General features: G+C 41.9%; 2 protein-coding genes across 2 annotated transcripts; one reads left to right on the top strand and one right to left on the bottom strand.

Annotated features, from left to right (window-relative positions):
- Positions 1-5,369: 5,369 nt before the first annotated feature.
- On the bottom strand, positions 5,370-35,983 carry PAXIP1 (PAX interacting protein 1). Its single transcript, XM_072329064.1, has 21 exons — positions 35,501-35,983; positions 32,045-32,179; positions 30,258-30,301; positions 25,696-25,759; positions 24,741-24,854; positions 20,953-21,597; positions 17,880-18,594; positions 17,087-17,181; positions 16,056-16,151; positions 15,367-15,504; positions 14,309-14,430; positions 13,558-13,742; positions 13,393-13,436; positions 12,085-12,152; positions 11,599-11,701; positions 9,324-9,492; positions 8,077-8,177; positions 7,269-7,403; positions 7,110-7,185; positions 6,519-6,578; positions 5,370-6,081 (listed from the first exon to the last, which is right to left on the bottom strand). The coding sequence occupies exons 1-21, from the start codon at positions 35,735-35,737 to the stop codon at positions 6,065-6,067; spliced, it is 3,363 nt and encodes a 1,120-aa protein (XP_072185165.1). The 5' UTR covers positions 35,738-35,983; the 3' UTR covers positions 5,370-6,064.
- A 16,981-nt stretch (positions 35,984-52,964) lies between these two features.
- HTR5A (5-hydroxytryptamine receptor 5A) lies at positions 52,965-55,103 on the top strand. The gene is made up of 2 exons (XM_072329833.1): positions 52,965-53,807; positions 54,334-55,103. Exons 1-2 carry the CDS (start codon positions 53,070-53,072, stop codon positions 54,664-54,666), a joined length of 1,071 nt encoding a protein of 356 aa, XP_072185934.1. The 5' UTR covers positions 52,965-53,069; the 3' UTR covers positions 54,667-55,103.
- Positions 55,104-60,948: the final 5,845 nt, after the last annotated feature.

The following is a 60,948-nucleotide window of genomic DNA, read 5'->3' as shown; positions in this document are numbered from 1 at the left end:
TTATGTTGTGCTGTTTTCTTCTACTTAACTTCCACAACTGACAGATATACTACTTTTTAATAAGTAGACTTTATTTTATTGTCTACTCCAGGGAAGTAAAAATAGTGCTTGCAATAAAAACCTCTTGTCATGGCTGATCAGGAGATGAAGTCATAGCAGTTGCTGCTGACTGAGGTGCTCTGTGCTGCAGACACACTGGGACTCACTGTGAGATGCCTCTACAGGCTGCACAGAAACTCCATGTGACTTGCTTGGGAGCAAAGTGCTTTATTCCCTATCTCAAGCCACGATACGACCCTGCACTCATCTGAGGCATGGACAAACTGAAAACCACAGGCAGGAATGACAGCTGTTGTTCGTGATGCAAACACCACCTGCAGGCACAAAATTTATTTACAGAATGGCTTAGGTTGAAAAAGACCTTAAAGACCACCCAGTTCCAACTCCCTGCTATGGGCACAGTTGCCTCATTACCCTTTATATAAACTACTTCATCCTAACATCAAACCTACATTTTACTACATTTAACCTACATCTCCTTTAGTTTAAAACCATTCTCCCTTGTCCTATCAGACCAAGTAAGAAGTCGTTCTCCCTCATGCCTGTAAGCTCTAAGTACTGGAAAGTTATAATGAAGTTATAATGAGCCTTCTCTCCTCCAGGCTGAAGAAGCCCAACTCCCTCAATCTCTCTTCATAGAAGAGGTGCTCCAGCCATCTTCATGGCCTCCTCCAGATTCACTCCACCATCTCCTTACTCTGAGGAAATATCCTTTGCAGACACATGGAAAGCTATGTCTGCTCCAGAATGCCCCGACTATCATGTTTTATCCCTAACAGACACAGCTGTGCAGCCTTCTGACGAAGCACTGCCTGAGAACCAGTAACATTTACCATACTGGTAAGGATAGAAATGCTACCCAAGCTTTGTTCACTCTTACAATTGTCTGAGTACATTCTCTTTAAGTTAGAATTCCCTTGGCAGAGCTGAGTGTATCCCAAGGGCTCAGACAATCTCTCTCTCCCTGGCTTTCTCCAGGGAAAGCTCCTACATCCCACTGAGAAGCTCCTCAAGCGTGCCTTTCCCTAGAGATAGGTCCACTGCATTTCCAAGAGATACTGAAACAGTCTCATAAGGAATAGGGAATGGTACTTTCCTAATCTATTTGCTTAGAGATAGCATAACCTGCTCCTCATCAAACCAAAGGGACAGAGATCACATTTCAAAGATGTGACTTCCAAGAGACTGCAAAATCAGCAAGCTAAGGATGCTGGCATTAGGTTTATCACTACTATCAGAATGCAACAGGTTGGGTAGATGCTTTTTGTGTCTGAACTGTGACTCCATGACCTATAAATGTCATCACAGTACCACTAAGGCTCAGACAACTGGAAAGTATTTTTTCCTCAATGAAATCATATTCTGAAGACTAAGAAAAAAAAAGAAGTGCCTATATCCTACACTGCTCCTGCAGGATGAACTGTAGCCAGTACAATCAATTTGGAAATTGTTTCTTTTACAGCCATTCCTCAGCTCTGTTGCTCTGATGTTTACTTAACTCTTCCTGCAGGCAGCACAGGACAGGAAGAAGAAAGCCAAAGGGAATGGGCTTTGACTAGCTGTCAAGACATGAACTTTGAATTGAGCTGACCTGTGTTTCAGTTCTTGCCTCACCACACCCACGGCATACTTCTCTCTGAACTTACATCCACAAAAAGGGTAACTCTTACCAAACATACATTAGCTTCACCTCCTAGCACCCTGTAAAGCAACATGATTTCTGAACATAAAATAAGTAAACATCAACAGACCCGTCCTCTTATCTGCTCTTCTGCCTTGAGGTAGGATAACTAACTAAACTGCTCTTAGAAGATATTTGATGCATTTTTAATAGTGCAGCTGCATAAAGATTAAAGTTCCACAACCTTGCTTAACACATCCATCTTGATGCTCATCTGCTCCGCTCAGATGTTTTACACATCTTGAGCTGTGTAACTAATATTTTATTCAAGAGCAGCTCATCCTGGGTTGAAACCACCAAGAGAAGTGAAAGGTGGCATGAAATGCTTCTGTAAAAATATCAGTGGTAAAAGGGAAAGGAAAAAGAAGAAAGTGTGCAGCTCGACACGGCAAAGGACCTAGAGATGAAAGACACAAAGAAGGTCAAGGTACCCAGAACCCTTTTACTCAATTGAATCTGCACAGACACAGGATGAGCACAATACTGTCTCCCATACTATCAGTATAGACAAAGTGCAAGAAGTAGGCAGATAAAGTAAGTGGAAAACTCGTTGGACCACTGGACTCAAATTGCTGCAATGAGCAATAGGAAGCAGCAGCCAGCAATGAGCAACCTTCCCAGGGATCAACCTTAAGGCCAATACAGACAACTGTTTATCAAATGGATGGGGGCAAAACACAGAAATAGGGTGCCCACAGAAATCGTGGAATCTCCATCCCTTGAGGTAGTGGAACCCTGAATGCAGAGGTGGCTGCCAACCTCAATTTCACAGTTCTTCTTTACAACTAATGGCAATGCAAGTTGCAAGGTTATGAGTGGAACCAAGTCTTCCTAACATCCGCTAAGTCTTTTACTAATGGAATATCTCTGCTATCATGATGACATTTCAAATTTATTTATCTCCAAATAACTGAAAGATCAGGACAAGTTTTCTACCACAAAATTTATAATGTGAACATAATGTTTCTTTAGACAACTAATCATAAAAAAAACTTTCACTTTTTTATTTTCCCCTGAGAAGTACAAGAGTCCGGCTATAACCTTCCACTAAAGCAAAGCAGGCTCATAACAGCAATCCAGTATCAGAAAACTTCATCAAACCCTTTCCCTACCACTAATCACACACACAGTAACATCTGTGCAAGCCAGTTGGCTCTGGACAGCTCCTGTGGTTCTTGAAAGACTATTTCTTGGCAGGTTCTGTTTTCTACTCTAATTGAAAGGTTAATCAAATCAGTCATACTTGTATGTTGGCTAAATAAACACACTGTCTCCACTGATGATGAAACAGATGCGTTACCACTCATGTCTCCCACAGGGTTCATTTGTTCCATGATTGCATTTGCTTTTCTTCAAGCAATGCAATATCTGACAGCATTTTGGATAGTTCTCATACAAAGGAAATTTACCTTTCAGATGCTATTGCATTCACACGTCTCTTAACTAGAACAGTCTTTGGCAAAGGTGTTATGTACCCTCAGCACTGCTTGGTTATAGAAAATGTGGAGAATAATCCTAAAAAGGTGAGAACCATTACCAGGAGCTAAATGAATAACTGAGTCTAACAGCCAAGACAGAAACTTCTAACACATTCAAATCCGGTTTCTTTCTGCCTCTCCTCCCCTCCATAAAAAGCTTAATTCCCCAAGGGCTGCCTTAGTAGGTTTTGCTATCTTCTAGACCTTGGCGTTATGAAATCCTGTCTTGTGTTTGATCCCATGCACAGTTAAATGGTGACACCTACTCTACACGCGTTGCTTTTTGAAATCAGGCCCCACACTTCGTAAGGCAATCCATCATTTGCAAGGTATACACAAGATATACTGAATCCTTGATAAGTAGGAAGTATTTATTCGAGGTAAGAAGCTTTTGTGTATCACAGCATTTTTAAAAGTTCAAAAACTACAACAGCTGTTTTCTAAAGGAAAAGGCACCAAGAAATCTTCTGCATGCCGGTAACTAGTATAATGAAGAAAGCCTTAACCCATACAGAGAGTAGCACAGATTTGCTTTGGTTCACCATTCCACATTCAGAAATGTATCTGAATTTAAAAAAATAAAAAATAAAAAAAAATTAAAAAGCATTCCATTTTCTCTATTAAAAAATATTAAGCACGCAGCACATTAGTTATTTATGGTAGGATTAATCTTGCCTATTTTTAGTGCTCTTTAGAAAGTGTAGATAACTAAACCAGCTCCCTAAATTCTTAAGGATGTGCTCTTGTCAGGGGTCTTTATGTCAGGTTTTAGAGCTATGCTCCCCCTCCATTGACAGGAAAGGGAGGGCAGACCAGGTAGATCTGTCTGCCTGAACAACTTGAGCCATTAAGAAAACCCATTAACCAAAAAATAACTCCTTTTATTATTTTACTATTTTTAGAAGTGTAAACATGTTAACTTCCAGATCTCCACACTTAGGAAAAAGTCTCTGAAGTCACTTATTTTGTTCAGCCCAGAGAGAAGGTGGCTGAGAGGAAGGCAGCCTACAGCACTGTCATAAGTGGAGGGGCAGGTGCTGATCTCAGCTCTCTGCTGACAGTGACAGAACTTGGGAGAACAACACGGAGCTGCAACAGGGGAAGGTCAGGTGGGGGTTAGGAAAAGGTTCTTTACCAGAGGGTGGTCAGGCTCTGCAACAGGCTGCCCAGGGCATTAGTCACCACCTCAAGCTGCCAGAGTTCAAGGAGTGTTTGGACAACACTCTCAGAAATAGGGTCTGGATTTTGGGTGGTCCTGTGTGGAGCCACAGGCTGGAATCAGTGATCCTTGTGCGTCACTTGCAACTTAGGGTATTTTATGGTCCTGTGATCTAAAAACACTTTAATATACTTACTACATTTTGTCACCTTACCAAAGGTCAGGCTGGCAGAAATTGCTCTTATCACCATGTAACTCCTTTCTACTTAAAAAACAAATGGTGAATACAAGAATAAATCACAGTAGCTGAGGAACCCAGAGCCGGCACTAACAGGCAAGAAGCACAGTACTGACCTCTATGGGACTTCACTCATCTTGAAATTTACTCTGTGTTCTTACAGCTTGAATTTGTCATTTGCTTAAGCATCTTGCTGAACTGAGACATGGGGGAAAAAAAAGGCAACAGAAATAGCGGTCAAATATCAGGTGGATTTAAATTCTAAGCCATAGCACAAACGAGATTTGAAATTAATAACTTCTCTGCAGTCAGCTTTGCAGAAGCTAAAAATAGCTGCTTACCTCCCTTTAAGGCAACAGTGAAAAACCTTCTCTGTATAACACTTCTGCATAGAAATACAAAGTACTAGAAGAAACAGCATGATAAGCAATTGTTTTAAGTAGGCTTTGTCTCCTATGTCTTGGATTGTTCTTTGAATGGCTCACAAGCTGCTACGACCCACCCAGCACTATGCAGACAAGCGAGTATCTGCACCCCCCATTAGAGTTTAATGGGCGTGCTGATCAAATAAATGTTTTTAGGACCATTTCCTTCTACCAGAATCAGAACTAAAAAACATCAGATATATTTAAAACTGTGTGTGAGTCAGGAAGAACAACTGAATATACATTTTTGAAGACTGGTTTTTAATATTTATTTAGTAAAACTCACTATACAAACAAAACTTATCACAACAGCACACTCTGTGGGGTTATAGTTTCTCCTTCCTTCAAGCTTTTCTTTTTCAGTAAAAACTCATCTATAAATTTTTAACAATTTCCCCTTTAAAGTGTTGGGATTTTTATATATTAAAACATACCTGATAAAAATAAGTTCAAAATAAGTTTACATTGCTTGGAAAAAGATTTGAGTAATTTACTCTTACCGGAGTGCCACTGTTGCACAGTATTCAAAAAAATGAACCACCATTAAAATATAGAGTAAAACATTTAAAAGTACATTTATTTAAAATGTGGGCAAAATATCAATATAAAAGAAAATAGAGTATAAGAAATAAAAATAAAGTACAAAACATTTTCATCTTCAACATCCATAATTTAATAGACAGCAAGCCCTTTTATTTTTACACCCAAATTACACTTTTGGCTGAAGTACCATCATTAATGTTAAAATGTTTAAAAACTGGCTAACTGTGATACCTAAAGGGGGATCTTTTAAAACGGGAGTATAATACAAAACATAGTAAATTATGTTTCCTCATAATAAAATTACACATCCTAAAAATGATGCAGTTTATTTTTGCTTCCCTGCTTTAAACTGCTCTTCATCCCTAGGCAAACAGCTGGAAAACAGCATCCACAGGAAGTTTTAGTTACTTTGTACAATGGCTGAATAGCTAGATTTAGTGCTCCACGGGCTCCGAAGCACTAAGGCAGTTTACTGTTCCTTCAAGTAAATTTATATGTACGTTTGTTAAGAAAGAACAACTTTTAAGAAATGACTGTAAAACAGAACTCTGACAAGTATAAAACACACCCAGAAAGATACAGTACCCTTTACCTGGTCCTATAATACATTTATCAAACAAAGGTTATAATCTTCCTTAGTAAAACCTATTTGTCAACTACAAATTACCCATGCAGATACCCTCCTTACTGACACTTATTTTCCCTGGTTGCTTATTATTCTACTGTTGATACTTCCTGACAACCCTGCATCCCATCCCCACTGAAGTATTTTCTCCAGTTGGAATTTAAACTAAGTTTCTGGGTGTTAAACTGTGCTCTTATCAAGTAAGCAGTGCACAGCCTGTAAGAATTTTAAGTAGTTAGTTCCTAATTAAGAGAAACTTTTAAGTGTTTTCCTTAGGCAGCTGATAGCCTGCACACAAAAAAGGATATGACTCATAATCCAGTGTTTGAGTAAGCACTCCAGTCAGGACAAATTCAGCATTGTGGACATCTGGAAATATCAAAAACACGCATACAGTTACACTCTTACAAAGACGCTTCTTCAGCAGGCACATCAGGAGGAGCCATTCAGTACCTTTCTGCTCTTCATGCAATGGCAAAAGGGAACATGGCCCCATCACTACCAGTGCCCTACTTTTAGCCACGCACTTCATGCTTCAGATATCAACCTTCAGAACGTATGGGTTTTATTGATAAACATGGCATGTCTTTAGGCTCTAAACTGAAAACCAGCTACAGAGAAAACCCCTGATCTTTAATTTGACAATCATGCATCACACAGGATTGCAGCCCCAAATTCAAGACTACTCTTGCAGAGATTTGTGGTGACCTGGCTAGAAAATATGCATATTAGAAATATCTAGGAATCAGCTGGCTCAGACTTCTCCATGACCTGCAGGACTGACTACATACCCCTCTACTACCATCTGGCATCTTCAACAGGTATCTGTACTTGCATTGATTTTTACTGCTATTATTTTACACCTATATTGTTCAAATCACAATGATACCTTATACATACCTATGCCTCTAGCAAAATATTCTCGACATAGGTGAAGGTCATTTTCACAGGAAATCAAGATGATCTCTGGCAAACTCTAAAGGAAAGAAAGCAACTGTAAGTTCAGAACAACACAATAAGATATTACAGGTAAATTTTAAAGGGCAACACTGTACACACTTTATTCTGCTTATGCTCCATGAGTTTTCGAAACGAAGGTTGTTTAGATAACACTTTTCCTCCTGCGCATTCCACAATAGCTTTCATGGTAGAAAGACTGGGACAAATTCCAGGTGTAATGTAAAAATACTTTCCCTACAAAGAGAAAAAAAATGAGCAACAAGAAATGTTATTTTGTTAACTTATGTTTGCAATATATGTGTGTTTCTTTACGGATGAACTTTAATGCAATCATTGGCTGCCTGTAAACAGCTTACAGTGGCCGACGGCAACAAATCCACCAGCTAATGAGTTGTCTTTAATTACTGCTTATTTGCTTTCCCTAAAGGGGCAAACCTGCAATTTTTTTTTTAAATTTTAATAGCTTAAATATTCCTCTTCCAACACCTTCCAAATAACAACCAGAAAACCTTATATGACCACTTCTTAAACAAAGAAAAAAACCCAAACAACTGCAATTTGTTTAGAACAATGCTGCTTGCTTCGTCAAGTACAAGTATGCCTAGGGCATTCCTAAAACCTGAGTAACTTTAATTAAAGCTTCCGTTTTTAAAATGAATACAACCACATATTAATCACATATATTACTTCCCAGTAAAAATCATCCTGCAACTTGATTGGGACTGATACAGATGAACAGATCACCAAGTAGATCAAGTTTATCAGCTAGGACTGCAAAACTGATTGAAATGTACTATTCAGATTGAATAATGCTTACTCAGTACAGGTTGTAAAAATACACTTTTTAGGTGGTTTGTCTCTTTGAAAAGCTCCAAGTGTTTTAAATGCTGTTCTCAAAACTGCCTACCTTGAACAGCGGAGCTACTTGTGCTCTCTTCAGGGACTCCTCCAAACTGAAGCAGAAAAGCACCTCAGCTTCAGCATCCCTCAGCACAAAGTTCTGCTCGTCTGAAAGAGTAATAAATACAGGAAAGACTGCAACACCTTCATAACTTAATATCTAACCCAATTAGAAAACATTAGTGGCTGAGTGACTCTAAAAGCTAAAACAGTAATTTTAATGTGATTATAGTACCCCTTTATTAGGATGACCCACAATTACTTGGAGAATAAAACAGCTCCACACTTCTTTATCTAGCAGCATACACTGTTACACAGACTCCTTCTCTACTACAATCCAGTTCAAAGAGCAAAAACAATTTTATATGAAGAAAAAACTGGTCTTCCCAGGGACAGCTTTGACCTGCAATTCTTCTAATGAGTCGCCACATTCTCCATCATTATGTTAGGTACAGAAGTAAAGGCAACCCACAAATGAACTACATTTCAGTAGACAAGTACTTTAAGTACTACATCAAAACAGTCATCCTTTTAAATCCCCAGACCTTATTTATCCTCTAATAGCTTTCAAATGGACTGACTTCTCAGTTCATTGTCACTGAATCCAGAAAGATACTTCAGATTAATACAAATGTTTGCTGATTTACCGCTTAATTATCCACAGATTTCAATCTTAGTGATTGAGGCAGCCATGTTATATGCCTGCTCCTTCCAACCAAATTACATGAAAAGCATTAAACAATAATAAAACAATCAGCCTTTTAGATCTTCAGATCCAGCATCCTTTTCAAATAAAATGTTTTGTTATTTACAGATGTCAACAGAAAAGTGTAAGAAGAAAGTTGATACATTACAACACTGTTAACAGCACTAAATGAAGTAATTTTAATTATTTAAATGAATTCTTGTACACAGATCCAACAATTGCTCACTTCTTTACAACTTCTATTTTAGAATGAATGAAACCAAAATCACCCAAGACTTTAAAACCACTAAAAGGTGAGAACTATGATAATCTGCATCACAGACAGACTGTCTGCAAACATCCAACTATTTTAACCACACTAACACAGTGGAATGATTGGATTAAATCAAAAGAGAACTAAGTGTAACAAAATGTGCTATTGAAAGAGAACTTAATAAAAAATTCAGAATCTCACAAAGAAAGGGTTTTTAAAACATGAAGGCCATCTTCACACACTGAAATCAAACAACCTTAAGTTTATAATAACAACTGATTGCAGCTTAGCTTACCAACAAACTTCTGGCATTTGAAACACTCTTCTAACCACTCTGGAGTTACTATGTGCTTGACTACAGAAATTGCAGTCAGGAACTTGACAGTGCGGGTCACTTTACTGGCAATTAGGTGGGTGCATTTCTGGGCAGATTCTGCTACTTCACCCCCGAGAATATACAGTTTCTGAAAGTTGTAAAAGAAATACAAATCAGAACGGAACAGTTGTTACCAATTGGAAAGAATAGATATGGAATCACAACATTGCCATCAAACAAAACTAAGGTCTTCATGAAACAGTAAACGTAAGAGATTTCTGTATTGCAGGAATTCATTTACTAAAGGTGATTAATGAACAGAATTTACAGCCATGGAAGATCCGGCTATTCCCAGACATTAATTACATCTAGCTAGAATGAGAGCTACGTGCTGCTGCTTTACTTTTTATACAATCACCAGATACAAGTTAATTTTGTGGGGTTCTTTACAGGCTGAAAATGTAATGATTAGGCTCTTTTCCTCTACAAAATGTATGACATTCACTGCCGTTTTAGTAAACCTAACTTTGCTACTCTTATTCATAGAGGACAAAATTTCCTTGCATGAAAGCCACATATATTTTACATACATCTTATGTATTTTAGATGATACTGAGTAACTATCACTTTTTTTTACTAAGTTTGAATTACCAAACCCAAACTACCTCATCAGAGTTGACATCTCAGCTAAGATGCACATGATTTTTAAGCATTAAAATTGAACATACGAGGGTGATTTTATTACATCAGACATCAGATGTTAACAAAGCAAGAAGGCTCACTGCATGCATTAGAAGCCCTGAAATACGTCTGGCATCCCTCTGTACTGCTCTGATAGTAACAAACAAGTTAGACAGGGACAATGTTTTAAGCTTTTCTTTACTGCGCTGGCTTGTTTTGACAGCTTGCATCAAGATGATACAAAAAAGTATTATCCAATACATTGCATCTCTCTACTGCTAAGCTCCTCTGAGATATGCAAAAACACACTGTGAATACTAAACTTGTACACACTGAAATGTACAAGCTGTTGTTTTCATCCATAATATATATTCACCTCAAACACTGTATACCTGTGAGTATCTTACAAGATTTGCATTCTGATCTTCAAGGAGCCATTTGGGCGTATAGGAAAAAAAAAAGACTACCTCTCCAGTTCAAGAAGATGGGAGGTATCTTGCCTCAGGAAGGTATTGAAACACTGACACTTTTAATGGTATTATCCCTGCAACATTTGGTTTCAACATCACAAGCCTTGAGGCCAAAAATGTATTTGATGTATTTGTGAGCCACAGCTCTAATGAAAATTCTTCATGTTGTCAACTTGGTATCAGCATGACAGAATGGGGAGATGGCAATGGAACTTTAGGAGATAGATAAAGTGAAAAATTATTTATGTTTCAAAGTTCTATCAAGCTTCAAATAAAAATACCATAATAGAAAAAACCTCAAAATTCCAACTACATGATCATACCTAAGTATTTTTCAAGAAGAAAATAGGCAATTTGGGGCATGCTTAAGTATAGAAATACATGTATTTAGAAGTTAAGTATAGAAATACAGTATATAGAAATACATGTATTTCTAAGAAAGAGAATCAAACTAGTCTTCATTTGCTTTTGCTTATCTGGAGCAGGTAAAAGCAACAAGATGTTTTGTGCCCTACTGGGGTCAGCAGTTAAAAAAACAAACCACTACATCTGTGTCTCATATTTCAGCCAACGTGTGACAAATCACAAATGAAAAACTATTTTTAACTAATACTTAGCAATTGTTAAAGTTCAAGGAATGATTGGATTTTTACATCATTCAGTTTGGGGAGCTATTTAAGAGAGAACAGAACAAAACATGGGAACATATGATCTCATGTGTGCCATTAGTTCTCCCATCAGCTTCCTCTGAAGCATGTAAGATTATATGAGAAGTAGTCTGGGTCCTATCTAGTACAGTAATCACTACCTTCCTCACCAAAGTTTGGTTGTGAAGTTTGCTGATTTAGAACAAACAACAGAAAAACAACAAAAAAAACACCACAAAACATGAAAGGGCCTTGTCTTTTTAAACAACCATAGTGAAGAAGGTAGCAGAAAGGCATGAAGTAAACTAAAGCAGGAAAATCATCAAACAAAACTAATTTCACATAAATCTACATTCTGATTTCACTCTCAGTATCAGTTTTTATTCACAAAACACCTTACAAAACAAGAACACAAATGCTTCCACATAGTTTACAAGAGGTAAGTGCAAAAGTCACCTTAATGTACTGTTGAACTTGCATAGGTTCAAATCCTGTGAAGAGCACCATTGGTGTCAACTCTGGTGTAAGCTTTTTAGTAGGTGGTGGTAGGTCTTCAATTCTACAAAACACATGAAATACAGCACAATGTAAGTCCAGGTGCAACGACATCTTACTTTAAAAACAGACAAGTACACTCCTGCAAACTTTAGGAATGAAAATACAAAGATGAATAAGAATTAGGCAGAATCAATCTTCTAGATAAAAAAAAATCGTTATGCTGAGAACAGAGCATTTTCTTCTGATTCTGTTCTCTCCCAGTTCTCTTCCTATTCTGCTCTTTAGTTATTATTCTATTTCAGCCTGTTGAATAGCTGGCAATACGCAAAAAAAAATGCTACTGGTTATTTCAATTAGCAGAGCATGGGATGGAACCAGAATGCTGAGCAGTTCACAGTTACATGGTACAGTAAGTTAAGGACTATTGGCACTGATTGTTCTTACCTGGCTCTTTTGGAAGATGGCTGAAGACTGGATTCATTTTGCTTTGGTTTCAAAGGCAACCTCACACCCTGAAATAAGACCATCTGTATGTTTACATCTGAACTGAGCAGGGAACCCAACTTCTATTCTGAAACAAGAGAACTGTACAGCAGTATTCTGAGATCATACATCAAACACAGAAATGAGAAAGACATGCTAGAGAAGGCATTAAACACACAAACTCCTTAAAAGAAAATTAGATTCCTAATGGATTCAAATACCAATTCACAGAGGACTGCAAGTGTAAGACTGTTTTGAAGCTAAGGTCACAGCTAAAGACACAGAAATAGCGGCTACTTCTAAAGCTGAAACGTAATAAGTCGACAAATTATACTAATACTTTAAATTGGATCTGGGTACTAATTAAGTTATTACAATTATTAAGCACCTGTCTTTAGAAAAGTATACAGATGGACCGAGGTATGCAAAAGGCTAGGTCGAAGTATTTTTGTATAATATAAAATGTTGTATATATGTTCATTTGTTGTACAAATGAACTGAAAGCTCATAGGAATTTCCTATGTCAAGACAGGCACAGTGAAAACAATTATCAAGCATAAATCTTAAACGGAAAGAGGAATTGCAGCACAAAAACTGTCAGTAGTGTAAAACTGAAGTAGTATTCCACACATTCAGATCATGTAAACAGTTTAGAAGAGCTATGGTGAGGACAACAATTTATACCTGTCTCATATTGCTCATATTTCATAGAGTCCACTCCATGAAAATAACTTTTTAAATGGTTAATTCTTATCTTCCTTAATGTTTATTACACTTTTGCTTTTTTTAAATCACAGTGTATATTTTGGAATTGAGAATTCTGTAAGCGTGCCCACAGCTTTAGTTTTCAGACAGGGTACAAAGTACTTCAAACCCATAATTTGCATTACTTAACCTATTGAAAATTCAGTAATGATTATAACAAAATTGTTACAAATTTTGAGTGCCCTGCTTTAAAAACATGAGGCCTGTTTTCAGATTGTGTTAGATACTGACTCCAAAATACAAAGCCTCTTCTAAAGGTCTTTCGTAAAAGCAAAGAGTTAAGAACTAGGCCACAATATTTCTAAAGTAATTTTATATAATACAATGTGGTTCCACAAAAGATTATTTTTAGGATTCATGCAAACAGACAACTAAAAGCAAGTGCCACCAAGACAGTTTGTGTGGGTTCTTCTGGCATGTCTCCTCACACCAAATGCACATGTGCTAAGATGTTAAAAACACTATGCAGCAATCTAAGAAAAACAGCTGTATAACTCAACATACCATTAGAAGTTCTGGTGATACCTTTAATGGGACTCTCCAAGCATCTACGAAATGAAGAACACCACAGAAGTGAAACCACCGCAAAATTATTTATGGTAAAGATAAAGATGCTTCTCAGGTCTATATAAACAAATGCTACAGATCATAGAATTCTGGGACACTTACCCAGCAGGTTTAGAACTAGATGTTGACTAGGAGAAAGTGGATCTTGAAGACTGAACACTGTATATCGACTGTGCTGTATCTGCCGTAAAGCTTCAAAATTTCCCAGCAGTATGTCACAAAGCCACTGTGCATTTACACATGGTATTCTCCATTCTTTGGCTTTCTCATACTTCAAGCCACTGGGTCTTATTATTCAGAGATGAAGAAAAAAGGTTTTAATAGAACAGATAAATAGCATTTATACTAATAGACTTAAATATCAGTATTTCTTTGTTGGCCCATTATCTATTTTAATAATAGAGCAGGCACACTCAAAAAAAAAATACTTTTGCTCTACATGTTAAAAACAAGCAATATCAATTAGCTGAGAACTTCTGTCCCCCAAATGCAATCAGGCTAGAATTGGATTTAACTCAGTTTTCCCTCCTCCAGCACTTTAAAAACAATTCTTCCACCCTCCCACCCCCCAACATATTTTACTTACTGACAATACAACAGTTAAGATCACTTGCAAAATAATCGAAAACAGCACACAAGAAATGACTTTTCTTTTGTCAGTTTTCATGCCAAATTTAAAATAGAAGCGCACAGTAATTTTCTTCAAGAAGCACCATCACTAAGTTTAATAATTTCCAATCACGAAGATGATTAAACACTCTTAGTGAGATGTGATCAGTACTTCACAATTGGAAACACATTAAGAGGTAAGAAGCAACTGAGGATGTGAGCGCTTTGGAGATAAACCACTTACTCTTTACAGATGAGAACTGTGTTGCTGCGACATAGATAGCCTGTGTATTTGGCACCTGCTAGGTACGCCATCAGTTTGAGGTCATCTCTGTCACTATCAACAAATCCTGTCACAGAGATTATCTATATACAGACAGAAAGACAGAAACAAGTGAAAGTAGAAGGTATTTATGAAACATCCCTGTTGCAAGTATTTCTATCTTAGTAACTTTTTAAACATTTTAATGATGTACATCTTAGCAATGGTATGCTGGCACTTAAAACGTGGCGTGCAGCATACATAATGTACAATTAAAAACCAATCTGTTTATACATATAAATTACAGGCTTCTAGCACTAGCTCCAACTCAGGAAGAATTCTTTTCATGCTGTTGGTCAACTTTTTGTCATTTACTACATTTTTACTACAGCTTTACTACAAGAAAAGCTCACATCCAGATTTCTTCTCACACATTTGACCTCTTTCTCCTGATATTGTTGAAGACAAATCTCAATTCTCAGCTCTACTCTGCCATGAAACTGCAATAAGCAGTACCAGCTGATCACATGAAGCCAATTTTAATTCTCTCTCTTACCTTTGTTATCATTAGATAATAGCCTAATATAACTTTTTACCCGCTTTCCTTACACTTAGTCATGCCAAGTTTTCATTTTTTGCCATTCTTACTTCATATTTAAGAAGAGGAAATTGTCAATTTTGTTGTAAAAGCAGCATAAAATGTTAGATGCACTGTCACTGAAGACATAAGAGGTTTGGACTCCTGTCATATTGTTATGAATAACTCACGTTACCTTTGTACCTTTCCTCCTTCTAAGAAAAGAAGACTCAAACATCCATGTTAAAATATTTAGCTCTCAGAGTTCAGCAAGATGTGCAGAGCACTCTGAATCATATGGTAGTATACCCCATATCAACATAAGACTAAGATTATGATAAGTTTTTACTGATATGACAAAAGAAACATGCATTTTGCTCTGACTAAGCACTTCCTAGCTACAATTTAATAAAGCTCATGCAATGAAGCAAGCATTCTTTAGAGGTAAACTTTTCCTTCTTACATGTTGAGAGCATGGCTTTCCTCCTGGTGGAAATGCCACTGGAAAATGAAGGGCTCGATGAGGTGGCACCATTTTCTTCTTCTTCAAGATTGAGTTCAGCCAGTGTGCTGTAATACACCTCTTCCTTTCTCTTAAAGCCTATGAAGATATGCATGAACAACTTTTAAAAGTTGAAATACATCTTCATTTCATTTCAGACTTTTTCCTACAATACACATCTTCAATCTCAGCGACTTTTTCTGAGCGTTTTCATGACCCTGTTTCTCACAGAACCTCACTTAGTGTTCTCTGCAATGAACTACCACATGCATTATTAAAGCCCGTCATGTTACAAATAAGTTACAAATAAGAAATGATTGGGGTGGGGGGGGTAGGAGAGAGAAATAAAATAAACAGAAGAGTGTATTATGGGAAACTTTTATTTTACACTTAAAGCATTAAGTATATACTGAAAACCCCCTACCTTTTCATTAAGGGAATAAAAGCAGGCATTTCAGGCTGTCTAGAGAGGTTGTGGATGCCCCATCCCCAGAAGCATTCAGGGCCAGGTTGGATGGAATTCTGAGCAACTTGATCTAGTGGGTGGCAACACTGCCCACAGCACAAGGGCTAAAATCTGATGATATTTAAGGTCCCTTGCAACCCACGCTATGCTATGACTTAGTAATACATGTTACAAATTTGCTTACCTGAGCATACATGTTGCTGACTTGACTTTCACACAGAAGATGCGTACATCTGCTTGTAAGTGTAGGGTCCACAGTCCCACCATGCGTTTGAATGATCTGGGGAAACAACAAAACAAGAAGTTACCTAACAATTTTAAAGCTACCCTAAGAAACAAGCAGTCTGAAATGAGGCCTAGCGTTTAGGAGACTGAAATATTTCACTGATGAGTTATCCCTCCCCCCCCAAAAGGCTTGTTATCTAGTTTCAGAACTTCGGGGGGGGTGGGGGTGGGGGAAAAAGGAAAAAACAAAATTAAATATGTACCTTTTCAATGGACTATAAAAAGTTTAACTTTTTAAGATGAAAAAAAATTATATGTAAACAAAAATAATCTCATTTTTTAAATTTTTGCAATATAACTATTAAGCAATTTTTCACAAACTATTCAATTCTATCTCAGCAATAAACACAAGTGCTGTTAAAAATGTCAACAGCTTACTTGATTATGCAAAATTGTTGGGAAAATTCAATTATAAAATCCATCAGAAGTTTCTGAAGAACATCAAAGTCCTCTCATTTAGGAAAGGATACAATCAGATTTTTCTGAAAAATAGAAGTTGGCAAAAAATAGAAACACTATTCCTTTATCTTATTCACCCAGGTGGATACCTCACAGCCTACTAAGTGCCAAAATTATATGCAAAAAAAAAAAATTATTCAATTAAGTTAGAGTGCAATACTATATTACATTTGCTGCACTACAGTTGTCTAATTAAAAGCATAAACAGTTAAGAAACAGTTAATGCTCTAATTTAGCTAACGCTGTGAGTAAAAACCCAATTCAGTCCAACTCCACATGTAAAGCATTTATTACTTTTTTCGGTCTGCTGTAGCAGAACAATATTCACTTAAGTTAGAACATAAACATTAAACAAAATGATACCTAAATAAAAGTGCACAGTGCTGAAATATTTCCAGTTATTCCTTTAAGGATTCAGTTACTATGAGAGCAAGGTTATGACAGTTCTTTGGAAATACAGTAAAATCTTACCCGTTTCCAGGTTGCTAACAGCTGTTTATCAGACATCTGTTCTGGGTAATCAGCAATTGCAAAGACACAACCCAGCAGGAAATAATCTTCTGGAACTGGAATAGTTTGGCACATAAAAAGAAGAGAAAATTAAATACTTAGAAATCTGCAGAGTTCATCTCAGAACACATTCACTACATTAATCTTCACTATTACCAAGTTAGAAACTAAATTCAACTCTGAAGTAAAGTCTTGTAGAAAAAGCAGGATGCAAAAGTGGATGCTGAGAGGAATACACAGATCATCTACGATCAAAACGATTATAAAGCTTTCAGTTCCATTGACATGAACAGAACTCAAAGCCAGATGTAGCAATTTTTTTTTATCTGATGCTGACTCCTCATTAGTTTGGAGCCAGCATTTCCGAAATTTAAGCTACTTTTCCAGTTGTTACCCTCTTTGAAAGCCTCTCCATTCCCCTCTTTCAACTGAAGGACATTACAATATGCACAGGCCAATGTTGCTCTCAGCATAATTTATATACTTCATGCCATAGATACTTCTATACTTCATCGCATAGATTTGAAAATAAGTTTTCAGGACTCTCATGCTTTTCAGGTTTCTGGACATTGTTATAATTTAAATGTCAGCATGAAAATTATTAAAACAGGTCCTGAGCCATGAACACAGTTGCAGTATTACAGAGCCATATTGCAAACACAGAGCTGTTTTTTGTTGCTCTTTAATATTCTAACCCAAATTCCATCATGCCATTAGCCATTTCTTTCCAGAACCAGAAGGTAATGTTACTAACTCTCTACTGATGGATCATGTCCAAAGAGTGGCTGCTGCTGCAGTTGTGTCTGCTGCTGCTGATGGTGCTGCTGCTGCTGGGTTACAGCTTGATGCTGTAGTGCTTGAGATGTTTGAGTTAAGTGCTGTGTTGCCTGATTCTGCATTTGCTGTTGCTGATGCTGTTGGTGTAATCTCTGTAAGTGCTGCTGTTGTAATTGCTGCTGCTGAATTTGTTGCTGCTGATGCTGTAGCTGTTGTTGCTGGAGGTTCTGTTGCTGAAGCTGCTGCAACTGTTGCTGCTGTAGCTGCTGCTGCTGCAACTGATGAAGTTGCTGTTGCAAAGCATGCTGCTGTTGGAACTGAAGCTGCTGCTGAGGACGGTGTAGCTGTTGTTGAGCGTGTAACTGCTGCTGAGGAAACTGAAGCTGCTGCTGTGCAAACTGGTGCTGCTGATGAACTTGTTGCTGTTGCGAAAACTGATGAGTCTGTTGCTGCTGGAAAGACTGCTGGGATATCTGGGGTTGTTGCTGCTGCTGCAACTGCATAAGTTGCTGAGGTTGAAGATGTAAAAGAGGATGGTGCTGTTGCTGCTGTGCTTGATGTGTCTGCTGCAATAAATGTGTCTCTGGTGTTAGTTTCACTTGACTAAAGAGCACCGCGTTTGGATGTCCCTGTTGGCTATGATTTACTTGTTGTTCTAAACTTTTTGTAGGTGCTGAAAGTGATTGTAATATCTAGAAAACAAAGATTAGTTTTGTGATCTTTTTGTTGTCATTCAATTTTTAAAGTATATAAACAACTACTGGGAAAAAGCTCTCTTAACAGAATCTTATACTTAAATACATACTAAGCTCAACAAATAACCTTAAGTGCTAATAGTTTTCCCAAAGTGAAAAGACCAGACTTACACAGAGATATGTTGATCTCTGCTCTGCCCCTAACAAAACATATAGCATGTTTCAGCAAAACTGAAGACTGAAATCCATCCCCATATTCTTGATAATATGCATTATGACGGTTAATTAGGTATCAGTAATTATACTCATCAACTCAACCAACTGTAATCCTCAATTTACAATCCCGTTGGCCCATTAAGTTCAAAGTTGAGCTCCATAGATTTTCTTTTACTTCAAAATCATTAATAAAGCTGCCTTTAATTAGTGCCATTTGAAACATGGGAGTTTAAAGCAAGCCTTTGTTCTCTTGATCCAATGCGGATATATTCAGCTACATTTTAAAAGACGTGTCCCAAAATACAAAAGAGAAACATGGATTTTCTCAGCACTAATAGTTTTTGAGAGAAAAAAGATATTCAGTTGATACAAAGTACTGAAGTAATTTGGAATTTCATTTTTAGATCTATAATTAACAGAGCAGGAACAAGTTAGCAAGAGGAAATGTTAGCAATGAGAAAACTGGGCAAATTCCTACTAAAGTCAGCTATTAAAAACCACAAGGAGCAATGGGAAACTACAGTCTCCTATCCCTCTATGTATCAACCCTATAGCAAAGGTGACTCAAGTGCTTTTACAGCACACTTCAAAACACCTCAGGCTTCACGTGTGCTATACCAACAACATAACAGTTATGATTACCAGCACACCACCCATCATACGAAGCTCTAGGCAGCACCACAGACATTCAAAGTATTCAATAAGTAAAAATTAACAGACACAGAAAGAATTTCTCTGTGGGTTAGCATTAGGAAACTCCACAAGAAGTACCAAAAGTCAAAATTACTCCCTGCTAACACAGGTTCTTACTGGAGGATGCATAAAAAAGCATTCAGGCAGGTTCTGAGTTTCTCCAGAGAAGGAGGTAGCTTGTTCCTGCACTCTGCCACCACCAAAGTAAAGAAGTTCTGGAGGGAGACTTAACCTAGATGGAGGATAACTTAACCTAGCCAAAGGGAAGTTCTATACCAGAGGATCAGAATAAGATAGATAGGTAGATACCAGAGGGATCTGCCTTCCATGAGGCAGTTTCACAACTCTCAAAAGCAAAGACTTCCTCCAAGTACTGGAGCTAGCACCTTAACTCATACACAGCAGCCAAGCATGGTACCTGAAAACAGCTCTTGTACATCACAGTCCATCTCTAAGCTTGCACAGAACAAGGGCTAACTGAATCACAATATCACCAACTGCCTCGTGTCTGCGTAAGTACTAGTTATGCAAAAACACTCCTATATGAGGCCACTAAAGAGTATTTTATACAGTACAATGACCGTGCTGTAGACAACACTGTAATTAGACATGAAAGCACTGACCACCCTATCAAAATTTCGGCTACTCTGCTCATTACTTACCCAGAAATCTCACTCCTTCAACAGTTCAAGGCACTAAGAGGAGGAATTTCAGTTTGACAAGGAAGCCAGCACTTCCTTCTCATCCAAGCAATAAAGAACTAATGTTTCTGAGTGCCTCCACTTCCTGTTTCCTTTGAGTACCACCTATAATGTTGTACATTATTCAGGCACCTTTGAAAGTTTGACTTTCAGACAAACATCTCAATATTAATTCGTTATTTCAGGTTATTTCAGTGCATGCTCACACGAATTTTATTCTCCTCTAAAAGTAATTGCAGCTTTTGTGTTGAATTTATTTCAACTACGAGTGTCAAAAGAAGTCGTAAATTAGGACTTTATCATAATCCTGACTATGCTGCCTAACAACTTAATGATGCCCAGCAGAACAGAACAGTGTAGAACTGGGCCTATTATAACAACAATCAATTTTACACTTTTATGTGTTTATACCACTAAGAATTCCTTGCACTGAATAAGAAGCTTGAAGAAGCTTCAAATTAATTAACCTTTTATTTTCCCCAATGCTGAGACACTGGGAAATTCTAAACCAAGCCATAGTTAAACACAGCTTAACTCTTTTTCCCCATGCATTCTTACTTCCATGAACCTGCTAGGAATGAAGATAATTATTATATTATAGGGAAGTTACTAATGTGGCAACAACTTCTAAGTAGCAAGTTTAATCTTTTGTACTACTGGAGAATAAAAGGAAACTTAAGTTCTTGGAAATATTAGTTCCTAATAACAGGTCCAATATCTTAGAAACAAAAAATCCAACACTTACATGTGCTACATTTGACGGTCTATTAATCTGCTGAATATCAGCACTATTAGTAATATTCCTCAACGTCCGCACTGCTGGACTCCACGCAGCCATCATCTCCTGTCGGTCAGAACTTTGGGCACCTTGTACCGAAGACATTAAATTGCCTCTCATATCTGGAGGCAAGATATTACCTGGCACAGGTGGGACATTGGCACACAAATTAATTAACCCAGAGTCTTTTCCTTGAGGCAACCTACGCTTTGCTGTGGATGCTTGTGGAACTTCAGCTGGTGTCCAATTCAAATTCCTCTCCTGCTTTTCTGGAGAAGAATCTGAAGAATCATCAAACATCAGTTCCCCTTTTGCCTTGTCAGCAGTAGTAGATTTTGGTGAAAAACCTTGGTCACCCAAAGGTGATCCTTCTCGAGAAGATGCCGGGCTTGATAACTTTTCATCAGTACTGGCTTCATTTTGAGAATCTTGCTCTTCATTTTCTGCTTCTTCCTCTTCTTCCTCCTCCTCCTCCTCTTCTTCCTCGTATATAATTAAACGAGGATGATACGGAGTCTCTTCTTTTTTAGCCTTATCAGCTATAGAATCCAATACCCACTCCGGTGTCACGATTTTAATGCTGTCATGCTTACAAGCACACTCATATTTCTCCTAGGAAAAAATAAAAGGACAAAAACATTTCATTGAAAGACAAGTAAAAACCCCACAACCAAAAGAAAAACCAACAGTTACTTCTGGTGGGGATGGGATAGGTTACAGAAAGACAGATCACAAGAGATTGTTCCAGCACTGAAATTGCTGTCTCCCAGAACCAGCAGAACAAACTACAACGCTGTGCTTGTCTACAGCTTCCAACTCAAAAATGCCCACATTTAAAATGTAACTGAGTAGAAAGGCAAATATGCAGATGAACAAGTCTTCACCTGCAGAACATCATTACCTAGGAGAAGAGGTAACTGCCTTAAGTTGCACCAGGGGAGGTTCAGGTTGGATATTAGGAAAGATTTCTTTTCAGAATGAGAGATAAGGCACAATAAAGTAGACACAAATCTTTAAGAGCTGATCACTGAAGGGCTGAATTTTAACACGAATATACATCAGTGAAAGGAAGGCTACTTCTCATACACCTCAGAAGTTGCAAACTGTAATACGGCCCTTATCTTTAAAGTTATTTTTCTGTGCATGTATTAACTAAATACATTTCAATGAAAGCTTACAATACTGACAAAGTAGAATGTTTTATTCCTCCCTATGATTTCACCACTTAACTTTCCTAACTAAGCAGATGTACACACAGAATGAAGTTTCTGTGTGTTCAAATGTCCTCTCTGACAGAAACTCCTCACAAATATCAAAACAGTGAAAAAAGCTTTTAGTATGAGATTAGAAATTAATTTCAGAATCTAATATTTTAAAATGATTAAGCTGGGATTTTCTTCATATGTCAGACAACGTAAATTAACAATCAGTGCATACAGAGGAAATTAATTTCATCTAATGATTCTCTAGACTTATTTCCTACAACGAAACTGTCGTTCATACCCAATAAAGAGATTACAGATGAAACAGTTTATTTGCAGATAGAAGGTTTTGGTTTTTTGTGTGTGGTGAGCATTATTAAGAACCTTTCTTTATCATCTCATGTCTAGACAAAGCAGCCATTCAAGCTTTCATGAGCATCAAAACTATTCATTACAAAGTGCTACAGTTTCCCTTGTAGTGGTATGTCACAGCAGCAGGCCTAAATGGGTTTTAAATAATCATAATACATTTGCCTCCATTCACTGCAGAAGCAAATCATAGAATCATAGAATCACCAAGGTTGGAAAAGACCTAAAAGATCATCCAGTCCAACTGTTCACCTATTACCAATAGCTCCCACTATACCATGTCCCTCAACACAACATCTAGTCTTTCCTTGAATGCCCCAAAGCAAAGATATGAAATGCTAGCGTGCTTTCTTCTGTTTAAGTGGTAAGTTTAAGGCAGTGCCTTTATTCTAAAATGTCTACGACTTCAAATAACACTTAAATGCATACCACTGTCCATTAAAAATTCAATTTTAGTTACTAATGCCCTCCAATCAAACATTCCATATTGCTGTGATGGAAAAGACAACTAAGATGGTGTACAATACGGCCTTTTAGCACCCACAGAAGAAAAAAAAATAAACCAGACATTAACAAAATAACAGAAGCGACTGTTTACACGCATGGACAGTTATAGGTCAAGGGGGAATGATTTTAAACTGACACAGGAAAGGTTTAGAATAGATATTAGAAGGAAGTTTTTCACACAGAGGGTGGTGATGCACTGGAACAGGTTTTTGCCCAAGGAGGTTGCGGATGCCCCATCCCTGGAGGCATTCAAGGCCAGGCTGGATGTGGCTCTGGGCAGCCTGGTCTGGTGGTTGGCAACCCGGCACATAGCAGGGGGTTAGAACTAGATGATCATTGTGGTCCTTTTCAACCCTGGGCACTCTGTGATACTACGAAAATAATCCCTAAAGGCTCTTCTAAAAGTTTTAAGTGAAATAGAGGAAAAAAAGCAAGCATTACCCATACTGTATAAGCAATATTCCCTTCTCCCAGCGTCGCCCTGTGATTTATTCTAAAGCACTTCCCTACAAACTGTATGTAAAGGCTTTAAAGCCATCTCAATAGCTACACATTTTTCCTCTTCAGATAGTCTATATTAACTTTGAAATACTAAAAGGGTTGTTGGTGGAACAATAAAACATTAGATTTGTATAAAATTTAACTTGACAAAGCTTTATATATTAATGTAAGGAGATATTATATAGATCTTTAGAGTTACTCACAAATAACTAAGCCACACAGCCTCTCTCACTGATCAGAGTTTAAAAAGTGATAATGAAAATGTTCTCACATTATTAAAGGATAAAAAAAAAAGTATAATGCAGAAAATTACAGTAAAAGCTTCTTTTATCCTCTACATTAACCAGAAAAATCTACACACACATTTTTGTTAAGAGAGCCTCAATTTCTTCTAAGTATTTTTCATCTTTGAACAAATGCACTACATCAATTACAAGTGTTACTTCTTCTTCGGAAAGATGATTATCTGAACACTTCAGAAAGTTTCAGGGGAACTATTATAACCAAAGCCATCAAGGTACAGAAGGCTATTCTGATGGGCTCAGTGATGCTTTTAGTTACCTAATCTTTCTGATTCAGTTTCTCCAGCTGCATAAAGACAACATCTCATTTCCTACATGGGAATGATTTGAAGCATAACTACTTTGTCAATCAGAACTTGTACAGAAATGCTGCGTATGAATTAGTCCTCTTTAAAAGGAAAGTGTTGCAGTCTCTAAGAGTTGTATTTAATAGAAAATAAGAAATCTGTTCCTCCTTCCATATTGTTCTCCTTCCAGGGCAAAACATCTAAGGGTATTTTACTCTATTTTTCTAACTTGTATCCTTTTTTTTCTTCCCCTCCACTGATTCTAGCTACAGATATACCAATCATCATCACTAATGATTATATGTCAAATTAGATTAGGACAAACAAAATAAAGAATAATACGATTTATTCAACCAGAGACACAAATGACAGTATGAAATTGGACATATTTTGAATTAATGAGGCTTAAAACCATGCTGAAAATAAAGACCAACAGATTAACAGCAGTGCATAACCGTTGAATTTAGCTGCTTAAGTGTAACAAACAAGCTGAAGGATCTTAACTTCAGGGAGAAGTGAAATCTGTCATTATTCAGAAGCAAAAGAGAGTGACAAAAGGAAGAACTGTACATGTAATAAACTCTTACCCCCTTTGGCTCAGGCACAATCAAGTGAGTACACTTCTTATTCAGGTTCAGCTGGCAATTCCCACCATAAAAAGTAATCAAAGCCCACAGAGTATTTCGGTCTTCAGATGAAACCTAAGGAGGTAAAGAAGCCTTTTAGCTCTGTGCAACCAGCTGCCCTCTTTGTGAGGAATGTCAGTACAATTCTAGCCAGATTTGTAAATGAGGATGGCAAATATATCACCTATCACCTTTAAATACCAAAGTAGCATGAAAATTACAGAGGAAAAGTGGTGAAAGAAAAAGACTCAATAGGAAAAGTCATTAAACAATCATTTTAGCCTGTACAGGGGAGGAAGTTCTTTACTTCTTTAATACAGAACACTAGTATATCACCTTTCACAGTAAGTAAACATCAGTGATCAAGCAAACAGGATTTATTTATTTATTATCTTCAGTGAATTTTTTAAGCTTATTAACAAGTAGATCAAATTAACAGCCTACATAAACAAAGGTTTATTTCTAATGCTGATGTCCAGCTCTGACAAGAAAGTCATGTGCGTTTAAGCCATAAAGCTGGGTATGAACACAAGCTACTGAAGCCACTTCTGCTTCAGTTTACTCACTGGCATCCTTGTTAAGCCTCCAGTGCAAAGTATGTATATCAGGTTGTCTGAATATTCTGTGCTAATGCCTAAGAAGAAAAATAGGAACTAAGATTTTATACTGTACTTTCTTTTAGAATCACTACACTGCTGAATACATGACATATGTTACTGACTGAATGTTCTGTTTCAAATGCTCATGTCTTAATTTTCAGTGGAAAACTACTTCCAGGTGAAAAACCTTTTTATGGTCTTAATTCATCTAGAACACACGCACAAAAGAAGTCACATTACAACAGAAAAACTGCATCTCCATTGAAAAGTGAAGCATCACACACACTCTGTACACTGAAAAAAGGTTCACCTCTTACCTGAGAGAGACAGGCAGTAACTCCAAAAAAGGTCTGACACGATTCTGGAGAGAAGCCATTCACGCTGGACAGCAGGTGTCAAGGATGTAAATAAATGAGTTTCCTGAGGGACACTAGAAGGAAATAAAATAACATGCATAGCGCTCTCATGCTTTGTTTTTAAAAGCATGTGATTTGTGTTCAAGTTGCAGAAAGTAGCAGAAAGAAAAAAAAATAGGAAAGAAAGGCATGAACTGGATAGGGTCATCTTTAACATTATGACCAATTATGGTAATAGTACAAACATTCCCAGAACATCTCCCTCAATTCTATGCTAAGATGCTAAGCACAAGCAGTAAAGCACATAGGAGCTGAGTCTTTTTCAGAGCTTTCTTCCATCATCATTGACTGCTCATCTTCCATACTTAGAAGTGAGAATCCAAGGAAAGTTTTGTTAGTCAGCAACAGACAAAACAGGATGGATATAGTATGCAATAAACTCCATAAAACAGGGTTTTTTTTGGCTGAAGGCACCTTTTGGAACCTATCCTGCCCTTTCAAATTTGCAAAGACTGGAAACGAAAAAACACATTCTCCTTAGCATACAACACAGTTATCAAGTACACAAAAGGTGCTGAGCAACAAGCTTATAAACTCATATATCAAGAAAAATAAATCAAACTAAATACTACAGAGAGGATCTAAAAACAGAAGCAGACAGGTCGGTATAAGCACGCATCAGACTTTCTTCAGCTATTTTCTTCATACCAAGGTACAAAATAGGATGGAAAGTTATCCAGGCAACAGATTGAGGGAAAAAAATATCCAGGCACTACTGTGAACGACAAAGAAAACATCACGCTAGGATGTAAAAGCAGAAACACAGCCTGAAATTAACGCGAAGTTTTCCACCATACTTTCAACACTCAACAAGATCTCTGACAGCAATGCATATTTGTTTTCGGATGCATCAGAGATGGATAAATGTAACAGTATGCAAAAACAGCAAGAACTTCTTACAGAGCAAGTAAGTGTGACTTATGAGAGGAAACTGAAAGAACCAGAACTGATGGGCTTAAGAAGTTAAGACAACATCTTCAAGTCCATAAAAGGCTGCCAAATGAAAAGAGAAGTCATTTGTTCTCCCTGGTCAGAACGGCTCAAATAAAATCAACATGGGGTTACGAAGCAGCAGGTAATAAAGCTAAACTCCAGCAGTACTCTGCATCACTGCTGTAAGGTGAATTAGGGAGACCACGAATTAAGACTCCACTGGGGGCAGGAGGAGGGACGGGATTAATGAAATAGGAGAGAGAACAGCCTGTCAGAAGCAACATGGAAAAACTAGATGGGCCAGCTGATTTTACAACCTCCCTGCCTCTTCCACACTTTTACATGGTTTTAAAGTACATACATAATTCTTTGGAAAAACAGATTGCAAAAACAAATGTACAATGCGTTACAGAGCAAGTAAATACCAAGACTTTTGTCATCAAACAAAATTCTTTTCCTCATGCTGCTGACAAGGGGCACAGCAATAGTTAGAAATCTGAGACAGAAAAGACAACACACAGAAAACCAACAACAAAGCCTAGGACACATTGAAACTTAAGAGCAGATTTCTTGCCATTATCCAGAGTACTCCAAGAAATATAAGTACAAAGAGCATCCCAAATTTCACAGCATTGCTCAGTATTTCATCTAAGGGAGAGATTCAGTGCTGCATCTCTTTGCTTTGCCATCTGCTCCTGTCACACAGATCAGCAGCAGTTCAATATGAAACTTCTAAGTGTCCATCAGTTTGACCCCAACTTGCACTCTCTAAAGAACAGGAGTGAAATTACACTGTCTTACAAGTTTACAGCAGCAGAACGACGTTCTAAGCGGGCCTGGATAAAACAAGAGAGTGATTGTGACAAAGCTCACAATCTCTTTTCCTCCACAACAAACATTCAGAAATGCTCTGACTCCCTTTCATCGTACAAACAAGACCACAGAAAAACAAAACAAAACAAAACAAAACCCTTCCTCATCACTACTGCATTTGCTGTTATCAAGAGAAGTAAGAAAGAAATCACCAGCCCTCTTTCTATCGTATCCTCACTGAGGCTTTTCACACACAGAACTCTCTTCTTCTTCAGCCCTCAGGAAGGCTGCTTCCAGTTTTCCTTTTCTGTTCCTTCCCTTTAACTGCAGGATAGTCAGATTTCATTACCATCAGTTAGTAGTGAACAGAACACTTCGCCTCCCAAAGTCCCCTCTGGTGGAAACAACTTGCAGGGCAGAATGTTAAAATGTATTCATAAGGAAAGGGAAAAATTACTGCATTTATTCTGCATTAAATTTTTTATATAGTCGATGCCTATTGAGTACCAAAACTGGAATGTAAACATAAAATACTTAAGGCTCTTCCTAGATCCATTTAACTGTCAAAAGACGTTTTTAGGACTTGCTTCTTGAGTAAATTCAGTATATTGAATATTTCAACACAAATATAAATAAATAAAGGGGAAAAAAAGTTGAATCTCAAAGCCTTAACTAAAAAGAACTCCAAACCAATCAACTGGGGAAGAAAAAAATAGTTAAAGTTTCCTATTAACTACAACATTTTTTCCTTATTGTAGTACCTAAAGCCCTAATGAAAGGCCGGATGCCATAGCGGTAGAAGTCATAAAGAGACTGAAACAGAACAATGTTAAGTCTTAACAACCCATTTTAGTGAGCTCTGAATTGAATCCAAAAACACCAGGTTCTAAGGGCTAGGAAGAATAAACGTAAATGTCCAAGTACACATTTATTGCTGACAGGTGTACAAAGCTTTCTTCCATGCCACTCAAGAATACGATCCTCCTGAGACCTGCAGTTTCATTTGGCTACTCTTATATAACCACAATAAAGACTTCCTAAGCAATTGCCATTCAGGTCTACATTCCCACACTTTTTGGTACAATTTAGTTATAGACTGCACCACTTCATTTTAACTGTTCATTTCTCTTCTGGGTCTGTAATAAAATCAGCACTTAAAAGCATCCTTTTGATAACATATGGTTTCAGACAGAAAACCTACTGTCTAATAGTGCAGCTTCTCTATGGGAAAGAAGAACAACAGCACTATAATGCCTGATTACACAAGTGCGAAAGTATAACTAACTTATTTCATACTTTCTTTTTTCCAACCAGCCCTACATATTACATTGGTGTGACATAAACTCCCTTCCTGATAAGAACAGGCCGAAAACCACAACATTGCTGGTACAGAATACCAAAAACAAAACAAAACATCAGCCTAGATCACATAACAGCAAGTGATTTATAGTTTGAATATAGAAGTATTTGGGGTTTTGCCATGTCATGTTTGGTGCATCATTTACCTTTGGAAGTGAAGTCATTAAAGGAAAATTCTCCTTAGGTCAGAAGATAGTCCATGACTACAGCATATGTTTAATGCTGACTCATGAATTCTATTGACACATTCATTATGATGCTCAAAACAGCATTAAGTAGCTCAATATATCATTTCTTTAATTCTCTTTTACTTCTACAGCTCTCTCCCTGAGCTGAATTCTCCTGGTAGAGGATATACAAACATCTCCCAAACAGCTCAGACACACCGATAGATGCAAGGGCACCTGTTTTGAAATATGAGATATAAAATTTGAATTCCGTATCACATTAAGACCTGAAATTCCTAATATGAACACCTGGACTCCGGCTTCTACCACCTCTTGTTTTCCATTATGAACACTACCACCTGCTATCCTTCCAAAATGAGATCTCATGCCTGACAGCCTTCCTCCCTAGTCCTGCTGTTCACTGCAATCATCTGCTGGTATCTGCACTGAAATGCACTGCTCTGCTTCAGCTTTTGCCTAAACATAATCCCTATTACGAATGGGCTGAGAAAAAAAACATATTACGGGATGATATTCATGCATTAACAGCCACTGTCGTCATTCCTAGGATCCAAAGAAAAACTGAGGAAAACAAATAAAAATGAAACCGTAATAAATAATAAAACAGAATACACCATCCACGTGCAAGAATACATGCTCCAAACGAGTTGAGAAAAATAAAGCTAGCCCACATAAACCACAGCAGCCTGCAAATGACACAGTCAAGCTACACAATATCAGTGTTATCATTATGAGTTAACAAAGCACTATTTCTAAGAGCACAGATACAAGGTATTGCATGTTTATTTCTTACCTAACTTTGGCTCTTACTTAACTCTTAAAGGCCATAAAATAGGCCATTCCACAGACCCAACAACTGGCTCCTTATGGCATTCCAGCATTTCTCCCAGATCCTCAGTTAATGACCAACATCAAGCTAAAATGTTTGAGCTATTTGCTAACAAATTTCCTGTGATTGCTTATTAAGTGCTTATCCAAAATAGCCAAAGGGAGAGTGAAAGTAAAGCAAGACAAAGCAGCTGTAAACACACTACGATCTTAACAAGCAAAATATATCCTATTATTTCAAAACGTAAGACATACATACATGTAACAATCTTCATTCACTCAGTGCAATCTATTTTAAGATGTTTCCTATAACATTTCATCAAATTTTAACTTAAAGGATACGGAAGGAGAGCTCCACAGCGAACAGACAGGATCACCCAGGAAGGCTGAAAAACAAAAACCATGAGATAGAAAAACCAAACTCATACTGTGTGAGTAAAATGCAAGTTAGTGACCAACTTCACAGCGTATCTGGTTTCAATATCCATCTCTCAGCTTTAAAGTCTGAGTGTTTCACAGACCCTTACACAGAAAGGGGTTTAATATACACATAGTAATGCTGGCTGCTAAGCACACAGGTGACAGACCCTAACCATTGGTATGCAGCAACAGAATGGCTCAAAGAAAGAGAAGGAAATGGAGAATAAAGGCTGTGTAGGACAGTGGTCCTGATACAATCTATAGGGGAGAAGAAGGAAGGAGTACCATCCTATTTAACATGACTTTTTCCCTCCCCACGCTTTCCTCTGCCCCAGTATACATGCACACACACCTGCTGTAACTTTTTATGCCCTGTATGTGCTATTATCTCCCATTTAGCAAAAGGCAGAAGTTTTGTATTTTTTAAATTCCACTGTTTGCAAAAAAAGAAATAAAAATCAGGAGGAAATCTCCGAATTTTTCTCTTCCTCATTCTCCATCCCTTTTCTACCTTTGCATCCAAGCTTCATTCCCTTAACACTAAGTCTAATTTTCTCAACTGCAGAACATGTTGCAATGTTTCTAGGTCCAACTAAGCAACATCACTGAAAGGCCTGCTGTTTGGCAAAAGACAGAAAGTTTAGTCAGTAGTACTTAAAAAGAACACTGAATTATTTAAGTGAAAGGCAGCCAATAGCAAGAAGTACACTGCTAGGACAATAATGCCCTTCCATCCCATAAGAATGGTTGCAGTCTTCTTGTATCTCAAGACTGAAATGATGTCACAAAACACTTCATGAATGAGGTAAATTAAAAACAAGAACCAAGCTCCCATCTAGAACCATAAGGCCTCGTGCTAAGCACCCTTAACTTTTTGAATCTATGAATTCATACTTCTCCACTGCCAGATGAACTCTCATGCTTTAAGTCATCAAAACTCAGTACTGTTGCCTGCAACCACATAGAAAGAATAATCCAAAATCATGCACCTGAAGGTACTGGCAGAGAAATAATAATGCGTAATAATTTCCTCACTGCTCATGAATTGCAGAACAACAGACTCACATTTTCAAACATGAAGCCTGGAAACTTTCACTGGAAAAATAAAACCCAAATTGCAAGAGAGTACCAAAATACTGACAATTTCATTGTAAGAGAGAAAGAAGTCAAAGACTTGAAAAAAATAATATGGGAAAAAGTCTATTTTTGTGAAGCTTTTTTTAGTTGAAAATTAGCACCGTACACATATGAAAAATCCACAAAATCACTGTCAGAAGTTCAGGTTGGATATTAGAACAAATTGCTTCTCAAAAAGAGTGATAAGGCATAGGCACAAGCTGCTCAGGGAGGTGGTAGATTTACAGGCCCTGGAGGCATTTAAGGAAAGGGCAAATGTAACACTGAGGGACATGGTCTGGTGGTAATGGGGGGGGATGGGTTGATGGTTACACTAAGATCACCTTAGTGATCTTTTCCAACCTTAATGATCCTGTGATTCTGCACCTTGCCAAGTACATGTGTTTGAAAACCGACAAGGGAAAAAGCAATCTCAATCTCTACACCTTTTATGCTAAGGTCTTTCATTGCCAGAAAAGTTTCTGATGGGAAAGTTCTTAAAGTGTTTCATTCCAACACCATCTAAACAATGGTATTTTCTGTTACCATAACCCAGTAGCTGTGTCAAACAATATAGTGGAGGAGTCACCCACCTTTACCACAGGGAGATCAAAAACTTCACGAGATTCTCCAACCTCTGGATGGTCTCCATCTTCTGAAATAATATGTGAGGCCAGGGCATTGTATGAGACTTCCTTTGCTTTCCCAGCTTTAAGAAGTTGAATAACCTAAACCCAAAAGAGAAGGGGGAGAAGTGAAAAATTATTATTACCTTTCAATGGAAAAGAACAGTAGCAAAAGAACTGCAGCACATCAAGGGAATGAGTTCAACCTTCTCTCCTGGTTGCCCTGTATAAATGGATAGCACTCTGGTGGGGTTTTTTTTGGCAAACACAACCCATTTAAATCCTGATTTCCCAAGGCTTGCAACTCTGCTGCATTTTGATGGTTCAAGTTGAAGTTTTACTTCCAGAATATTTCAGGCTGGGGCAGATTCTGAATGGTTCAATGTTTTTCCAAGACATACAGTCCTCAATAACTGTTTTTTTCTCAGGCAGACTAAGAAACTCTCTCTCCTCAGCATTTCATTTTCCATATGTTAGCTTCAGAAGCCTCTGAATACATTTAATGCAAAGAAAAGAAAAGCAACCTAACTCAATGTGTAGCTATGAAAGCTACAGAAAAGCAGGTGGAAAAAACACAAAACACATTCGGATATGAGAAGGCCCTATAAGCAAAGAAAGTCGCAACCACAGTTCTGAGAAGTGGAGGTTCTAACGAAGAGCTGCTGTACGGAGAATTGATGGAGGGCTAAAAGTGATTCTGATAAAACAAGGAAAAACATGAAATAAAAAGCAGAAGGACACATGCCCTCCAAGCTACTCCTTTAAAGAGGTGACGCAGAATCACAGAATCACCAAGGTTGGAAAAGACCTAAAAGATCATCCAGTCCAACCATTCACCTATTACCAATAGCTCCCACTAAACCATGCCCCTCAACACAACATCCAGTCTTTCCTTGAACACCCCCAGGGTCAGTGACTCCACCACCTCCCTGGGCAGTCCATTCCAGTGCCTGACCACCCTTTCTGAGAAGTAATACTTCCTAATGTCCAGCCTGAATCTCCCCTGCCACAGCTTGAAACCATTCCCTCTGGTCCTATCACTAATGACACAAGAGAAGAGGCCGACCTCCAGCTCACTACAGCCTCCCTTCAGGAAGTTATAGAGAGCAATGAGGTCTCCCCTGAGCCTCCTCTTCTCCAGGCTGAACATTCCCAGCTCCTTCAGCCTCTCCTCCTACAACCTGTGCTCCAGACTCCTCACCAGCTTTGTTGCCCTCCTATGAACACGTTCCAAGGCCTCGATGTCTTTCTTGCAGTGAGGGGCCCAAAACTGGACACAGTACTTGAGGTGCGGCCTCACCAGTGCCGAGTACAGGAGAACAATCACCTTTCTGCTCCTGCTGGCAAGAAATTCTTAATTCCACTGCCTAACTTCCAACTGCTTATTTACAGGAAGGCTAAAGAAATGAGAAACTTTAATCAAAGCCAAACATCCAAATCTGACAGCATGAGGGGAAGAAAGTTACAACCAATACAGTAAGAAGAGACTTCATTTTTTTGCTTTAACTTTATACCAAAGCATCAACGCAAACAGTTTGCTCGTGAAGGAAGTTATGCTACTACCAGGTTGTAAGTAACACAGTGAAAGACTGGACGATGATTTCACAGGATTAAAGCAGCATGAAGAAAACTTTTCCTAGGGGTAGCCTATATTAGTTCCAAACCTCCTCCCAGAGCACGTGACTTCTTCAGCTGAAGCAGTGACAGTGAAGCAGTGACCCTGATGTTTCCCTGGATACTAAAAAAATACTACTGTCATAAAACAGGAGATAACCAGAAACCAAATACTCTGCTTAAAATCCTCACGCTACGCTGCATCACCTTCTCTTTCTCTCTGCACGATATACTGATCTAAACCAAAGTCAAGAAAGCTCGACAGTTTGGGTTTAACATTTAGGAAAGCAATAAAAGCATCTAAAATAAACAAATAACAAGAGCTGACATCCAGACATCACCTCCCCCAAGGTGAGAACAGCCAAGTGCACATCCCAATGGAATGGATTCCAATTTGAGTGCCAGCAGCCTAATTCTCCCTCATTTGCCAGAGAACAGTCAGGCACGATTCCAGACTTTTGTTTCCCTTCTACTTTATGCTGCATATGTTTTAACAGGTAGTGGGTATGCAGCAACCAACAGACTATGTGATGTTGCCTTTCTAACTCTTGGCTTTGTTTTGATTAGGTTGCTCACTCGTGCTATAGGCCTGTTTCAATATTTATTAAGGTAATTGGCTTTCAAGTGAAAACCTTTGGAAATAAGCTAATCTAAGTGTGCTCATGCCCAAAGGATGAAGAAATAAACTGCTTTTCAAATTCAACCTAGCATCTACTGGTATATAAAGTACCTATGGGAAGCTTTATGAAGTTTTAGAAGAAGAGTCTGTCTGAAACTCAGGAAATCCAACCACAAATAGATGAGTATTTTGTATACTTGACCCAGAGCCTTGTAACAATAACACTGCGATGAAGGATAAAACTTGATGTGAAAATAAAACTTGCCCGAGCGGTTGCTGGTTTATTCCCTCTCTGGCAATTCTGCTGACCGCCTCACTATGTCAACACAGACCTAACGCTGTGCCTTTGGGGGTGTTATTTATACAGGCATCTTGCTGTGTTTTGCACTCATCTTCATACACACAACCCTGTTGTGACTGTAGGATTTGAAACAGCGCGGTTGTTATCCCCAGACCTTTTACAAACAGTTTAAAGGATTTGGGGGTAATGTTCCCTCTGATTACACTTCAAGGCTGCAGTTCACACCTAACCTACAGAACCCATCACACAAGTCAATGTTGCTCCTGGAACCGTCCCCTTTAGGCCCACGAGGCCGAGCGCAGGGCCAGGACACCAACCTACAGCAACCTGTACGGAACAAAAGACTCAACTCTGGCACCTGGCAAAAGGAAACGAGACTTTCATTTCAACGTGAACCGCGCCAGGAGCCCACCCCAATACACACACACCCCAATACATACACACACACACACACACACACAGACCAGCGTGGGGCTGGGCCAGGCGTCCGCGCTCGCGGGCCCCACGGCCCTCAGCCTCTCCTCATAGCCGAGGGCGATCAGCGGGCCCGCTCCCCGCAGCCGGGGTCACCCGCCAGCCCCGTTCTCTCACAGGAAGTCCTTTCTCCCGCCCCTCCTCCGCTCTCAGGCTGCACGGGGCCTGCGCGCCGCGGCCGCCGGCTCCCATGGCGGGCGGGTGGCGAAGGAGCGGTGGTTACCGCGGCGCTCCACGAGCAGCCCCTGGGAGGACGCGGCCGCGCTCCCCCCCTTCACCCTTCTACGCTGCGAAGCTCGCGGGGCAGCGTTGGCGCCAAGGCGGACGATCCCACCCTGCCCCCCCCCACCACCACAGCGAGGGGTGTGGGGACGAGCGCGGCGGGAAGGAGCCCAAGTGGCGGCAGAGGCGGTACCTTCGGGTCGATGTCTCCCACCGTGAAGAACTTGACATCTTTGAACATCTCCTCCGGGACTTTCAGCTCCTCTTCGTCCGCCGACATGGTGCCGGCCGGCCGCCTTCGTAACGGCGCGTCTCCTTCAGCGCCTCGATCCGCCCGCCGAGCACGAACCGCGGGGCCCGGGTCTCCCGTCCCCTCCCCCGCCGTGCCGCCGAACCGCGCGAGCAAGGCGCGCGCTGCGGGACGCACCATCCCATTCCGGGACGCGGGGGTGGGACGAGAGGCGCGGGCAGAGCCGCCGCTACCAAACGGCTCCCCCCCAACCGAACCGCCACCTCCCCTGCAGCGTAAAAACTCCTTCTCCTGCTCAGAGGCCGCCACCTCCGCTCCTCGCCCTGTCTCCGATCAGAACTAGGGAGCAGCAGCCGATCCCGGCTCCCCCCCACACACGCGGAAAGCGATGGTTCCTCCCGAAACGACAGAGGCGGGCAGCGGGGATACCCGGCCCCGCCCATTAGCGAGCAGGCGCGGCGAGGGGGGAAGGGAGGGGAGGGGAGCGCGGCGCTGTCCGGCCCCGCCCCTCTACCGGCCGGACCCCGCCCGGCCACCTCAGCCCCGCCCCGGTAGGCGGGCCGCTTCCGCTCACCTCCGCGGCTGCTCGGCATTCTGGCTCCTGTCTGTGTGAGAAGCTGAGAAGCGGTTGGGCTGTTGCACAGTGCTCGTTTTGCCAGGGTTAGGCCCAGGGGGTCCCTTGGCGGAGTAATCCGGGCTTCCCTCAGTGCTCCGTGGTTCTATACATCCCATGGACAGTGACTGCACCAGTCACTGCTGTGCCGCTGCGTCACCTCTATCTGAGAAGAAATGTTCCTAATATCCAACCTGAACCTCCCATGACACAACGTAAAGGCCATTGCCTCTCATCCTATTGCTGCTAGCTGTGAGATGAGATAATAATCCAACCCTCACCCGGCCACAACCTCCTTCCAGAGCAGTAAAGAACGACAAGGTCTCTTTTCATCTTCCTCTTCTCCAGACTGAACAATCCCAGTTCCCTCAGCCATAAACCCATAAAACTTGTGCCCTGGATTCTTCACCATATCAGCCATCCCTTTCTACTCCAGCCAATGAAGAAACACCCAACCTATTAAAGTCTGCTCTAACCAGTTCTTTTCCCGTTCAAGAAGATCCTACCCTTTGCTTGTGGCTTTTATTCTATTAGCTCCCTGAATACAATTGAATATCTCAGTGCAAACTAAGGTGCAAAATCATTACACTTCTATACGATACACTTCTTTTGTAGTACAGAAAAAAAAGAAGTAGCAATAAGTATCTGGTTTTCCATCTCGGTCTGTCTCCTCCATGCAATAAGTCCTATTCTCATCTCGCTTTTTATCTTCCTTAGTAACCGACTCAATGTTATTTTCTCATTTTCTTATGCCCCAAGTATTTCCTGGACTGTCTTTGAAGAACACCTTCCTGCTTTCTGCCTTTAAAGATACCATCCAGGCCCCCCCAAATCCGGCCCTTGCCGTCTTTGTCATGTAATTTTCACTCTTTCTAACTCCATTTTTGATCCGTTTTGACTTCGTCCCACTAAACTGGAATTACTTTGAACAAAATAATCCTCTCACCTAGAGAGAAATAATTTTGCTTGTTCTTTCTGATCTATCAGCTATCAATAAAACCATTCCTTCTTGAATTTTCTTTCCATTTGGATTTCAGTGCTTCCCTAATCATCCGCATCTTCTAGCACTAATTCTCACCTCCTTTCTTGCATAAATATAGCTGGTTTTAGGTTTTTGTTTCATGCTTTTCTCTGAATCATTTTCTCTTCATGATGTCATTCATTACTTGGCTTCATTTTCTTTCTCAGTGTGATTGCTAAATTGCCCCCTTTTCACATGACTACTTTCTTTATATCTAATTTTATATGCCATTGCATCTTTCCTATCCTGCACAAAGCAAACCAAAGTGATTCCTCCTCTTGATTTCTCTCCGCAGCCTATTTTCTTTGTTACTATAATGAGTTCCCCTGGTGTTCCTATCCTTTGGATTCACCATATCCACGTTATTTTTAGTTCTTCATACAATCAGACTGCAAACATTTCCAATCAGGCACTGCACTAATACCACCAAAGAAGCACAAGGCAAACAAACAGTATTTTGAATGTGTTTTTTTTAAGAATAAAATCCTTTCCTAAAACTTAGGAAATTTAAAAGGAACTTTTCCTCTGAGGCACAGATAGGTACGGACATTGGATGTTCTATTTTAGATACCTAAAAGTTGTAGGGGCTGATGAGAAGTATTTCATTAAATCTCAGTATTGGACTTCTGGTCTTATAGAACAGAGAATATTACAATGTTATCAGCAGTGATGTGAATCTAAGTGGAAGCATCCACAGCTTCTCTGGGTAGCTGTACCAGGGCCTCCCCATCCTCTATGTAAAGAATTTCTTCCTAACATCTAACCTGTATCTCCCCTCTTTTAGCTTAAAGCCCTTGTCCTATCACTATGTTCCCTGGTAAAGAGTCTTTCTCCAACTTTCTTTCAGGCCCCCTTTAAGTACTGGAAGGCTGTAATGTGTCCATGGAAAATAAAGTTAATGAACACATTTTTTTACTTCTTTATATAGTTAATGAATTATCTGTCAACAAACTATTTAATTTCTAATAATTTGACTACTAGAAAAAATGAATAAACTCTTGTTTCTGCATCATATCTGTGATCTAGTTTGGAAGCCAACATATGATATCAAACATGGAAAACATCCCCTGTACTCACCAAAATTAACCTTTAGGTTCTACTTACTGGACAGCACACAGAGTTGAGTCAAATCAACAGGCTGGTCTGCTTTGGTGTAGCAAGGTGTGGGTTTAGAGAGGAACAGGAGCGGGAGAGTAGAGGTGTATGGGGATAAATGTAGCTGATGAGAATACATCTTCAGTCCCACTGCTGGTTGGACCTGGGGACACGCAGCAGCTGCTGCCATGTTTCTCTTCATCTCATAATGATGTATTTCTCTCATTGTTCATTCTACCCATTCATTTCATCCTCGTTCAAAAGGGTTTGCAGGATCTCCCTGTCATACTGCTGGACATGTATCCATTGCACATCATGGGATGCTGAACCACATGGTGGTGTGTTTGTGCATCAGGCCAAGAAACTGTTGTTGAATACTGAGTGAACATGCTCAGTGAACACAGGTCTGACCACAGCACAGAGGGATGGGACCAGTCCAAGAGAACCTTTTCAGAGGCCCTTTGCTCATGGCAAAACCTTAATCTATGCAAGAAACATCAAGATTGGACTCCTTGTTATTATACGACTGACTCGCCTCACAACACTGTAATTCCATTGGAGTAACCACTCATGGTGACCAACAATGCCGTAATACGAGCTGTAGAATGATGATTCTTTTGCAACAAATGTTGCTTGCACATAGGGAAAGCCTACCAAAAAGAACAAGGTTTGTGCTGACAATTAGTCTTTGCTTACATAAGTGCCTTATTTGTGTGCACAAACAATGATAGGAAAAAAATTTATATGCACCTACAGTATCATATTTAAGCATAATTACTTGTGAAAAAAGCTACATTATGATTTTTTTTTTTTCCTCGCAGTTAATTACATTTGGAGCTTAGATTAAATTGTATATTTGTTTTACTCCAGTAAGCAGAAGTTTTTCCCAGCCCTGTGTTAATAATACAAACTCACCTTTACTATAGCACTGCATGAATGGGGAGGAGAGTGCTCTAGTTAACACATGCAACATAAGGGCATTTTTTCAATCAGAAGTGTGACGGTATTAAAAGAGATACATGCCTTTCTATTGCCTGGCAAGGGAACTATCTGGCATATTAGTCCATGGGGAAAGGTGGAATGAGATGTAGCATGTCACATTGCAAAGATAAAGAACAAAAAAAATAGCCTTAAGCTGCAGCTGAGTATGCCTTTATCAAAGCATTGCACTGCTAGCAGGGTGGTATGCAGTGTAATTGCACCGGTTACACTTGTCTAAAGTCACTGCTCTCAGATCAAAACAATCTGTGGGAATTTTCATCTCCCCTCCCACTGTAACACAGCATCACACAACGCAGGGCGTGCTTGAAGCCTGCAATATCGCTTCAGTTGAATTAAACTGCTTCAGAATGTCCCCAGGCCCTGGTCACTTCTTTATGCCTCTTCTTCTGACACGGTCATTGGGCATGGTGGGGATGGGTTGATGGTTGGTCTAGATGATCTTAGAGGCCTTTTACAGCCTTAATGATTCTATGATTGTACGATGTTTTCTGTGGAAGGAACCTGATTTTCATTACTTAAGTATTTTCAACAGAAATGAACATTTCTGAAGAAGATGTTCTGATGGCCTTCTGCTGGCATTTAGAGATGGAATAAAACTATGCATTCATATAGCCCTGAGGCTGGAAGAAGAGACCAGCAAATCTTCTCATCAGCTCTTCTTATTAATTAAATTTAATTAAATTTTATCCTTACATTTTATCCAAAATAGCTTTTGTGCGAACTGAGTATCCTGAAGTAGTTAAAGTGGAACTTCCCAAAAGACAATCATGAGAATCTTGATACAAAGACACTGAGATGAAGAATCCACTGCTGTCCTTAGTTGATCAATAATTTTAACGTGACCTCATTGCCGGCTTAATTAATTAGAGATTGATATCTGGGACTCTCTGTCTTTTTAGTATGCCAAGTGGAAAACATTAGGAAGTAACACATGAGCTGCTTAGGTCCCTAATTATCTGCCATTCTTCAATGCAAAAAAGTAAATAAATAAATAAATAAATGCAATTAGATCTATTGACTGGGTAGATAGAGTAAATCCATTCTAATATTCTCAGCCACTCAGTAATAGCCAGGAACTGGAATGTAAGGAAATGGGTCTCACTGTCAAGACTTCTCCCCTCTGCTCCCTGAGCTAAAAGCAAATGCAGCCATATTGCTTGGACTCTCAGGCCAGCTCTCAGAGTCTCCTTTTCACTTCCAGGTGGCTTTCAGGAAAATAAAGGCTCTCTGAATCCCTTTTGACTACTTGAAAGATTTGCTGTACGATGTGCTGAAGCTCCCTGAGCGTGAACAAATAGTTCTCTGCACCACGAAGGCCTCCAATTGATTCATGTCTCAAGGCCCAATTCTTCTATGAACTGGCAAGGATTAAGTTCACAGCATGGCTCCTTCCATACCTAATGATGTTTGTCACCTCTGGGATATCCCCAATTCCTCTTCAACCCAGACAGATATGGCTAAAACTGCCCAGAAACTGGGGAAAAGGGATAACTGCCATGCTACGCACAAGAGAAGATGATCACATGGAACCTCCCCAGGACCCTAATGTGGGAAGGATCTACCCCTTTTGATTTTGGCATACCAGAGCCTGAACTTGTTAGGACCATCCTTCTTCTTTCTGACTTTCCTGACACGTTCTCATCAGCGTTGGTCAGTCTAAGTCTATGACACCGCAGCAAACACGGGTTTAATGTTTAAAGAAGCCACTGCAAACTTCTCGGGGTTTATTTAGAGCTTTCTGAGTTCCCTGTATAAATTAGAGAAGCCTCAGGGACCCAAAACTTGCCAAGTCTGAATTCTCAGTCTTGCAAATGGCAGAAACTGTGACATGAGGCAGAAGGCACCAAAGCTGTAATGATCTTCCTCGGGGTGTCAATTACATTTGCTGTTTGCCTTACGGTACATGTAGGTGATTACAGTGTGAAGGCCAGGATACGTTTGTTTAATGTATCCTTGAACTCTATTACATTTTCCACTCATCTTGCTAGAGCCTTATCTTCAATTACACTCCTTTCCATATGCCCCAAGCTGTTCTTTGTTACAAGACCGACCTGACCCTGTTGTATCCAAAATGTCAGTGAATTAAATCAAATTTTTATACGTTTCGACTCCAACACTTATCTCATGATGCACATAACAAACCGATAATGAGATCTGCATTTTATTAGACACACTACTGGCGCTTACTGATGTTTAACTATTAGACTGAACCATTTTGCTACTCACAGTTAGACTGTTTTTCTCTGTGGATGGAAAGCTGTCAGTTGATTTCACTTATCCTAAATGCGTCGTATAGTCTTTTTCTTAGCACTGCTTATGATCCTATTGAGGAATTTGGATAGATTTCTGTTCTCTTTTACCTCAATGGGAAGGGATTTTTCCATGGTTCCATTTCTCTGCAGTGTAATCTTTTTGCCTCCTGTACTTTGTGACAATTTTCCCGAGCTTTGTCTGAGTCAAATTCAGAAATCACCTTCTTAGCTCTCAGTATATCCTTAAATCCTGCTTATTTTTGTGCGAATAAAGCGCTCATATGAAATTAAACACCGTCTTCGATGAGCACGTGTTGTGAAATATGGCCATATAAAGAGGGACAATGGACATGTTACAGTGGCTAACACTTGTCCTGGTTTTGGCTAGGATGGAGTTAATTTTATTCCTAGTAGCTGGTGTGGTGCGGTGCTGTGTTTTGGATTTAGGATGAGACCAATTTAGATCGCACACCCATATTTTAGTTCTTGCTGAAGCTTACACTGATTCACTTTCCTGATTCTTGTGCTACCCCTCCAGCAGGGAGATGGAAGCACATTTGGAGGGGACAGAACCAGGACAGCCGGCCCAGACTGGCCAAAGGCATGTCCCATGTCATGCAGTGTCATGTTGAGCAATAACACTGGGGAGAGCTGGCCTGGGGGCTGCCGCTGCTCGGTGACAGGCTGGGCATCAGGCTACGAGTCATGAGAAACTGTGTTGTACATCATTTGTTTTCTGTCTTCTTTTATTACTATTGTTACTGCTATTATTATTATTATTTTCCCTTCTTTTTCTGTCCTGTTAAATTGTCTGTATCCTAACCTACAATTCTACCTACCATTGTTCCAATTTTCTCCTCCATCCCACTGGAAGGGAAGCAGTGAATAGTTGTCTGGTTAAACTACAACAGTGCTCCACATATCATAGAATCATAGAATTACTCAGGTTGGAAAAGACCTTGAAGATCATCAAGTCCAACCGCAGCCTAACCAGTAGCCTATCTCTTAAAAAACAACCACAAAACAATACCACAACAACAAACCTCTTCTAAGTCATATCCCTGAGTACCACATCCAAGCGGCTCTTAAACACATCCAGGGATGGCGATTCAACCACCTCCTTGGGGAGCCCATTCCAGTACCTAACCACCCTTTCTGTAAAGAAGTTCTTTCTAATATCCAACCTAAACTTGCCCTGGCGCAACTTGAGGCCATTTCCCCTCGTCCTGTCACAAGTCAGTAGTGAGAATAGACCTGCCCCACTCTCACTGTAAGAACCTTTCAGGTACTGGAAGACAGCAATAAGGTCTCCCCTCAGCCTCCTCTTCCTCAGACTAAACAGCCCCAGCTTCCTTAGTCTCTCCTCATAGGGCTGATTCTCCAAGCCCTTAACAAGCCTCGTTGCCCTTCTCTGGACCTGCTCCAGTACCTCCATGTCCTTCTTGTGCTGAGGTGCCCAAAACTGGACACAGTACTCGAGGTGAGGCCTCACCAATGCTGAGTACAGGGGCAGGATGACTTCCTTAGTCCTGCTCACCACACCATTCCTGATACAAGCCAGGATGCCATTGGCCTTCTTGGCCACCTGGGCACACTGCTGGCTCATATTCAGCCGACTGTCCATCAGCACACCAAGGTCCCTTTCCGTCTGGGAGCTTTCCAGCCACACCTCCCCAAGCCTGTAGGATTGCCTGGGGTTGTTATGACCAAAATGCAGGACCCGACACTTGGCCCTGTTGAAACTCATTCCATTAACCTTGGCCCATCGATCAAGTCTATCCAGGTCTCTCTGTAGTGCCCTTCTCCCCTCAGGCAGATCAACACTCCCTCCCAGCTTAGTGTCGTCTGCGAACTTACTGAGGGTGCACTCAATCCCCTCATCCAAATCATCAATGAAGATGTTAAACAGAAGCGGCCCAAGCACCGAGCCCTGGGGGACGCCACTTGTGACCGGCCGCCAACTGGATTCCACTCCATTGACCACAACTCTCTGGGCCCGGCCATCCAACCAGTTCTTCACCCAGCGGAGCGTGCACCCATCCAAACCACGGGCAGCCAGCTTCTCTACCAGAATGTTATGGGGGACAGTGTCAAAGGCCTTACTGAAGTCCAGGTAGACCACGTCGACAGCCTTTCCCTCATCTACTAAGCGGGTCACCTTGTCATAGAATGAAATCAGGTTAGTCAGGCAGGATCTACCATTCATAAACCCATGCTGACTAGGCCCGATCCCATGGCTGACCTTTAGTTCGTCCATGATGATACCTGAGATTATCCTTTCCATAACCTTCCCAGGCACCGAGGTGAGACTGATGGGCCTGTAGCTGCCAGGATCATCTTTCCGGCCCTTTTTGAAGATAGGCGTCACATTTGCCAGTCTCCAATCCACCGGGACATCCCCAGTCAGCCAAGACTGCTGAAAAATTATGGACAGTGGTTTGGCGACCACATCCGCCAACTCCCTCAGAACTCTAGGGTGCAACCCATCCGGCCCCATGGACTTATAAACATTCAGCTTTCTAAGTAGATCCAGGACCATCTCATCACGATCCAGGACCATCTCATCACGATCCAGGACCATCTCATCACTCATCATATGTTATGCTTTGCATGTATGCACTTACAGTTTTGATTCGCACCATGCTCACAATGACCAAGTGATAAAATCACCAAACTGGGACCTAATCAATGCAAACACTGAGCAAACACAAGGTACACCTTCCCCAGAAGAGCTCTCCCTTGCTTTGGGTGTGGAGTCATGCTCACAAACAACCCAGTTGGTAAATATCAGTGGGTTACATTCCCCTCATTGGTTTTGTGTGCATTTTTCTGTTCTGCTTCAGTGTAAAGAAAGGAAGACTGCAATATAGGAAAGTGAATGTAACTCACTTTACACGAAGCTGACAAGAGTAGAAGTATACATGTAATTACTTGCTGCATCTCAATTTGCACAGGGTGATTTCTCCTAATAGGCCAACTTAATTGCCTATGGAATGTGCCTCAGAGACTGTTTGGTCTTGCATTTGGTACAGCACAAACTCACCCACGTCTCTCCTGATTCTGAAAGGGGGAAGAAGAGGGGTTTTGAGATTTCCTATGTGGTACAGAGGATTTAGATAGCTGGGATTTATACATTTTAGCTTTATTAACTCGTTTTAAAATAATAATTCTCCCTGAAATCAATGGAGGAGATACTGCCAGATCCATGGGTCACTTAAGGGAATTATTTCTTCACCTATCTCACCAATGCTCACAGAAAACAGCTGCCAGAAATTTGTAGAATGAATGCTAGGCACCTCCATTGCTAACTCTATCCACGCAAGCCAAAGCTTTGCACTAACCCTCGCCTGTCCAGCTGATATTTATCAATCATTGTTTGCAAGAAGCATCTTAATTAATTCCTTGTGGTTCTTCACAACCCATGATGATCTTTTGTACCACTTGGTATTAATTTGATGCTGTAATGCAGTGTTTAATGGGGCATGCCTCTCACTGGGCAGCAGGGATACTCTAAGGCAAGGACACTGGGATTTATGGATCCTTAGAATTTCAGCTATGATAAAAGCAGGAAAGCTGCAGGAAAGCCTTATGGAGATGGAGAACGTGACCCATGGCAGAGAGCATTTGTCTCTGTGACTCTTCCCTACTGTGTACCAAGCCATGACTCCACTACTGACTGCCACCAAGACTGGCTGTGCTGCAGAAGGGACAGTGGCAGAAGGACAGAGCTATGGTGGCTTGAGGTCAGCCCAGGCAGGAGGGATGGAGAGTACACATGTGTGTGGGCAGCTCTGCAAGGCTGAGGCAGAGCTGGAAGCCAAGGTTGAGCGATGGGAGCTGTCACATGTGAGTGTTGGGTAGAGGGCTCTAAAACATCAACATCTTAATTGTTTTCATTTATTCTTTTTTTTCCTATCCAATTAGTGGTTGTGATTACAAAATGTCATTTATAACCTACATGCCAAGTCAGTTGCCAGTAGTGATGTTTAAAAGCTGACCATGCTAACTATTCTAGTGCTCAATAGGGAGCAAAGTAAAGGAGAAGCATTAGAGTACAGTGAAGTGAAGACAGAGACGTTTGTGGAGGAGGAAGGACACTGGCTCTGAAGAGGTATCAGGGCAGATGAGGAGTCCTTTTACAAGTAAGTAATGTCTTTATACAGTAAGACTTATTTGTTTTCAAAATAAGGCTCATCTTTTTAAGTAATTTGTGAACCACCTTTTGTGCAGATGGATAACGCCTTCACTAATGAAGACACCCTATGAAGCGTGATTGTACAAGGCTCTGAAAGCACTTAGTGACATCAGAATGGAAGATTTGGACTCAATTTGCTTTGAAATTCTATAGGGAAGTCACATTTTTGGCTCCTTTAGTAGCTGAGATCAGACCCACTGTTGAAACCTGCTGAGTCAGACCAGCAGACAAAAAAATATCAGCTATTTTGCAATAAAACACATTGCCAGACAATTAAGAAGGATCTGACAGCATTTTGCTGTCAAAGCAGTCAATACTGGCTGTCAAAAGTAACCATGTTGCTGTTAAAAATCCTAGCAAAGAAAAAAATATATATAAAGAAGGAAAGTATTCCACAATGGGAAGGATGCGGCATATGAATATGAACCTGAGACACTCATCAGCAATACCCAGGCTGAGAAATCTGAACAACCAATGCTTTCCATGCCACGTAAGTGAGAGGGATGTGGATGCAGCTGCTCAGAGGAGAAGGGGAGAGGGCAAAAATCAATGGCAAGTAAATAAATTAGGCCATCAGGGTGGAAAAAGAGAAAAGAATCACCCACTGAATAAATTATTTGACGGCTGACTTTTGTGGTTTCATTTTTTGCACACACGTCCAATTTGTTAAGGTAACAAAATCAGTCCTGAATCACAGAATCATAGAATGGCTTGGGATGGAGGGGACCTCAAAGATCATTAAGCTCCAACCCCCCTGCTGCATGCAGGGACACCAACCTCTACATTTAATACCAGACCAGGCTGTTATGGATCTCATCCAACCTGGCCTTGAACACCTCCAGGGACGGGGCATCCACAACCTCTCTGGGCCACCTGTGCCAGCACCTCACCACTCTGTCTGTAAAGAACTTCATCCTGATATCCAACCTAAATTATCCCTCCTTCAGCTTAATACCATTTCCCCTTGTCCTGCCTTTATCTACCCTTGTATAAAGTTGACTCCCCTCCTGCTTATAGACTCCTTTTATGTACTGAAAGGTTGCAATTAGGATACCTCACAGCCTTCTCTTCTCGGGGCTATACAAGCCCACCTCCATCAGACTGTCTTTGTAGGGGAGGTGCTCCAGCACTCTGATCATCTTTGTGGCCCTCTCCAACAGTTCCCTGTCCTCCTTGTACTACAGACCTGGATGCAGTACTCCAGATGGGGGCCTCGTGAGGGCAGAATAGAGAGGGAATGCTAATGACAGTGACTGTTTGGAGATAAGGTTTTAAATCAAGGAAGATCTGAGTTTGGCTACACACTGCCAAGGAGAGAAGTGAAGCACAACAGGGAAGGAAGGAGGCGTTAGAAAAAGAACGGTTGAAAAAGTGCTGTCCTGGAAAACTATTTGAGTCATTTCCAGTCTTACTGTTGTAAATGAATCTTAAGATATTTTGTTTCCAGAGTCCTGAAAGAACATTTCCAGGCCACGAATGTATGTATTTATATGAATGTTCAGAAGCCCACCTTTCTCAAGGAAGCAGAAAGATAACCTGGAAAACAGCACACGACAGGAAAAGCCACGATTCAGGCTAACACTGTCACAGCCTTTCTATAGCTTCACACCTATGCAAATTATCTGCCAAAATGCATAACGCTCAGGATAAACAAATCTCTTCCACTACTTGGCATAAGGAAAAAAGCCTGAACTGCAATGATAATTGAGTTCTAGAGACCCATCCATTCCCTGTCATCGTACCATCTGTCAGCCTGGCAGAGCCCTGAGAGTTTGCATTGGCAGCTTTGATTGCCAGAGCTCATGTAATAACTCGGAGTTACCTAGACTTCACACGCGATTTCTTATTATTTTTCTATAGACCTGCTATTCTAGAAGATTGATAGACCCACAGGATACCGCGCGCTCCTCGAAGCAAGATACGCTTTGACATTTTTAAACTTAAAAATATCATCAGAAAAATGGGATAATTTTTGACAGTAATCTGCAACCTGCAGAGACCAACTCCATCAGAGACAGGAGAGAGGCACAGCTCCCAGGGACTGACCACAGGTACGGGATATTACAGATGCAGGTATATATACGTGTTAAGTATTTACTAGCAACAGAGAAACGCATGAGGGCTGTGGATGCCTTATGAGGGCAGCACCCCCTGAGGCAGGCCCCGAGTTATTGCATCGCTGTCACAACTGCTCACTGCAAAGTACCTTTGACTTAAAGCCAACCTGACACCTAGCAACTCTGTGGATTCCCCTGATATTACACAGATGATTAATGTTGTCCCCGAAGGTACGAAAGGAGGGATAAAATATTTACATTTCATTTATTTACACAGAGTACAACCCTAACGGTGGCAGTGAATGATGCCGGAGCTGCCCATAAGACTTTCTGAAGTTCTGCTCCATCTCTCACTATGAATACAGGTTATTTTCTTTCCCTAAGCCAAAATTAAGGATCGGTTATATTAATTATATATATTAAAATAAGGGGAAGTTCTTTACAGAGAGAGCAATGAGGCGCTGGCACAGGCTGCTCAGAGAGGCTGTGGATGCCCCATCCCTGGAGGTGTTCAAGGCCAGGTTGGATGGGGCCCTGGGCAGCCTGGTCTGGTATTAGATACAGAGGTTGGTGGCCCTGCACGTGGCAGGGGGATTGGTGATCCTTGAGGTCCCTTCTGGCCCAGGCTGTTCTATGATTCCATGACTCTTTGATTCTATGAATTCCAACAGGAGTTAAGTCACATTAGTTAGAAGGTCAGTAAACACTCCTGAGTGTGCACTTACTGAGAAAAATATGGTATCCTGGAGTCAGTCCTCCCTTCACACTGTCCATAACATACATTGTGGACAAACTCAAGACGCATACAGACTGATTACATGAAACTACTTAGCTGAATGGCAGGTGCTGTTGCAAATGCTTGGGTAAATCTGTGTTCCCCTAAATATGTCATTCCTAAACAGCTTCAGCAACAGAGAGAGCTACCCAGAACAACCAGCCTCTCGGCAATTAAAATAGTAATACATCCTCCTCTCGCTCCCAAAACTGCCTTCCTACAACTACAGGGCACTGAAACCCAAACCAAGCCAGAAGTGGGGCATCGCAAGTCTAACACAACACATGCCTGAAGATCTTAGTTTTGGAAAGACTAGAGTGATAATCAGAAGTGTGGATGGGCTGCGAGGGTGCGAGAACAGCCTCTCATTTGGGGTATTTTACGTTTGGAAAGTTATGCCTTTATAGGAAAAGGAGTGGGCGGTGTGCAAGTGTGTTCAGAAAGCATGTCTGGATGTAAAATGAGCAAGCTGGAACTGAGGAACATTGAATGAAATTGAATTGGTGACTACCTGAGTTTTACACATTGTGCTGACAGGCTGCATACTTACTGAGCAGCCTGGCTGGGAACTGAGCAAAGCTTTCAGTGCTGGTATATACATGAAGTGAGTACACATGTTCCTTTAAAGCTCAGCCCAGCAGCATCACTTCCCCCATAGCCTTAAGTTCTCCTTTATTCATCAGGTTTGCTCAGAAAAAAAACACACCTCCAGGGTCATTTCCTTTCATTTTCCTACCTGTTTTAAGTGCAAAGGTTCAAGGGATCTGTATACAGGCTGACAGTAAAAGTCTATTCACCCCATCCCCACAGGCAGGAGCTAGTTGGACATTCACATAGTAATGGGCTCTGCAGTGCCTGTGCCTGGGTTTCCCACTCAGCCTACAACTATCAGCACACTGGGATTCTTTGAATTGGAAGGTACCCAGCAGATGGTGCAAGGTGCTGCACTTGGATCAGGGCAATCCTAGATATGAGTACGGACTGGGAAATGATCTCCTGGAGAGCAGCTCTGCAGACTGGCGGGCAAGAGGACATGAGCCAGCAATGTGCTTTTGCAGGCCAGAAGGCCAATGGTATCCTGGGCTGCATCATTAATCAATAGAGGGGTGGCCAGCAGTGGGGGGATTGTCCCCCTTTACTCTGCCCTTATAAGGCACCATCTGGAGTAGTGCATACAGCCCTGGGGCCCTCAGTACAAGAAGGATTTGTAGTGGGTCCAGAGGAGGGCTACAAAGATGATCGCAGGGTTGGAACACCATTTCTATGATCAAAGTTTGGGAGTGTTGGAATTGTTTGGCTTGGGGAAGAGAAAGCTCAATAAAGACCTCACAGCAACCTCCCAGTACTTGAAAGGAGCTTACAAGCAGGAGGGGGACCAAATCTTGTGCAAGTAGATAGCATAAGGTCAAGGGGCTGGAATAGACTTAAACTGAAAGCAGAGAAGTTTAGGTTAGCTATTAGGAAGAAATACTTCATTCACTGTGCCAGTGAGTGAACTGGCATGGGTTGCCTAAAGAAGTTCTGGATGCCGCATCCCTGGAGGCGTTCAAGGCCAGGTTTGATGAGTTCCTGGACATAGTGGTTGGCAATCCCACTAGAAGCAGGGAGATGGAACCAGATGATCTTTGAGGTCCCTCCCAACCCAAGCCATTCTGTGATTCTATGATATGGTACCTGGTTACAAGCAGCATTTAATGGTCTCTACTGGAGGGAAACTACTAATTCTAATTAACCTTTATCACTTCTAATTCCCCAGAACCATCCATGAAGCTGTGAGATAATCCTGATTTTGCAGCCTAGATCTTTTTCTCATGAGTTTCATAGACGAGGTTATTCCACAAACATTCCCATATTGCTACAGACCCCAAACCTTCATTCACATTATCATCAATGACCATTCTGAGGACACTAACGTGTGTAAAGCAAACAGCAATTGGTCTTTAGTAATAACAACATTCAGTCACATTCCAGCATCTGGGACGTTAAGCCATGTTACCTAAGGATTACAGAATGAGAGCTGTAGAATGCCCTATGGTGGGAAGGACCACTGGAGAGCGCTCAGTCCAACTCCCATTAGAGAAAGGCCCTCTTCAAAGTTCAAACAGGTACTCCCAGTCTTGTCCAGATGGACTTTGAATATAACCAAGGATGGGGATCTCTCAGCCTCTCCGGACTCATTTCAAATCTTCATTGCAGTCCAGGAGAACATTTATGTCCTATTTTCTCATTGGGATATCTAATATTTCAACTCATATCCAGTGCATCCTGTCCCATCTCTACGTACCTCCAAGAAGTGCCTGTCTCCCCCTTCTCTACACCCTCACATGAGGCAGCTGGAGACAGCACTAAGATTCTTCCCTTTACCTCCTCTTTTTAGAGTGGAAAAACTCTGCTATCCCCCTCCTTATATACCAGGTACCATCACCATCATGATGACTTACCGTCCACACACCATCATGATGTCTTACCACCGGATTTCTTCCAGTGTGTCAGCACTGTTTACAGAGGAAACCCAAACTGAACACGATATTCAAAGAAAGTGCTGAACAGCAGGAATAATTACATCCCCTGCTTTGCCCAGCAACCCAGGAGGCTACCCAAGCCCTGCTGCAAAAAGCTTGCTACCAGGTTAATCCCCAGCATCAACAGCTCTACAGGGTTCTTCCATCCCGGGTGAAGAATTCTGCCTTTCCATAGAAATTCTATACAGACATATAAATGCGTGTGCATTTGTCTCCAGTTTCTGTTTGCAGTCAATACTCAAGCAACCCATTCAACTCCAGAATCTGTGAATTATGGGCTTCATATATAATTGTGTGTGTGTGTGTGTGTGTGATTCTCCAGGGAGGACCAACACTACAAAAACCTCTCAGTGCCAGTATTTGCTGTGTTCTGATCAGTTAAATGATAGTCAAGGACATCTGGCACCTTGCAAACCCAGATTCTGAAATCAGGAGGCTTTTATGAAAGCATACGAACCTCATATGTCCTTTGAATCATTACATACAGAAACTAGCCCTTCCAAATTGGCAGCATTCATGAGTACAAAAGACAAAATAACCACCTCTCCCCCAAGAAGATGGCAGTATACTTCTGAAATCACCTTACAATCCCTAAGGCTAAATCCCTTCTAACAACTAAACCAGACCAGCTCCTCTTTCTTGGCTCTGAGGACAAATGTCACAGCGCAGCATGAATCTGTATGGGCAGATGCCCCTTCCACCAACACAAGGTGACCGCCTTCAGATCAGGGCTTCCCTACACCGTGTTCCCAACCCCATTAAGGGGCTGTCTGTGAGGCTGCCCCTAAACACACAGCACAGCACGCACTGGATACGCCTCGCAGCAACACATCCATTTGGGTTTTCTCTCCCGACTCTCTAAAAGTGCAGTTCACCAGCAAGTGCCGTTGCCCCCATTTCCTGACACGGCTGTAATTCCCTCTTCCTATAGAGCTGTCCTGCCAATGCAAGCAGCAGGTGCTTTGTGCTGGCATATGCTCTTGTCCCAGCCACGTGTCCATGCCCGGTGACAGCAGCTCCTACCTGGAAGCCCTTCGAAGCCCTCAGTGGGGCAGTCCGGAGCGGCAGTGTGCCCACGCAGGCACAGCCCTGCCGAGAGCTGCCCAGGCTGGAGCCTGCATGGAGCTGGTGCGCAGGAAACCTGCTCGGTGCATCTCTATTCTGCTTTCTGTTCCAAGGCCCAGAATCCTATTTCTCATCTCAGGCAGGTGAAATGCCCATGCAGTAGTCAATAGCAATAGCAAAGAGAGGGATTACCGCTAAGAAAAGGCTCGCCGATTGCTAGCTAACAAGTTAGGAAACGCCAGAGCAGAAGTTCTCAAAGAAATAATCCCTCGACACAGACAAGCAGAACCACCAGCTGGTTTGTTTCGTACAGATTATATGGAAGCCGTAACATTGCCATGACATTCCCCAGCAGATTTTCAGAAGGACCCGGTTACGATGCAACACGCACGCTAACTTTCTCCCTTTGCTATCCACCCTACGCCCCACCGCGGGGAATAACCCATCACCAGCGGCCCCGGCGGGGACAAAGCCGCATCCCGCATCGCGCATCCCGGCTCGTCTAACCCGCACCGCCCGGCTCCGGCGGCGAGGCGAGACCGGCGCCGTGCCATGACTAAGCACCCGGCCCGGGGCACTCACCTGCCCGCCGCCGGCTCCTCCGCCGCCGCTCCGCGCCCGCCGGCAGCGCCGCCCCGATTCGCTCCGCGCTGCTCCGCGCCGCCCCGATCCGCTCCGCCGGGGGGAGCCGCGGAGCCGCCGCGCCCGCGGAGCCGCCGCTCCGCCGCTGCCGCCACCGGGGCGGGCGCGGGGCCGGGGGGCTGCCGTCAGCCTGCGGCTGCTGACGCACGGCTGTTCCTCCCGGGGATGAAGACCCCGGCGAAGGGCAGCGCGGAGCGGCGAGGGGCGGCCGGGGGCTCAGCGCGCTCGCGGTAGCACCGAGCACCGAGGAGTCCCGGTGCCCAGCGCGGTGGCATGGACCGCCAGCTCAACATCAGCTGCCTCGGCGGCGCGACGCCGGATGCCAGTAACCGGAGTGGGTCATCCGGCGGGATGGAGGGTGGCAGGGCACAGCTCTCCGTCTTCAGCGTGCTTGTCCTCACCCTCCTGGCCATGCTGGTGGTGGCCACTTTCCTATGGAACGGCTTGGTCCTGGCCACCATCTTCCGCGTGCGCACGTTTCATCGGGTGCCCCACAACTTGGTGGCATCCATGGCCATCTCTGACGTGATGGTGGCGGCCCTCGTCATGCCCCTGAGCTTGGTGCATGAGTTGTCAGGGCGGCGGTGGCGGCTGGGTCGATCTCTGTGTCAGGTGTGGATCTCTTTTGATGTCCTGTGCTGCACTGCCAGCATCTGGAACGTCACTGCCATCGCCCTCGACCGCTACTGGTCCATCACCAGGCACCTGGAGTACACGCTGCGCACCCGGCGCCGCATCTCCAACATCATGATCGCGCTCACCTGGATGCTCTCTGCCTTCATCTCCCTGGCCCCGCTGCTCTTTGGCTGGGGAGAGACTTACTCAGAGGACAGTGAGGAGTGCCAGGTAAGCCAGGAGCCTTCCTACACCATCTTCTCCACCTTCGGGGCCTTCTACTTGCCCCTATGTGTGGTGCTGTTTGTCTACTGGAAGATCTACAAGGCGGCCAAGTTTCGCATCGGTTCTCGGAAGAGCAACTCCATCACCCCCGTCTCACCAGAAGCCCTGGAGGTAGGTCACCTGCCTTGCCTTTTGCTCTAGGGAACTCTTGGGAGCAACAGGGCTGAGCTGCACCCAGGGTGTGAAAGAATGGGATCCCAACCCAGCTGGGAGGATCAGCTGGTGAGCAAATGGGATTTTGAGGAGGGTCTGGATTTACCCATGCAAAACATGTTTGCAAATCCTTCCTGGGTTGTGTCAGTTGATCCTGAGAATGGTGACTGTGCACTGTAAAGGTTTCTTGAGGGGAAGTCTTGCATTGGAGAATGCAAGACTTGTGTGTATGGCATATGGTTGCGTGCCTCTTTTACTGATCTGATCGTAAACTGGGAAATAATATTGTGATATGTGAGCAATTTTACGCACACATATGTCCCTATTGGCTCAGGTCATCCACAAGAGGGTCACAGCCCCAGGCTCACTCCAACCTGAGCGTGACGTAGATGGCTTGCATTTCCCTGTGCCTTGGCTGCATACCCACTGTGCAGGATTAGCCAGCCGAGACGCATACAGTGTGACTTGTATTTGTCTTTGGCAGATAAAGGAAGCTGCCCAGCATCCACAGATGGTCTTCACTGTCCGGCATGCCACGGTTACGTTCCAGACAGACGGAGACACGTGGAGAGAGCAGAAGGAGAGGAGAGCTGCCCTCATGGTGGGCATCCTCATCGGAGTCTTCGTGCTCTGCTGGATCCCTTTCTTCATCACGGAGCTCATCAGCCCACTCTGCTCCTGCAACATCCCACCCATTTGGAAGAGTATTTTTCTATGGCTAGGCTATTCCAATTCCTTTTTTAATCCCCTCATTTACACTGCTTTCAACAAAAACTACAACAATGCCTTCCGGAACCTGTTCTTTAGACAGCACTGACAAGCTTTCTCTGCCCCAGGCGGCTGTTCTCAGCTCTCAGTGGAACCTGACAAACTCCTGAGGAAGCTGAGAACCACAAACACTGCGGTGATGCCAAGGATGTGTCCCCATAGGTACATCCCAGCAATGGTCCCTGTTCCTATGCAGTTGCTATTATTCATGAAGCAGCATGCAAGGGTTTCTCTGTCCAGCAGCAAAGAATTCTTCATCCAGTGCCCCACTGCTTTCCTCCTCCCTTCACAGTGATGCTTCTGGGACATTGAGGTGGCAGTAATGGTGCAGTGATGGCTTCTGGGAAAGGTTCCTATTTGAAACTGGTGTGGCCCACTGCTGGTCTCCTGGAGCATTAATCAGCTTTGTCTCACGTGCAGAGCTGGGAGCCTTCAGTGTCAGGGCAGTTGGTGACTATGGATGGAACTTGATGTCCCTGGCGTGGTTGAACAGACTGTCATAGCTTTCGCTGGTAGAGATTGTTAAGTGTTTGTATTTGAGAGAGAATCTCCTCGTTAAAGGGTTAAAAGCAGAGTCCCAAGTACAAAGCCCTTTTTCACGTCAACGACAGATTGTGCTATTTGCTATTCTGTTCCATGTAGCAGGTTTTTAAAAAATATATATTTACTGTGAAAGCTTAATGCATGGTATACACTGGAATGAGAAATAATGCATGGGAAATCCACCTGTCTCATTGCTTAACTGATAAGCGTCTGCTTCAGACTTTTACTTTCCAAAACCCCAGGCATTCCTGGGCTTTGAATGTTTAAACTTGGTGTCCGTGTTTGCCATTCTAAATCACAGATGTGATTTTGAGCAGATGTGGGGCAGGTTTCCTGTCGTTGCAGGGGATGCAGGGAGGGCATTTCAGATTTCCCATCAACGTGGAGCTGTGTATTGGTATTTATGAGCGTGACTCGGGTTCACTTGAGTCAAAGCAAAGATCCCATTCAATTTCCATGGGCGCTGGACTGCAGACACAAGGCAGTTAATGATGTGCACCTTTTCATTCTGGAAGCAGAACCAACCCATAAATGTGCTTTTCTGCGAGGCCCAGGCTTATTCTTTTGCCCCTCTACAGCTATTCTGCCTGGTGGCTGTTGCTCTGTGGCCCCCCCTGCCGTCCCTTGTTGCCCACATAGTTGTTGACATTTCACTCCTAGAGTTAGAATTATGCACTTCGTACTGTGCTGCTGAAAGACTGACAGGCCTCAGCATTATTTTTAACCATCACTTCTTTAGGGGCAGCCATTGAAATCAGACTGGAACTGGAATGACATGATTCGGTATCAGATCTTTCAAGAAGAAGAGATAAAGGGGGAAAATGTCTATAAATCATGGGAAAGTCCCCTGGTGATGGACAGGATTAGTTCTTATCCTTAGTGGATCATGAGACATCAGAAGTGAAAATTGTCACCGGTCCCTTAAACCAGTCAAAAATCCTGTTAGAATTGTTTCTAAAGACAAAAAAAAAAGCCCTTTTTCTTTTCATGTCTTGAGACAGGTACAAATGGAAGCACAGCTCAAGGTGCTCCCAAGCCTTGCAGCCCTTGCAGGGCCAAATATCCATCAAGAAAGACACAGATGCAGCTGATCCGCCTCCAGGCAAGAGGAGAGATAAGGCGGCCCTTGAGATCTTTTTCAACACTACTTTATAAGAGTCTGTTCAAAACATTAGGTAAAGCCTTACCCTCATTGAAGGCAGTGGACAACTTCTCGGTCTCGTAAAACCATAGCTTTAATGTTAATTAAATCAAGGAGATGGGCAGAATGGGAACAATCTTCTAATTCCCTGAAACAGTCTCTGCTCCTCACTAAGCAGAGGGACCAGCCTCCCCACAGCTAGTAAAAGGCTATTTCATTTCTTTATTACATGAGGTAAGGCAGCGATCTCTCTGGTGTATCAGAAAATTGTGATAAACTCTTGAGCTGCTTTTCTTGTGAAGGTATAAAAGTTCCACTGCTTTCTCTGGACAGCTCATCACCAGCGCGGAGTTGCACTTTTGGGGAACTTAAGTGCTTTTGTTGTGTGAAGGGCTGTTCATCCAGAAATGAGCTGGAAAAATACTTCCTTATCCAGCCATATTCAGTTGAGGTAGTGGGAGCTACATGGTCATTTTCAGCGAAGCCTGTAAGCAGAAGATGGACTATTTGCTTTGTCTGAACAACACTCCTCTGAAATACAATCCATACACTTTTAAAACTATCACTGAATCATAGAATTGAGTTGGAAGTGACCCTTAAAGACCATTTAATCCAGCTCCCTGCAGTAAGCAGGGATACCTACAGCTCCATCAGGTGCTCAGAGCCCCATCCAGCCTGACCTTGAATGCCTCCAGGGATGGGGCATCCTCTGCTTCTGTGGGCAACTTGTGCCAGTGCTTCACCACCCTTACTGTAAAAAAACCTTCCTCCTTGTATCCAATCTAAATCTCTATTTGTTTGAAACCATTTCCCATTGCCCTATCGCAACAGACACTGCTAAAGAGTCTGTCCCCTTCTTTCTTATAGCCCCCCTTTAGACACTGACAGGCTACTCTCAGGTCCCCCCTGAGCCTTCTCCATGCTGCACAGCCCCAGCTCTCTCATCCTGTCCCTGTAGGTGAGGTGTTCCATCCCTTGGGTCATTTTATGGCCCACCTCTGGTTATGTCCCAACAGTTCCATGTCTCTCCTGTGCTGAGGACTCCATATCTGGACACGGTACTCCAAGTGAAGCATGTCAGTTCTTCCTTAGGTCTGAAACACAAGAAACAGCTTTTGAGCTAAATACTGTTGGGTAAAAATTTCTCCAAATACATGATGTTAAATGATCAGATGTCTGTGTCACTGCTATGTTCCTGCTTATGTCACTTCTTTAATTGTTTGGCCACCATGGCAACGATTTCAGCACAGAAGCACAAACTGTTTGGGAAGTTGGACGTTATCCCACTGTTTTAACAAAAAAACCCTCATGTTTATAGAACCTCATGTCTGGGCTGTGTCCGTCCCCATTTTACTTTGCTATGGGATGAGTAATCTTTGTCATTCTTGCAGTGGGATTCTTGCACATTCAGCTTTGTACCCCATGTAAGTAGACAACACTGAGATCAATGGGAAAGATGCTTCCCTCTGCTCCAGCTTGGTGTCTGGGATGAAGCTCTCCTTCGTTATATCCTGTATCTATTCATGCTATGCCTTAAGTGGCGATGAGGAGACTGGAGAGAATTATAAAATGACACTAAATATTTCTAAGTTGTCCATAGTTGCGGGTAGTCCAATGTCCTGGTACAAACTGCATCCACATCTATGTGACAACCCATGTGACAACCCACATCCCATATAATCCTTACTGATCTTCTGCAAATAGCAGCTTCCAACTCAGCTTCCTGAGTCTTGTTCCTCTGATTCTGCACATAATTAGAGGCTCCATTATGGGCCAATTCCTACAGCTTGAGGCTTAAGACCATTGGCTTTTCTTCTAAATACCATCCCCGCAATGTAACGTGATAACACAGGAAAAAAAATATCAGTATTTCAGAGACTGTGCTGAATATTTACATCAAAGAATGTGGCTGTCATCAGAGCATGTGAAGGAGCATAAAGAAACCTTGACTTCTGATCCCAGCTCTGAGGCTTTTCACAAAAGCTATTCAGATACATGCACCGAGCAGGCTCCCAGAGACCCAGCCCATGTTTAAAGACATCCATAACCCCAGCTACAAAGGATGTGTCTTGTACCTTCTTGTTCCCATTTATTAAACAGAGTCAGCGGTGTGAAGAGATCCACCTCGCTGAGGGTTTGTGAGGATTAATTAGTAAATGTTTATCACGTACCGGGATGTGGAACGCTCTGCTTTGAAATGCCAAACAGCATTAAAAATTGGGCTCCTATTGAATTTCTCAGAAGAACTTTATTACCCATCGTTATTGACTTTCCTATGCAATTTTAATCGCTGTATAATACATCCAGAAAAGATTGAACTAACCTACTACACCTCCGATTAATTCGTTTCCCTCTCAGTGCCCTGACAGCTTGACAAACATCCGCATGGAGCTGCTGGATGCAGTGGCAATGCAGTGCTGTGTGCTGCCTGCTCAGTGTGATGCTGGTCAAGGTCCAGGGAGCAGTGGCTCTCCAGGCAGCGTGCTGCCCCACTTCTGGGTATTTTAGGGAAAGGACATAAAAGAACTCCCTCAAATTACATGGTGGTTGGCTGAGCACCTTCCCGCTGTGCTCCCCAATGAAGGCAGGGCACTCAGGTGATGTTGGGTCTGTGCACCGATCCCACACAGCCAGGTGACTTCGCTTTCCATTAAGTCACCTGGATTTTTCCTAACGATTACCTCTTGAGAGCTGCAGCCTTTAAACTGGCTCTGACAGCTCAAACTGGTGGGTTCGTGGAAGTAAAGTTGCAGACAATTAAGGAAATGTCAGCTGACAAAGGTAATTAATGACTGTTAGTTCCCGCAGTCACTGCGGTGAGGTGCAACTGACAGAGTGTCAAAGTCATTGTTGTAAAACAGTGATTTAGGCTGCTTTGTGCATGAGGGGCACGTCACCGTCTTCCCCTTGTATCCATTGCTGTACCCACAGAGCAGACAGCAGACACGCAGGGATCGTAACATGGGGGCTACGAATGCTCCATGTGGAGCAGTGGGGTAAAACTGGCAAAATCTATGTCCCTACTGCAATATGTTGAACATCACCAACCTGCCAGAATGGGCCTTGACTTTAAAGGAGGTTGGCCAAAGAGCTATTTAAATTGCTGCTGGTTTCTCTAACACCTGAGCGCAGAGGACTGGATGAGAGCTGAAGTTGTGCCAGTGCTTTTAAAAGGGCACATGGAGAGAGCCAAGTATTCCTAAGGCTGATGCTGCTACTGATTTACAGCTGGAAATTGATCCGTGGGAATGGCTGATACAGGACTCGATGAATAAAAAATTACAAGGAAATAAATATAATTAAAACAAATCACATTGATGTCTTTCTTCGACTGCAACGCGTGGTTCATTGTGTTTGGTGATATTAAGTATTCACCCCTTGGTAATGAACCTGGCTTGGTGACACTCAATATTTCCATGAAAAAGTGAAGAAGGGATCAATGTGTGGTTCAAACCGCCCAATATTTGCTAATTGCTCATAGATTGGAAGAAGGTGTAAATATGACCTCACTTGTACAGGAAAATGAGGGTGCAAGTAGGTCAGGGGCAGTACGGAGCTGAACAGGTTGGTCCATTCAGAACATGTAGGTGCATTTACTGCCTGTGCATGGTCTGCATCCAAGAGCTGCAAATTCAGTTCATTGGATCTCACTGCTTTTCATGCATGCAGCCCTCATAGAGCCTTATACCCTGCCCTATAGATTCCCAGTACTCCTGCCAGCCAGTCTTAAAGGGGAAAAGCAGAGCCCTGCACCGAGCTGATGGTCATGTCGTGCCACGCTTTAGATGCAGACCTGCTTTCAAAGGTGAGGAGAACAATTTTGATGCAATGCCAGTTTCGGGTCTTCCAGTGAGCACAGAGCATATGGAGCCCCTCACACGGTGTCAGGAGGTGCAGGGCTGTGATTTTTCTCTCTCCTCAGCTGCTCACCCACTGCCAATGACTGCAGGTGCATTAAGGAAGGGTGCTCAGTGCTTGGGGTGAATATTAAACAGACAGGAGGAGAGCAGCAGATGTGAAGTGCGAGGCAGCGCTGGCACAGGGGGACTGCTGGATATCTAGAATGGGAGTGGAGAAGGAAACTGCAAGTTTGTGGTGTAAAATGATTCAGATTTTTGGAGGGTTTTTAAGAGGAGGCAGAGGCAGCACGCAGCCAAACTTCCCACAGTTCGGCAGCACAGACCTTGGCCTTAAGGGGAATTCGTAGCACGTTACCGTGGCTGAATCCTTTGGGCTACTTCATGTGGCTTTAATAGTGGCCAACCAAAATGGAAGTCAGCGCTATTTCTTATTGAAGTGAACATTTATGCCTCCAGACAAGGTTACAAACAGCATAAACCTTTGAAATTCCTTCGGAGACCCCAGCATGGTTGGTATTTGAATGCAGAACACAGCAAATAACTCTTGAACAAAACCTATTTGACAGCAGATCCACCGCTGCTCCTCAGACGAGCTCTCACCCTCTGTGCTGTCACTGTATTTCCACCTGTCTCCAAGGCAGCAGTTACCCACCTGCAGGGAGCCTGCTTCTTCCAGGAACAAAGTGAAATGTCTCATCCACACCTTACCTAGCACTGCTGTGGCATTTGGTTCTTTTGGGGCACCCTCACAGAGAGGCTCACACCCACTGTGGTAGTGTATAGGCAA

Source organism: Excalfactoria chinensis, chromosome 2 (assembly GCF_039878825.1).
Source record: "Excalfactoria chinensis isolate bCotChi1 chromosome 2, bCotChi1.hap2, whole genome shotgun sequence".
Lineage (NCBI taxonomy): Eukaryota > Metazoa > Chordata > Aves > Galliformes > Phasianidae > Excalfactoria > Excalfactoria chinensis.
Note: the sequence above shows the minus strand (reverse complement) of the source record. Positions and strands in the feature narration are given on the sequence as shown.

What these genes read in the sequence shown, in the direction of transcription:
- HTR5A (XM_072329833.1), top strand. Translation starts at nt 53,070, where the DNA reads ATGGACCGCCAGCTCAACATCAGCTGCCTCGGCGGCGCGACGCCGGAT. An exon ending in TCTCACCAGAAGCCCTGGAG is followed by an intron (nt 53,808 to 54,333) that starts GTAGGTCACCTG and finishes TGTCTTTGGCAG; the next exon opens with ATAAAGGAAGCTGCCCAGCA.
- PAXIP1 (XM_072329064.1), bottom strand. Translation starts at nt 35,737, where the DNA reads ATGGTGCGTCCCGCAGCGCGCGCCTTGCTCGCGCGGTTCGGCGGCACG. An exon ending in TCAGCAACATGTATGCTCAG is followed by an intron (nt 15,505 to 16,055) that starts GTAAGCAAATTT and finishes ATATCTTCATAG; the next exon opens with GCTTTAAGAGAAAGGAAGAG. An exon ending in ACAGTTCTCATCTGTAAAGA is followed by an intron (nt 13,743 to 14,308) that starts GTAAGTGGTTTA and finishes CTGAATAATAAG; the next exon opens with ACCCAGTGGCTTGAAGTATG.